The 72089-nt window shown below is 35.0% G+C and overlaps 2 protein-coding genes and 1 long non-coding RNA gene across 3 annotated transcripts; 1 reads left to right on the forward strand and 2 right to left on the reverse strand.

Annotated features, from left to right (window-relative positions):
* The first annotated feature begins 27679 nt into the window (after positions 1 to 27679).
* LOC140175858 (uncharacterized) lies at positions 27680 to 28972 on the forward strand. The gene is made up of 2 exons (XR_011866676.1): positions 27680 to 27912; positions 28675 to 28972. It is a non-coding gene; the product is annotated as an uncharacterized lncRNA (long non-coding RNA).
* Positions 28410 to 30783, reverse strand: LOC112715784 (two-component response regulator ARR17). Its single transcript, XM_025767605.3, has 5 exons — positions 29991 to 30783; positions 29338 to 29414; positions 29142 to 29219; positions 28822 to 28892; positions 28410 to 28724 (listed from the first exon to the last, which is right to left on the reverse strand). The coding sequence occupies exons 1-5, from the start codon at positions 30136 to 30138 to the stop codon at positions 28637 to 28639; spliced, it is 462 nt and encodes a 153-aa protein (XP_025623390.1). The 5' UTR covers positions 30139 to 30783; the 3' UTR covers positions 28410 to 28636.
* Positions 30784 to 49847: 19064 nt separating this feature from the next.
* LOC112715785 (tRNA-aminoacylation cofactor arc1) lies at positions 49848 to 55561 on the reverse strand. The gene is made up of 12 exons (XM_025767606.3): positions 55203 to 55561; positions 54925 to 55020; positions 54634 to 54804; positions 54314 to 54379; positions 53499 to 53570; positions 52551 to 52667; positions 51850 to 52043; positions 51610 to 51700; positions 51439 to 51507; positions 50695 to 50786; positions 50275 to 50338; positions 49848 to 50166 (listed from the first exon to the last, which is right to left on the reverse strand). The coding sequence occupies exons 1-12, from the start codon at positions 55269 to 55271 to the stop codon at positions 50062 to 50064; spliced, it is 1206 nt and encodes a 401-aa protein (XP_025623391.1). The 5' UTR covers positions 55272 to 55561; the 3' UTR covers positions 49848 to 50061.
* Between the last annotated feature and the right edge of the window lie 16528 nt (positions 55562 to 72089).

The raw sequence follows: 72089 nt of genomic DNA on the forward strand, positions 1-72089 counted from the left end.
CAAAGTACTCCCATGGCTGCATGTGGAGAATCAAAAGAAGAGCAAAGCATGAAGAAGACACTAGAAACTTCGGTGGACAATGAGGAACATGGCTTTGTATTGGAACAAGTGGAGAAAACCATAATAATTGCAGAGGAAGAAATGGTTGAAGACTTAGGAGATGCAGAACCTCCATAGGAAAGTCCAGTCATAGAACCCCCTTCCAAGATATTTGAAATTGATGCTGAGGAGGGTGTACAACCTCCAAGGCATATCACAGTTGAAGACTTGGAAGAGGTTGATCAAGAGATGGAGATTCAAGAAGAAGAAGCACAACCTCCCATGCCCTTGGAAAGCAATGAAGAGGAGATTGAATTGGAAGAAAGCTATCAAGAGGAAAAGGTTGAAATTGAAGAAGCTTGCAAAGAGGTGGTAATTATCAGAAAAGAGCACAGGGGAGTGGAGCTTGCAATTTCATTAAAAATACCTCCCCCTAAGTTGCCATCATCCTTCACAACATTCAAGTGGGTAAAATTCATATCCCTTAGCATTCTAATTCCACTTGAATATGGGCTACTGAAGACGGATGGTCAACTTAGAGCTCTTTGTGACATTAAGAGTAAGCGGAAGATGGCCAGTGGTAAGAATTGTCCTGCAAGGTTCATTATGGTTGGAAGCTTTGAGTTTAAACGCAAAGGTTGGTGTAAAGCTCAACTGAATGGGTCTAGGAAGCTGTTTGGTAGCTGCAATGAGAATTCAAATTACTTATCACCTAGCTGGAAAGATACAGATCCCGACACAAATGGGTGTAAAAGCAAGATTTGGGATCCTGGAATCTGCTCTGACATTTGTCACCCCAGGAGCCTAAGAATCTGTTTGAAGCTTCTTAAGGGCTTTACATGCCTAGTTTGGGACCCCGGAGGTTACTGGAAGTACAAACACTGGTGGAGATTCCTGGATGAATACAAGCATAAGCCACCATAACAGGGAGCTCACCAAATGTCCAACTTAAGGACTCTAACTAAAAGTGCTAGGTGGGAGACAACCCACCATGGTATGATCGTTCATTTTACAATTTTAATTTTATTTAGTGTTGTTTGTTTTTTAGATTTATTTTATTTTATTGAACCTGGAATCATGCATAGCATTCACATTAAGCACTGCATTTGCATCTGCATATTGCATTAAAAAAATGGAAAAACACACACGCGACGCGGTAGCGTCGCTGATGCGTCCGCGTCACTAGTGCGTTGGGAAGAAAAGAATTGAACAGAGTGTCACGCGAGAGCGTGGCTGGAGGCGCGCCTTTAGCATAATTTGACCACATGCGACCGCGTCGCTCACGCGACCGCGTCATGTGGAACTTTGGCCTCCCACGCGACCTCATCACCCACGCGGCCGCGTGCCATGAAAATCGACGTCAAAAAGGTGCATGGCCGAATGTTGTGCTGGAATTGGGCTGGACTCGTGCTAGAAGCCCAAGCCCTCCCACGCGAACGCGTGCCCCACGCGGCCGCGTCGTCTTTCAAAAATGGCCATCCACGCGATCGCGTCACCCACGCGACCGCGTCATCCAGATTGTTGGCAAAATAAGATTTTGAACAGAAAGTTGCGTGAGCGCGCGGCTGCCTTCGCGCCTGTAGCACGACGTCACTCACGTGACCGCATGCCCCACGCGACCGCGTCACTTGACGATAGCACCAACCGCGCGAACACGTCACTCACACGTTCGCGTCGCCTACGCCGCACAGCTTATCCAGATCAGCCAAGATATCTTCTCTTTTCTCCCCCAAATCTAAATCTTTTCTTTCCCTTCTTATTTCTTTCTTCCTTCCTTTCTTTTTCTTCTTTTTTCTTTTAATTGGTGTTGGAAATTTATTTGGGTCATTAATTCCCATATTTTGCTTATGGATTATTTGGGATTTGTTTAAACAATTATATATTATTATAAGGGTTCTTGCATGTTCTAATTAATATTTTTCATACCTTATTTAACATGCATGCTATGTGTTTGTGAAAACGCCCGTATGACATTTTGCACTATTTTTAGATTTCTTTTAAATCTACTACTCTAAATGCCTGCTTTTCACATAACTCCTTCTCTATTTTATTATTTAAATATAATTATTTTTACAAACATATTATTAGTTTGGAAGACCCGGTAATCTAACTTGGACATTGAATGCTTGATCTATGCTACTCATGCCTTTGCCAGCATGCCAATAAACATCTTGCATTTAACTGTCATCACATGCACTTACTATATTTTCATTGATGACTTTTCACATGTAGTCATGACCATGTGTTAACATCATTCTTCTTTACTGTGCATTGATTACCACCTTTCCTGCTCTCTTCCTTGCTGGATCCCCTAGCTTTACTTGTTACTTTCTTTTTTCCCTTTTCAGGATGGCCACCAAGAAGGGTACTGAGAAAGCTACTCCCAAACCACCGGCAAGGAAAGGAACAAAGAGAGCACCAGCTGAGGAACCACAACTCCCATCCACCTGCACATCTCAGCATGCACTGAGGACGGTGCAATCTTTAAGTGTGGGGAGGTCGATACCGATCTCCGCGGGTTAGTTAATCCCTTCTCAACACCAATGTTAATTTGTTCATTGTTGCATTTGCATGTTTGTTTGATTTTGTGCATTTAGTTACTACTTGGTTGAAGTAATATTTTCTTTTTCAAGAAATTTCTATAGTATTTCACTAATTTAAATTGAAAATTTTTGTTAAATTTGTTTGAAGTTGTATTTAGAACATGGTTTTTGAGCCAAAGAACACACAACCTGTAAGATTTTGAGCTTATTTACATGGTTACATTATTTAACCATAAATATTTTATTATTGTGTGTTCCCTCCTCTATGATTGTAATCTATATTTTGTTTCAATCTATATGTCCATTATTTAGTGTATTTACATGCTTACATATGATTGAGGCCATTGTTTAATTTTAGCTCACTTATCCCAAATAAGCCTACCCTTTAAATCACCATTGTCAGCCACTTTGAGCCTTTTAATCCCCATTTGTTCTGTATTTTACCACATCACTAGCCTTAAGCAGAAAAACAAAAGTAATATCCCAATTGAATCTTTGGTTAGCTTAAGATAGAGATTGTGCATCAACTAAGTGTGGGAAAAACTGTGGGAACATGGATTAATAAGGGAATGTATCATGTCTCTAATCTATTTGAATATTGGGAATTTGGGAACCTACTCATGAAAAACCAAAATAGAAAAATAATAGAGAATCCATGTGCATTGATAAGTTATGTTTGCTTTTATGATTCAAAAAAAATGAGAAAAAGAAAAAAAGAAATATATATATATATATAATATAAAAAAATAAATAAGGGGATAAAATTACCCCAATATTAAGTTAATGAAAAATCAATGCACGTGTGAAAATACCTCAGCCCCATTACAACCTTGAAAATACCTCATGATGTTTGCATTGGTACATTAAATATTTGTTGATTGGTTAGATGAAGAACAAGGTTTAGAAAGCATGACTAGAGAAGAGTAGAGTGAATAACCCTATACACTTGAGAGGTTAGAGTGATATACACTTCTAGTGAGGGTTCAATGCTTGATTCTATGTTCCCTGCTTTCATGAGCTATCTTCTTACAAGTTTACTTGTCTTTTATTGTATAATTTGAATTAGTGAAATCTGATTTATGTTTGTCTTGGAGAACTTATTTATTTTTAACCAAAAAGGTAGAAGCATTTCACATTTTGTTGCATTCGTATAGATAGGATTGCATTTCATACTTTCTACCATTCTTCTTCATCTTTATAGCTTCTCTTGAGCTTAGCATGAGGACATGCTAATATTTAAGTGTGGGGAGGTTGATAAACCACTATTTCATGGTTTATCTTGTGCTCAATTGAGTGGATTTTATCAACTCTTTACCCACTTATTCATACTATTTGCATGGTTTTACATTTGTCTTCCTAATTATGTGCTTTGATTGAAAACATGCTTCTTTGGCCTTAAGTTCCCTATGTTTAATCCTCTCTTATTACCATTAGGTGCCTTGATATGTGTGTTAAGTGATTTCAGGGATTACAGGGCAGGAATGGTTCAGAGGATGGAAAGGAAGAATGCAAAAATGGAAGGAATACAATAAGTTGGAGAAACTGCTAAGCTGTCCAACCTGACCTCTTCGCACTCAAATGGCTATAACTTTAGCTATAGAGGTCCAAATGACGTGGTTTTAGTTGCGTTGGAAAACTAACGTCCAGGGCTTCGATTTGATATATAATATGTTATAGTTGCCCTAACGCTAGGCAATGCGAACGTGTGATTCACGCGGACACGTCGCATCTGCGAACTTCAACCCGCACGGCCGCGTGGGCGACGCCTCCGCGTCACTTGGCCGTGACCTGTACGGAGCAAAAAGCACTGGAAGTGACTTCTGGGCTGTTTCTGACCCAGTTTTCGGCCCAGAGAATACAAATTAGAGGCTATAAAGTGGGGGAATGCATCCATTCATGATCATGCTCTGATAATTCATAATTTTAGTTTTAGATGTAGTTTTTAGTGAGAGAAGTTCTCTCCTCTCTCTTAGGATTAGGATTTAGGACTTCTCTTAGTTTTAGGAGTGACTCTCAATCCCAGGTTCAATGTTCTTTGTATTTATTTATTTTCAATGTTCCATGTTTAGATTGATTTTCTTAATTAATGTTATTTGAGATATTTCAGTTTATGATTGTTTTATTTATGAATGCTTTTTATTTAATTTAGATAGTTTCCTTTTTTGGCTTTGGTTAAATAATTGGTGACTCTTGAGTTATCAAACTCATTGTTGATTGGAAATTGGATTTCTTCATTTCATTAATTCAAGTTCTAATAACTCTGACTTTTCCCAAGGAAAGACTAGGACCTAAGGAATCAAAATTAATTTATCCACTTAACTTACCTTCATAGTTAGAGGTTAACAAAGTGGAGAAAAATCCAATTCTCATCACAATTGATAAGGATAACTAGGATAGGACTTCCAGTTCTTATACCTTACCAAAGGTGTATTTTATAGCTATTATTATTTTATTTTACTTGTCATTCAACTAACCTTTTACCTTAATCCAAAACCCCAAAACACACTTTTTCATAACCAATAATAAGAACATACCTCCCTGCAATTCCTTGAGAAGACGACCCGAGGTTTAAATACTCGGTTATCAATTTTAAGGGGTTTGTTACTTGTGACAACCAAAACGTTTGCACGAAGGAATTTTTGTTAGTTTAGAAACTATATCTACAACGCAACTATTTTTATAAAATTCTTTACTAGCAAAAATCTTAACGTCAATAATCCTTTGTGACTTCCTCTCTCAGCGGCTGCCTTCTTCACACACTCTTCAGTAACCCTACACTTGTTCACCAACTCGGAGAAAGTCCTAATCTCCATTGGTCCCACTGAATTGAAAATATCACTCCGGAGTCCTCCTTCGTACTTAATACACTTTCATTCCTCATATTCCACTAGAGTCCCTTGACACATACGGGAGAACCTGAACAGCTCCTCAAACTTGTCAGTATAATCAGATATGGACATAGTACCCTGCTTCAGCTGTAGTAACTCAAGTTCCTTAGTCGTCCTAGCAGAAGTCGAAAAGTACTTCTTATAGAACTCCTCCTGAAAGACATCCCAGGTGATATAGTCAACACCCTGCTGTAGGAGACGTCGGACTCCTTGCCACCAATGCGATGCTTCCCCAGTGAGCATATAGGTAGCAAACTCAACACGCTGCCCTTCAGGTACCACCTACACTTGCAGTGCTCGCTCCATAGCCTGAAACCAGGTATCGGCTTCAGTCGGGCTAGTAGTTCCCTTGAACTTGGGTGGATTAACCTTCAAAATGTTTGCCAGTGTCATCGGGCCCTGAACTCCACCTTCGTCATTGCCATGGTTGTTCATCTATTGCCCAAGAGTCTCAGTAGTGGCTTGCATAGCAGCAGCCATATTCTCCAACGCCATCATAAAGTTTATCGGGTTATTAGGGTTAATCTCCAGCACACGAGCATTCGTATGACCTCTCCCACGGCCTCTACCGCGTCCACGAGACGCCATCTGGTTCCTATACACACCAAACAATCGATATTAAGTTGATCAGTCTCAATATCAGAAGTTTAGTGCTTTAAAGTCCCAAATGCATGCTCATGAACGTTTATGCCAGTTATATCAAGTAGATATACTAATAGCACATAACACACACACAGAGAATGCATAGAAGCATAGTCAGTCCGTCCCTCAGGCTCTACAGGAATGAACTGCTCTGATACCATAATGTAACACCCTACCATACAGAGTCTTATGCTTAAGTCATAATTCAGAGATGGTAAGGTATTACAACCTCTAAAATAAAAATTTAGTATGTATAGTAGTATGAATAACGATTATAACTAGGAGCCTTTGAAGAAAAAGGGGTAAACAAAAATCGTAACTCAAAAAATGCAACATTCCGATCGATAACATCACGAATAGAGGACAAACTAACGCGAGGTCATGTATACACAAAAGAGTGTCAAAAACAGAAATATCAAAACTCAAAATCCGGTTGCAAAGATAACCGGTCCGAGCATAACAATATATACATATAAATAAAATAGAAAACCCCAAAGGAACATAAATACAAAACATATTCTGCAAAATCCCCTCTAAGAGGAGTCATCACAGTTTGTATTATTCAGTGGGGATAAAAGTATCTAAGCAGAACATATAAACCAAAAATAGAGTCCCAAGAACAAAGGATCTTCGCTAATCCAGAAGTCTCCAGCACACTTCAGCGAGAAGCCTCACGTCCTGCATCTGAAGACCACAAAATCCGCATGGGTGAGAACCAGAGGTTCCCAGCATGGTAACAGTTCCCACATATATAACATGTAATATTAGAGGAAAGCCGAAGGCAATCCTAGAACTTCCTTCAGGTAAAATCAAAGCTTATAAACAAGCTAAACCATAAATGGCAACTGACTAAAGATTCTTCAGTCTAACTAATACTTCCCTTTCCAATTCTTTCAGACCTCCCAACCACCAGCAAGAGTATAAAATGGCAAACACAGTTATTTCAGACAAGAGATATACAAGTAGGAACAGATAAGGCATTTAGACAAATAGCAAGTAATATGCAGTCAAATAGGCAATCTCAAACAATTCACATAGTATGCATATGATGTATGCCTGTCCCTAGTGGCTGATGATATCATCTGTCGATTATATAGCCAACCCGACAAGTCCTGGTAGCTAACCTTGGACTGTCCCTCTGTCATGCATCCCTAACTCGAGTTATACTCAATATAAACTTGATCATAATCATGATCCATATCCAACACCCTCACTGGTGTATATTCACAGCGGCAAGCTCATCCGGGGCTTTTACAGTGCCCGGCCACCCTTACGACATAGGGTCAACAGAGTCTTGGGTCTCCACCTGGAGCACGTGGTGGCTAGCCACTACTTTCTCCCAGGAAAACTCGTGTATCAGATAGTGAAAGTGCAACATTCACATTTCATTCAACAGCATATATGCGTTTATACTCAGCCATAATCATAGCTCCACCATAACACGGCAATAATCCAGTCATCCGGCTCACGGTTAAATCCATAAATAGCCAATTCATTAACAATTACAGCCCTTCAGCCCATGGCATAATAAGCACTTTCACCGCCATCCTTCACATCTCATATAATCATCTTTTGATCCTCATTGATCATCTATTTTTCCCTTGCTTCACTCACAAGTTACCACGTACCCTAGCTCCTTTTATCATTGCTAGGCATATCATAATGATTTAAGACATAAGTGGTGAGATCGGAGGCTTAAAAGTATGAAATTTGGCTTTTAAAACTCAAAAATTAACTTTGGGATGAAAACAGGGCCACGCGCACGAGTGGATGGCCTTACAATTCATCGACGCGTATGCGTCATTCACGTGGACGCGTGCATTGAAAAACATCCAATCGACGTGTACGCGCCAGCCACGCGTATGCGTGGGTACGTTTGTGCCCCCATGCACAAAATTGGCACAACTCATGCACAACTCTCAGGAAGAATGGCTGGATATTGGGTGCATCACATCGAAGCGCACGCGCACACTACGCACACGCGTGGATGGTGCCTTCTTGAAAAATGACATGTACGCGTCAAGCACGCCTACGCGTGGGTGGGTATTCTGCTTAAAATTTTTCTATGTTGAAAGCTGAAGATTCCACAGATTAAACCCCCAATCTTCCAACGGACATAACTTCTTCATTTCAAAACATTTTTTCCCGTTCTTTGAACGGCATGAACATCCCGGATCCAATTTCATTTCTAAACAAATTTGGCACAAAACGGGAATCCGGAGTTCAAGTTATGTTCCATCAAAGTATGCCCAAAAACCATATTTTCATACAAAACCACAAAGTGCCATTTTCAAAACAAGCAATTTTCAACCCTTTTCAAAATCAACCAAAACATGCCAATTTCATCCCTTTTTGAAATCAATCAAAATATACCAAAAACAACATCAAGCCTCCTCAACCCACACTTTAACACTTTACCATAATTCCCAAAACCACCATCCCAAAACCACCATCCAACAAACGTAATAACATGTCATACCTCCTCCCTAATCTCAATTTCCAATAATAACATTTCCAATCAACCATCTTTGTTCATAAACAATGTCACACTCACCATCAACATGGTTCCACCACAATTTAACCTCAATCATTCATCAAGCATATATCACAACATGCATATTTCCCATACATCATACCATCAAGGCAACAATAATCATAATCACATATATGACCACATCATATATCTCAACCATTCAACAACATCAACAATTCAATGCCTATCTTAGGGCCTCTAGTCTAAGTATTTCCTACCACATTACATTTTAGATACGAGAAATCGAGACCATACCTTAGCTGATTTCCCAATCTCAATCGGAGCACTTCCAAATCACTTGTCCACAAGCCCTCAAGGCCTCAACACCTCCAAGAATAGATTTTTACCACCAAAATCCCTTTTCAAGCTTTTCAAGGTCTCAATCAAGCTCCAATACTCACATATACACAACCTAAGCCACAATCATCATACCAACATACAATAGCTCAATACCCACAACCACAAATTCAATATTTTCACTAGGGTTTGAGATACCTTACCTCACCCAAGGACCAAGGGAGCTAGAACAAACCTTCCCCTCAAGCTATTGTGATCCTATAACACAAGGGAGCTCAAAACCTCAATATTTTATCTCATGAAACTCGAAATCAAATATGGAAATTCAACGAGCAAACTGTGACTTACCTCAAGATTAATTGTATGGGTTTTGTAGAGCTCTCCGCGGTGAACGCGTGGCCGTAAACGGTACGTCAATTGGAGCTCTAGATCAAAAGTTACGGTGGTTTGAAGATCAAATGAGAGAAAGAACTTGAGAGAGTGTTCTTCCCCCCATGGCCTCCATTTTCAGCATGTAAAAGTGTTATGAGAGGAGAGAGAGTGCTTAAATGAGTGTTTTAGGGTTTAGTTATGTTGGGGCAAGGGCCCATTTTGGGTCCGGTTGGCCTGGTTTGGTCCGTTTGGTCCAATTTTGGTCCGATTTCTACAAAATTGGTACCGAAATTTTCGTCTCAACCCCCTCTATCATATTTAGCCATAAAAATCACTTTTTTGTATTTCTAGAATAAATTCTTATTTGTGAGTTAATTAGCCATTAATTAACCGGATTTTACACGGTTTGGTTCGATTTTTAAAGAAAAAGTCATCCGAACTAACTATACATAAAATATTCAGTTTGATTTGGTTCGGTTTTGTTGGTTTTTAAACTAATTAAAAAAATTTATACCTAGCACCAATTTCACAAATTCTTCTTCTTTCACCTTCTCGTATTTCCTACATCAACATTGAATTAACAATATTTATATTATTATCCAATTCAAAAATCAATGAAAAAATTTTTCAATTTCAATTAATCAATTTGTTACATGACCGTGCTTCAAATTCCTTGAGGCTAGATTGTTCCTTCTTTCACATTCCATTCTTCCATATTTTTTCAATTCCAAAATCTTAGCACTAGAAGTTTTGGAAAGCTACCTAGGTTACAAAGCATGCTTTTTCCATTTTCTAACAAAATTTTGATTCATGCCAAGACCATTTTCTAGTTTTCTGTATAATTACATAATGTGAGATTCTCTAGCTTTGATATATCTCTAAACCATGGTTCTGAAAACCGGACCGCACTGGCCGGTTCAACCTGAAAAACCGGGAACCGGTTACCTAGCCGGTCCAGGTAACCTCAAAAATCGAATGGCAAAGAACCGGTTAAAAAACCGGTCAAACCGGCGATTAACTGGTGAACCGAAAGAACCGTCCGGTTTTTTGGCGGTTCAGTGGTTTGGAAATTCAAAAGCAAAACGACATCGTTTTGGCTATTTTTTTAAAAAAAAAAAAGAAAATGGCGGAACCTAACCCTAATCTGCTAATCACTAATCACTCGACACTCAGCAACACAACACCCAAGCTCCCAGCACCCAGCCTCCCCTTTCTTCCCCCCTCACCCACCATTCACCAAGGCCAGCAGCGCCACCGCCCACCAAGCTCCAGAGACCAGATTCCAGAGCGCTCCTCAGTTGCCACCCAGCAGCGCTCCTCAGTCGCCACTCGCCACCCAGCAGCGCTCGTCATTAGCCACCGAAACCACTGCACAGCAGCCGCGACCACCACCGCGTTGAGGCCGCCTCCTCGTCGCCGAACCTCGACCAGCTCGCCGAGCCCGCCTCTCATTCGCTGGTAAGATTGATTTTCTTGTCTTCTTGATTTTGAACATGCTTCCTAGTTCCTACTGAATTCTGAGCTCGCCTGTTCTGTTTGAACATGCTTCCTAGTTCCTCTATTTTTGCTGCTTCATGAATCTTCAATCTGTTTTTGCTGCTTCTGTTTGCTGCTTCATGAATCTTCAATCTGTTTTTGGCTTTCTATTATGATGCGTTTATTGGTGACTTGGGATTGAATGGTGATCATTGCAAGAAAATTGAGGCTGGGGCGTTGAAGGCAGTTGGGGAATTTCTCATCCTTCTTTTCTCTGTGTGTTTATGTGTGCTTATTTATAGAGTTGTTTCTTGTTACTGTGTGTGTTTGTAATCAATAGCCAATAGTTGTTAGATTGTTATCTATTAGCTTGACAATTTTTATAATAATGTACTGAATGGTATCTCAAAATTTCTGTGGCTTTGAGAATATTTGTACTTTTTGCTGCTTCTGTTTACTGCTTCATGAATCTATTTTAAATAGGGTTTTGTTGCTTCTGTTTGCTTCAGTGACGAGTATAGGGGTAATTCATGATTCATCCATTGTTTGCTTCTATTTTTTTGCCATTTTGTTTTTATTGCTTCTTGCCTTTGATGTTTGATTTGGATCTGCCGATCTGATGCTTTTCGATTTGAAATTATGCAGCTCATTCAAAATTTTTTTGATTTCTGTGACTGTCAAAATTATGCTTTTCGATGAGTTGCACCTTTGATTAGTTGAAAACTTGCTAGTAATTGTATCTTTTGAATGTAGAACACTATGGGTTTGTCATTATGTACGTTTTATTTTTTGTTTAGTTATAAACTTTGATGTTTGAAGTTGTTTGTGAACCTCTAATCTTAAGTAATGGATAATTTATTATGTAAAATATTAAATTTTATTAAGTTATACATTATTGAATTTTATTAAGTTTAATAATTTTATTTAATATTTAATTAAACCGGTTGAACCCCGGTTGAACTCCGGTCGAACCAGTGAACCATTGAACCAGTGACCTCACCGGTTTATTGACCGGTCCGGTTCTCGCAACCTTGCTCTAAACATTAGCTTTTCAGGTTCTCTCATTTCATTTACTAATCTAAGTCTGAGCGACTCAAGCTAGTTCTACTGTAGAATCTTTTTAGCTAGTGCATCTTGGAAATTACCTCAGTTCAAATAAATAAAATCAGAACAGAGAATAAAAACCCAACAACCCTCAACTAGAATTATAAAAAAAACAAAATCAACAACTCTAAACTTGTATACCAGAATAAAAAATAAAATTAAAAATCATAAATCAAATAAAATAAATCAAAATAAACCTTAAATCAAAATTTCATAAATTAGAAACATAACAAAAAAATTCAGAATTAAAAAATAAAATTAGAATCAACAACCCAATCATAGAATCAAGAACAACCCAACCAATGCAAGTATTCATTACAAATCAAAATCAACAAGAAGACTAAAACATAATTAAGAAAAATAGAATCAGAAAAAAAATTAAAACAACCCTAAGGCTTAGGCTCTATTACAGAAAATGATGGAGATGCAATACGGTGAGATGACGACAGCAACGAACCAAAAACCAAAGACGGGGGGATGGCATGGCTTCAACGATGGAGACGAAGAGACTAACGGATGGCACACGACTTCAACATTGAAGACAAATGAGGCTGGATGGACGACACACGGCTTCAACGATGACAAATGGATTCAACGAAGGGCTCTTGACGAGTGCTAAAGTCCAATTTAGAAAGTTTACAAATTTAAAACTCAATATTCATTGTACCTCTGGAATTTAACACTCTTTAAAATTTAGTAAAAATGTCTCAAAGTCCAAAATAATAACCAGGAGTTAAATCCCGAGTTGTTCTCTTTAGAAATCACAATGGAAAGCATTCAGCTATAGAAAATTGGGGGTTTGATAGTAGTTAACAAAAATTTAAATAGCAAAAAATTAAAAGAGCAAATAATGAGTAAAAGTTAAAAAGAATTATATTAGAAGTAATTAAGAGAATGAACTAGGAAAAGAAAGTAAATTCAATTGCTAAAAAGACCTTGGTAAGGGTTGAGGAGTAAAGATCACTATCCTTGTCACTAATTCAATATAATAATTACAAAGAATAAATCCTATTTGTCAACTTCTACAAATTGAAAAAGTCAATTAGGCTTAATTAACTATAATTCACAAGTCCTAACCAACTTACAAATTGAATTAATAAAAAATTAGTATTAGTGAAAATAAAATTAATTTATATCTATAAATTATCAATTAACTTGGATATTAATGATTCAAGGTCATCTAATTTTTCAATCCCAAGCCAAGAAAGAGATAATCTACTCTATAACTAAGTCAAACATTTTATTAAACACCTAGAGTGCATAAACATAAAATTTTATAAATTACAAGAAGTAGTAAATAAAATAACTACACAATTAAAAAAAATAATAATAACACCTCAATTAAGCAATAATAAAACATAAAATATCAAATTCATTAAAAAAAATGAGAATTCAACTAGAGTTCACAAACTAAATAGTAAATTAGAGGAAGTAACAAGAAATTCTAAGAAACAAGAGTAGTATAATAAAAAATTATAAATGAAAAACTACTATTAAACCAACTATGACCTAAAAAACTCCCTAAAAAACTCTAAGTTTTTTTGCTTCAAAAATATCATCTCCCACAACTACTGAGGGCTCTTGGGAAGCCCAAAATGTGAATACATGTGCTTTATTAATTAAGGGATGTGATCCAACCTCATGAATGTGAGAAAAGCTAGCGCAGGCTAGATTCTTGTTTAGGCTAGAAAATTTTGTTTAAGTGAGTTTCTGCTTGGACAAGAAAATCTCATTTAAACGAGCTATCAGATAGCTTCTCTTTCAAATTGCTTTTTGAGTTTGCTTTTTCGTTCTATTTTTTTCGATCTTTTGAGGCCGTTGATAAACTTTAATCCTGAAATACTTTTAGAAATTTTATCACGACATCAAATAACATAAAAAAGATTAATAAATTAATAATTAGGAAAATAAAATGTATATTTTTTCACACACAGTTTTATTAAAAATAAGATTCGAAAAACTCAATTAATTAAGTCAAAATTGTGCAAGTTATTTGATAAATTCCATATTTTTAACACAATTTAAAATGATAAATGGAGTTTATCAATGCTGCAATTGTCGGAGACGGAAGGCGCGGGGGGAGGAGAGGGGTTCACTCAGTCACTCTCTATGTGTGGATATGCTGTGTGCGGTGACAATGATGAACGAGTGTAAAAGAGAAGATGTGTTGTGTGTTTTCAAGTTTTTTCTATTAAAACCGAAAAATAAACCAAACTGATAAAAAAAACTCCAAAAATTCTTTTATTTTTTTGTTTTTTTTTTATTTGTCGATTTTCGGTTTGCCAGTTTTATTCAGTTTGAATTAGTTTTGAATACCTGAAAGAGCCTAGCAGCGGAAAAGACACAAATGTCCAACACAAGAACAATATGGAAGTATTCACAACACAATATGGCAGCAACTATAACAAGCAAATATAGCAAGTAAAGCAATAACAAGAACACATCGAGATTTTAACATGGAAAACCCCCTCAAAGTGAGAGGTAAAAATCACGAATCGTCCAGACCAATGAAATAACTCCACTATAATCAAATGAGATACAAGAGAGTCTCAAACAAAGCACAAAAACGTACATATAACCAGCCAAAACATCAAAACACCAAAGCTCACAAATAAGAAGCAAGAAGATAAAATATACCCAAAAAATAAAGCTAATGTCGAAGCCAATTTCTCCCTTTGTAAATCTCCAATTAAAATCTCCACCATTCAGAATGAAGAACAAGATGTGAAGAATCTACAGTTCAAATTTCATGTTAATCCAACGGTGAAATAATGAGAAACCAATTTTTACTGCTCTGTGTAAAAATAGGAAACCTAATTTCTCTCTTGCGAAACCAATTTCTCCTACTGCAAACCTCCAATCAACATCTCCACCGACCAGAATGAAGAACAAGATGATAGGAACATGCATTTTAAATTTCAAGCTGATCCAACGGTGAATAATTGAGAAACTGCCATTTGAAATTTGCTGCTTTGGGTAAAAAAGGAAATTCTGTTTTCTCCCTTTTTTCTCTCTTTTGGTGGCTACTCTCTTTCTCTCAAAAAACTTCAAAAAACTGAATTAGGATTGTGACACTAAGTGCAAGAATACACCCCCAAAATATTGGGTTTGGGCCTCACAAAGGAGAGAAAAAACCTAACAAATCTCCCCCTTCTCGACTAGGTGGAGGCCCTCGCCATTCTGGCGATCAAGCAACATGTTTCAAACTTTTCTCTTGACAATGCTTTTGTCATCATATCAGCACCATTGTCATCAGTGTGAACTTTCTCAAGTTCCAACAATTTGGAATCTAACACATCCCGTATCTAGTGATAACTAACATCAATATGTTTAGATCTTGGATGAAAAGTAGAATTCTTGGCAAGATGAATAGCACTTTGGCTATCACACAACAACACATAACGGTCTTGCTTGAAACCAAGTGCTGCAAGAAACTTCTTCATCCACAACAACTCTTTACATGTTTCAGTTGCTGCAATAAACTCTGCCTCTGTGGTAGAAAGTGCAACACACTTTTGTAACCTTGACTGCCATGAAATAGCTCCCCCTGCAAACTTGACCAAACAACTTGAAGTAGACTTTCGAGAATCAATATCTCCTGCCATGTCTGCATCAGTAAAGCCAACTAGCAAAGATTTCTCACCACCAAAACTCAAACTCAAGTTAGTTGTACCTTTGAGATATCTCATAATCCATTTAACAGCATTCCAATGTTCTTTACCAGGATTAGAGAGAAAACAACTCATTGTACCAACCGCATGAGCAATGTCTGGTCTAGTACACACTATAACATACATCAAGCTTCCAACAGCTGAGGCATAAAGAATTTCATCCATTGCTTATTTCTCCTCATCAGTGGTTGGACACTGCTTGGTACTCAACTTAAAATGAGGAGCAAAAGAACTAGCAACACATTTGGCATCATTCATGCCAAATCTTTGAAGCACCTTCTTTATGTACTTCTCCTGTGACAAATAAAGCTTCATGGAATCTCTATAACGATTAATAGTCATGCCCAAAATCTGTTTGGCAGGACCCAAGTCCTTCATAGCAAAGAACCTGCTCAACTGTTTCTTCAACTCATTAATCCTCAAAGCATTCTTGCCCACAATCAAAATATCATCCACATAAAGCAAAAGAATGATAAAATCATCATCGGAAAATTTTTGCACAAATACACAATGATCTAAAGTTGTCTTACAATAACCATGCTCCCACATAACAGATTCAAACTTCTTGTACCACTGTCTTGGAGCTTGCTTCAACCCATAAAGACTGTTCTTAAGCTTGCACACAAAATCTTCCTTTCCTTTAACAACAAAGCCCTCCAGTTGCTCCATGTAGATCTCCTTATCTAAATCACCATGAAGAAAAGTACTCACAAATGTCCAACACAAGAACAATATGAAAGCACTCACAACACAATATGGCAGCAACTATAACAAGCAAATATAGCAAGTAAAGCAATAACAATAACACATTGAGATTTTAACGTGGAAAACCCCCTCAACGTGAGAGGTAAAAATCACGGGTCGTCCAGACCAATGAAATAGCTTCACTATAATCAAATGAGGTATAAGAGAGTCTCAAACAAAGCACAAAAACGTGCATATAACCAGCCAAAACATCAAAGCACCAAAGCTCACAAATAAGAGGCAAGAAGATAAAATATACCTAAAAAACAGAGCTAATGTCAAAGCCAATTTCTCCCTCTGTAGACCTCCAATTAAAATCTTCACCGATCAGAATAAAAAACAAAATGTGAAGAATCTACAGTTCAAATTTCACGTTGATCCAACGGTGAAATAATGAGAAAATGCCGTTCCAAGATTACTGCTCTGTGTAAAAATGGGAAACCTAATTTCTCTCTTGCGAAACCAATTTCTCTTACTGAAAATCTCCAATCAACATCTTCACCGACCAGAATGAAGAACAAAATGATAGGAACATGCAGTTTAAATTTCAAGTCGATCCAACGGTGAACAATTGAGAAACTGCCATTTGAAATTTGCTGCTTTGGGTAAAAACGGAAATTCTGTTTTCTTCCTTCTTTCTCTCTTTTGGTGGCTATTCTCTTTCTCTCAAAAAACCTCAAAAAACTGAATTAGGATTGTGACACTAGGGTGCAAGAATACACACCCAAAATGTTGGATTTGGGCCTCACAAAGGAGAGAAAAAACCCAACAATACCCGTACTTACTATCACTTTATTCCTCACTGGATTTTCAACTTCTACCATAATACCCATCTTTTTTCTTATCAATCTTGATGTTTTACTGCAAGAGAACACCATAAATTTGTACCCAGAATTCTGTGAAGTTATGTTCTACATAAATAGATTTATTTTGAGACCATAGTTAAAAATTTATCAAGTTACCTCTTATGCTCCATGGCCCTCTTTTGATAACCTACAACCCCCGTCTTGTGTTGCTAAAATTCACCAAAACCTTATTCCTTCTAACTTCTGAGATGGATATTCCATTAGGGTTGTCCAAATTTTCATTAGTGCATTTTTACACGTTCTAAAACTGATTTCTTTGTCAGAGATAATCTTTTCTATTAGGTTGAGGTAACTTGAGTCAAATGCAGGTTGTTCCTCCTGTTTGAAATTTACATTTTTTCTTCTATAGATTTTTTCCATATAGTTGTCATGATGTTGCAGTTTGCTGAAGTTTGGCATTGGTCTCTTTCCTATGCTGTCCTGGATGCTTGTATTGAGTTTTTGTAGTGGTCTTTATAGGTTTTGAGTCTGAAAAGTTGTGTTTAGCAATCTTGTTTTTGTGTTAGAATGTATGAATTGTTTGATGTGTTTGTTGTGATTAGTATTTTTGTGATCTCTCTTGCAGCACTTCGTGCTAGCTCAGGTACTCTCCATTATAGAGAAAAGCACTCTCCGGTTTGAGAGCAATTGGTTTTTCTTGGCTTTTTGGCCAAACAGTCTTTTTTTTGTTTTGGTGTGTCTCACAGTCTAAATACGGCACAATCTTTTAGATATCACCAAATCAGTCTAAATCAAATTATGGATATAGCTCAACACATAAAAGCCCAATAATCATCTTGCTTTCTGGTTTCTACAACACACATCTCATCCATTTGAAAACCCAACCCTTTCTTATAAATAAATAAAAGAAAAGTCCAACTTTAGACACACCAAAAATATCTAAAATCTCAATTAGTTCTCTACAGTTTTGCACTGGAAAAATGGTGTTACCTTGTCTTTCTCGGCGTATGTATGGCGGAACCAGTTGTTACTTTGGCACATCTTGCGGGAAATTTTTCAGAAATAGATTAAAAATAAACCTTTTTTGTGCACAAATAAAAAATATTTTTAAAAAATAAAATATATTAATTTTGTAATCCAAAATCTACATCTTTTGGAGAGAGAAAAATTCGGGTGGGTTCACCCGATTAATTTTGGCCCAAATTGGGTGGATAACATCGATTATATTTTTTCTTTTGTTTATTTACATTATATATATTATTTTTAATAGTAAAATTGTTATAGTTAGTAAAAATAATTTTTATAATTTAATTTAATTATTTTTAAAATTAATAAATTAAATTAATAATTAATTATTTAATATTATTTAAAATTTAAAATATGCTTAAATGACAAAGTAAAATAAATTAAAAAGTATATATGATCATTCCTTTATAAAATTTTAAGAGCTGGGTAAGTTCAGTTGTAGATGTGAATCCCTTTTAGTATTTTGTGTGTGTGACTTGTTGTAATATGATCTTAAAAACGGAAAGAATTTATATTTAATTTTTAAGAGACTATTTCTTCTATAATTGGGTAAGAACATTGAGTAAAAGAAAATGGTGACAGAAAAAATGGTTGATTTGAAAAAGAGAATACTCATTTTCCCCGAGTTGAATTGATGTGCATAATAATAATAGTACTGTTAACTAATCAAATGCTTATATTTGTGATAAAATTTAGTCCTCAAAAAAATAATTATAGTATCTTGGTTCTCAAAATATTAACATTAATTAATTTTTGGAGGTTTGAAATAACACTATTTTTTCTTAAACTAACTTGAAACGGCTCTAGATTTTCGTATTATTAAACTGATGATACAAAAATATCAATTTTCCACCAACTTCTCACTTACCAATCACTGGGAACCTTTTTTGGTTTTTGCTTGTAGAATTGAAAATCTAAATACAAAAACGTACTCCGATCCTTCTTTACATTGATAGCAACTAGCAAGTTTCGTGTTATGCCAGGCATTACTCAAATGCTATGACCTATGTATGAAAATTGACATGGATGCGAATACACGATACGATACAAAATATATAAATATATAAATTTTAACTTTTTATAAGAGATATAGATATAATATAAGATATTTTTAAATAAATTACAATAATATTTTTATTTAATTATATAAAATATTTTTATTTTAATAATTAATAATATATATTACTTTTAAATATATTTTATAAATATATATTAAAAATAAAATTGGACATGCTAACACATAATAGTATTTAGATATGTTTAAACGTGTCTAACAAAATTATTTTTTATTAAAATACAATTGAATACAAAAGACACGTATATCAGACAAGTGTTAATAAATGTCGTATCCAAAATGATTCGTGAAAAAAAAAAGCATCGACAATTTTAGTTGCAGAGCAAAAGATAAAAAGACATGATGCTGCATTTGAAGAGAGTGGATCGATTTTTGTGGAAAAAAAATTGGGTGGTGTCAATTATTTAATCTAATCCTTTATTATTTTTTCTCTTTTATATTTATTTTTAGTCTCACTTATAAAATTAAAAGTAAAAAATTACACTTTATTTTCTCAAATATTAAAAAAATTGAGAAGATCTATTTTCGTATTTAAATGCTAAGCAAAAAATAACAGTAAATGTCTTAAATGATTAAAAATATTTATCCAATTAATGTGTAAACAACAAATATTGAACTTGCAAATAAATTCATTTTTTTCTTTTTTCTTTTTTTTTTGTCTGTCTTTTTAACCCCATAATTTAATCTTCCACCACCAACCACCTACCACCATCGTTGGCCATCGCCTCTGGCCACCATCAATTGACCATGGCCATCATCAACTGACCCCCGTTGGCCGTAGCTGTCTTTTATCTTAAATTCTAAATTTAAATAATATATTTTAAATATTAAATTTTAAATTTTAAATACTTTCATAGGCTCTCAAGTTTCAATAAATTTGTGATCAATGTCACACAAACATTTTTTAAAAGCAAGGACAAAGCACTGTGTTACACTTGTTTCTACTATTTTTTAAAACAAATTATTATTATTATTATTATTATTATTATTATTATTATTATTATTATTGTTATTATTACAGTTCTAGCTAACATATATTTCTTAAGAACACCATAAAAAAAATATTTGACTAAATTTTTATTATTATAATCCTAAAACATGTTTTAGCTAAAATTAATTTCTTTCTGGATAAACAACTAAAATAATACTCAAAAATTTATATTATTGACAAAAATAACTTTAAAAAATAACAACAAAATAAATAAGTCATTAAAAATTTTAAAAACATGATAAAAATAAAAAAAGAATATCATTTTCTTATAAGTAACAAATCATGTGTAAATTTGATTTAAATTTTTATTAAAAGAAAATTAGATACCTATTTAAAAAGTGTCCAAAAAATTGAGTCAAAATTTAATTTTTAAATTTTCTAATTTTTTTAAATCAATCATTCGAAAAAAATCTCAAAAAATTTATTTTATGTAAAATTATTAAATTTTAAAAATAAAAATATCTTTTTTTTAATATACTTATAAAAAAATAAATAAAAATCCAGTCTCTAAAATCTTTTAGAGTTATCTTATGAATTATTAGGTAACATTTAGTTAGTAGTTTATATTTTAATTATATTATTGTTTATTTATTTTTTAATGTAAGCTATCAACTAATCAGAACTCTTAGAAGATTAGATTTACATAGAATAAGTATATCATTGGATTTTTTTAAATAAATAATTTAAATATTTTATGTACATTTTTAGGTAATTTGGCAACAATTTATTTTTTGTTCTATTACTTATCTCGTTTATAGTATAACCAAATTAACTATAGGCATATATCTCATTTTACAGTATATATAAAATATGTAAGAAGATTGAGTTTAGGCATATATCATTTATACTGTAAATAAGATAAGAAAATAATGAACTTAGTCACAATATAAACAAAATATGCAAATAATTATCTCGTTTTATGTGTAAATGAGATAAAACGACAAGTTTCACTCAATTATATAAGGAGATGCAAGTAGTAGTCTTCTTCACAAAATCTTCACTCCTGCTCCATTCTTTTAATAAGTTTAGTAAGAATGTATAACTGTGAGTATATGTTTGTGAGTATGTATCCTAATTGTCACAAAAGGAACAGTGACAAAAGGGTTGTGTTTGAGTATGAGTGTCCGATTCTTTTGCGCATACGTCGTTTGGATTGTTAATATTTGACGTTCATGGAAGTATCATTTCTCAACAAGTGATTGAGCTTTCTGCAGAGGTTGGTAATGTAGGTGGTAGTGATTTTGGACATTTTAAATTTGTTTAAGATGACCCACCTCTTACACCACTCTTTCTGCACTATGCTAGTTCAATGAAGCATATGGACGTGAATATTGATGAGTTGGATGAAGAATATGTCACAGGCAGCAAAGAAAGTAGTTTTGCTAAGAATGAGAAGGACTTTGTATCTGAGACATCGGTAGGTGGATTAGTTCGATATTTTCTACCTCTCCTCCCCAAACTAATTTCCAGAGTTGTCAGATATAGCTAGTCATTATCACACGCTGAATTTTAACGCAATACAAAAGAATATTCTATTTTTTAATATGAGGAGAGATAATAATTTTAAGTATAATACAGACAGTAAAATCAAATTTTTTGCATTAGTTATAGATTCAAAAATAAAAAAATTTGTTATGTTAAGTATGAAAAATATAGTATTTAGTAGAATATCAAATACAGAGTGGTAAAATTTGATCAAGCAAAGTATCATGGACATTACACAAACTCTTTTTATGGATTTTTTTAAAAAAAATAATTCAAATATCTTAAATAATGTTAGTTTTTTTTTAATAAAACATTTAAATTATTTGTTTAAAAAATATTCTAATGTTGATTATAGTAAAATAAATTTCTAAAAATAGGTATAACAATTACAAAATTAAATTAAGCTAAATTATATTCCCATCACAACAACCACTCTAGCGATACCTATTAAAATAAAATTTATTAAAGGCATAATTCAAATATTTTAAATAATGTTAGAATTTTTTTTAAATAAAACATTCAAACTATTTGTTTAAACAAAATCCTAAATGTTCATTAAAAGTAAAATAAATTTCTAAAAATAAAGCACCAAAATTGAAGGTAAAAATGAAATGATAGGCGCTGTCAACAAATTTTTTATATAAACGTGTATCTTGTTTAGGGTGTAAATAAATTAATTACAAGTATATCTCATTTATATTATAAAAGAGATATGCTTTGTTACTTATCACAGGCATTTGTAATACGTTAATATTTGTTTGTGTCTTATCTCATTTACAATTATAAATAAAATATGCTTACTGTTAATCTATTTACACTGTAAATCAGATATGTTATAGGACACAAAAGATAAATTATCTTTAAATTACCTATATACGTAAATAAAATAATTAAATTATAGGTAATGGGACAAAATTCGCCGGGTTAGCCCGCACAACTCGCTAAAAAAGACGGGTCGGACTGAAAATTTGAAACTGCCATAATTTAAAAAGTTCGCCTACCTTTGCACCACCTAATCTGCGGGCTTTGGTGGGTTTTAGCGGGCGAAACAGGCTTCTCTGGCAGACCCGTCTTTTTTTGTAGTTGAAGATGTTCTAAGTTATAATTTGGATTGTGTTCTATGTTTGATTGATTAGAGACTTGAAAATATTTAGTTATATGTTTTGGACAATGTTTATATTTTTAGTTTAATTATTCTACCGGTCCCTATAGTTTTACTGAATTTTCAATTAAGTTTCTATACCTTTTTTTCTTTTTAATTGGATCCCTATACCATAATAGATTTTTTAATTAAGTCCATATTAACAGTAAATGTAAAAAAAAAAAGCTTATGAAATATAAATTTACTTATTTACCCTCATCCCTTCCCTTCTTTCTTCCACCCTCACCTCTCTCCACCATCTTCTCACCCTCCTTTTTCGTTACCACCCTTCCTCTGCCAACAAGCTCCCTTTCTTTTATGGTAGAATTTTTGTCATAATCAATACAAATTCAAAACTAAAATTTTTGTCAAAATCAATTTTTAGCATGATCAGAAACAGAGTTTTATCATAACATAATCATTTTAATTACAAGCAAATACACATAATCAGAATCTTTTAGCACAATCAAAATTTTTTTTACGTAATCATTGGGCAAAAATAAAACCAATTTATAAAAATTTTAATGTTTGTGAGGTTATAAATTATAATTTTTTTATGTCTTTAAAAATTATAAATTTATTGGAATGATTATGAAATTATATATATTGTTTAATATTTAATGGTTTATTATTAAAAAAATTAGAGGGTTTAATCTGCTAATTCGCTGTTAGATAAGAGCGAGAGAAGGAATTTGGGATTGTCTCACTAGGGGAGGCGAACTTTTGGCAGAACGAGACGGACTAATTCACTTGTCATCTCTAGATTTAGCTAACATGTGTCTTAAGAGCACATGATAAGTTTATCACTAATAAAAAATTTTAAATATTTTTATTTAATAAATATAAAATAGATGTATTAAAATTTTAAATTGTTTATATTTATAATAAAAAAATTATTTTATAATTTTAACATGTGCTTTACATTATAGATAAATCTTTAAATTATTTAAAAACAGATTCGTATATCATTAAAATTCATTCGCCAATGCATATTCAAAACCCAGTCCCTTCCTTTTTTCAATAAAAATTGATTACATTGATACTAAACAGGAATGACCTACCATATTAAGGGGAACACTTTTAAGGGAAAAAAATTGATTAATATTAATTTAAATGCAAGATATAAATATAAACATTTGAATTAATGTGAACAAAATATTTATCGTCTGACATTTTTTCTTAATTATGATTTGTCCCTAACATGCGTTGTTTACCAACCAAACCACCACTCATTCTGGCCCCATTACATAATTCATCCACAACTATTATTATTGGTATGCTCGTTTCAAAAAAAAATATATCATTGGTATGCTATAACATACATAAGTAATCATTTTAAAAATTTTATTTTTTTAAAAAAAAGTAATATAAATTTATTTCTTTATTAATAACAATTTATTAAATAAAAGAGAAAGGAAAAATAGGATTTAACAGCATATATTAAAGTCAATAATTGAAAAAAAATACAAAATTAAAGTTTTTAATATATTTATTATGTATTGATTAAAATGTTTTAAAACTTACTTATAATTATCTTAAAAAAGGTTATTAAAGATTGTTTTATATACAATTTAATTAAGTACCATATACATACTCTAGTACTTAGGACTTATTAGGAGCAATGAGAATGAGAATGAGAATGAGAATGATAGAATGTGTCTTGATAAAATATTGGCAACAAAACTAACAACTAAGCACAGGTAACTACACTCATTACGACTAAATTATTATAATAATTATTACAATTAATGACGGATTGAAACAAGGAAGAAGAAATCAATAATTTAATGCACACAAAGAAATGAAGAATGAACATCTAGAATACCAATATAATAAATAAAAAAATATTATGAAGAAGAATTGGGATACATATTACATGGACAAAAATTCAAAATATCTTTTAAAAATTTGAATAATTCGATCCTTTTATATTTATAAAATTGCATTTATTTATAGATATAGAATATATTAACAAACACACAAAAATATAAAATTGAGAATGACAAAATTTTTAGTGAAACGAATATCTGACAGAAATTTATCTGTCAAAGAGTGGATATGAGGATAATTTTGTATTTGCGGAGACGGGAATTTATTTATTATACGGGACGGAGGTGGAGATAGAGGTCCCCATCCTATAGAAACTCATTTAATCCCCATATATATGAAATGACCTAAACACACACCCACACACACATCACCACCGCCATTTGCCACCTTCTACCTCCTTACCACCCCGTCTGCAACCTCCTCTCCTCATCCCTTGAGGTCACTGACTCTTCCTCATCGCTCAATATGCCTATTCCCAATTGAAGAGAGTGTCGTCCTCGCCTCCTGATCCTACCAAAAATAGTGTAGTCGTCGCTGCCTCACCCAGTCAAAGAGAAGTCATTATTGCTGCCAACTCAACTGAAGTGAAGTTGTCATCGCTACCCCACCCCGTCGAAAAGAAGTCGTCGTCGTTGTCCACCCAACCGAAGTGAAGTCGTCGTCACTAACCCACATAGCCGAAGAGAAGTCGTCGCCGGACCAGACCCAGCCAAGGCAAAAGCGTTGCCATTTTCGTCGCGTCAGAGTCTCTTCGCCAGTAATTTAGCCTCTGATTTTCTAATTTCTTGGACTTTCTGTGATTTATGCTGATTTTTTAAATTTTTTATTATTTCTGAGATTTTATTTCTTTGAGTTATGTGATTCTTGTGGTTTTATAAATTTTGTTATTCTATTTATGTGATTTTTGAATTTTTTATTTTATTTCTTGATTCTTGGAATTTTCTATGATTTTTGCTAATTTATTTTTGTGATTTTTGGGATTTTTTGTTATTTCTGAGATTTTATTTCATTGATTTGCGTGATTTTTGTGACTTCTGTAATTCTATTTTTATAGTTTTTGTGATTTTCTGATTTTTGTAATTTTATTTATAGGATTTATTAATCTTTTTATTTCTACGATTCTATTTTTTTATTCTTGAGATTTTCTCTAATTGTTGCGATTTTATTTATGTGATTCTTGGGATTGCTGGGATTTTATTTTTTGTGATTCTTGGAATTTATGTGATTTTTGAGATATTATTGTTGATTTATTATATGATTTTAATTTTTAATTTTTTTTTACGTAGGATTCACACAAATCCAAATCTATTATAACTACCATTACATGATAAAAGAAGGCTTTTAGAATATAATGAATATGTTTAGTATTTGGATATGTTTAGTTATGTTATGAATGTTTGGTTGTTTGAATGGAGACAATATTTATTGGTAATTGTTATTTAAGTCTTTTGAAGATTGAAAATTATGTTTGTAATAACAATTTTCTTTTATTTTTTTCAAAATTTATTTTAATTTATTTTATTTTATTTTAAAAATCTTCATATATCCGCAGGTACCAAAGTCCTCGAGAGATTCGGGGTCTTCGTTACCTGCGGTGGGATGGGACGGGACAGGTAATGGGTACAGGAAGCGGGTGTATGTCTCCATTTCTATGGGGACCCGTTGCCATCCCTATACAAATTTGTGTTTGATAGATGAAATATGAATAAAGATATTGTGTCCAGAGAATTTACAGACATTAAATTAATGTGTTTTATATCTATTATGACAGAAAGGGACCCAGAAACATTAACAAGAGATAGAATTTATTTTTTATTTTTTATTATTTTTGTTAATTTTTTATAATTATATTTTTTTATTATTATGTTTTTTTCAAATTTTTTTAAGGAAAAAAATGAGAATAAATTAGACTTTCAAAATTTATTTTAGTTTATCACCAAATAAATTACAAGAATACTAATTTTTGTGTTTCTATCGTTTATGTCTTATTTTCAGTATCTTATCTTGTCCTGTTCTCAAAATCAAATACAGTTTAAGAACTTTTTTGGTTTTTCACGGTATTTTTCAATCAAATAGATAAAAAATTAATCTGTTATGAAACGGAATTTTATCTAAGGTGAATCGAAATTTTATCTAAAAATTTGTCGTTGGCTAATAAATTATTATATATATAAAATAGAATTTAAATCTCAATATTTATTTAAATAGACCAATAAACTAACTACCATATCCACAAAATGGTTTAAACTTAGAGACATCCTGATTTTGATGAAACGATGAGCACACATAACACATTATCAAATTCAAAAGAAAATATAAAAATAAAAAAGTAAAAGCACATAAAATAATTTTAAAGATTAAAGATTAAAATTTATAATTCAGTAATTTTTAGACACGCGTTAATTTGATAAAGAAATGATTATGAACTACCAAAAATCAGCTATTAATATTAGATATTAATATAAAATACATACTGAACTATAAAATTTATATTAAAAATAAATTAAATAATATATATTTATATATAAATATATAATAATTATTTTAGTAGTTAATTTTATTGTAAACATAGTATTTTTTTGCCAGGGCAATAGAACCACGTAAAATGGAGAATAATGAAAAAATTACAGTCAAAAGTCAAAACAGACATTTTAATTTTTGAGTTAGGTTTGACTCGGTTCAGTTCTCAACTGGGCCAAAGAGAACTTTAAGCTTCAAAATGTGATGTGCTTTGCTTTCGGTACCTCACTCGGAAGACGCCTCTCATAAACGAATATTCCTTGCTCACATATTATATATATATTTTTTCTCTATACACAAAACTTTCCTTTTCTTTCTCTAAGAGCCACTCATTCCCTTCATTTTCATTGCAACATTTTGCTGCTTACTAACTTCATTAGTTTATTCATCATCCAAAGCTTCAAGGTAATGACAGAAAAACCTTTTTGGGGGAGGGGGAAGTCAATTTTCATATAATATATGTGCTAATTCTTTTTCTTATTTTTTTCTTTTAAAGTTGATAATGGATGAACACATTGAGCAGCAGCGGCAACAGAAGATTGAAAGGAATGAGATGAAGAGAAAGAAAAAGTTGAAGAGATCATGTTGTTACTGTCCCTGCCATGCGGCTTCTTGCATGTTCAGAGGCATTGGAAGATGCATGTTTGTAACTTGCTATCCCTTTGTGCAGTGCATGGGTTTGGATGAACATAGACATCGCCACCATCACCATGGCAAGCACTTTGATTGGTGATCAAATTAAATTCAACATAATACCATCAAAATTCATCTTATTTCAATTGCTTTTCTTCACATCATTATATGATTCTTAATTTTTGCTTTTATACAGACCTAAATCAATGAATTCATAGTCTCTACATTTTTATATATATTTACACTTAGATTGAATTTATGTAAGAGTGATAGGGATGAAATGACTAGATAGATGGCTCTCACCACTTCTTTTTAATCTTTGATGTAAATAGCTTTACATCATTCCTTCAAATGAAGTATAAACAATTTGGAATTTTGCAACACTTGTTTTAAGGTATTTTTGTTGTAGCTCCTCTTTCAGCAATTCAACCATTCCTCTGTTATTTATTACAAAAATGTGTTGATAGAAAATTATGGCAGGGGAAGGCATTTCCTAACTTGACTTTGAGTCTTTTCAAAATTTTAAGGCATAAAAGTAACTTCCTCCAAATCAAGCAGATCACAAAATTTAAAAAAATAGAAAAGAAGTACAATTCTCAGGCAAAGAAATTGTTATATATAGGTAGGTTAATACAAGAGACTACACAGGATCTTCAAAACAATGATAATCATTCCTACACCTTAGCTAACCTAATTAGACAGTAACAAAATTCTAGTTAAGTCCTAATTCCTAATGCGAGGGATTTTAGCATCATAGCCATAGATTTTTCCCTTTTTAGTACATTTGCTTATATTATCTTTGAAAAAACTACAAGTTTACCTAATTCATTAACTGACATGTCAGTTTTTTCACATCAGATTGTTTGAGGGGCTTTAACATGAACATTTGAGCTCCTTCTTCCAAACACCTGCATCAAAACAGAGCAGAACATCCACCATTAAGATATTTACTGGTTATATATTAATAAATAGAGATTTTTGATATTTAGTGTTGATGAGAATTACTGGTTAATCCGTGTTGGTATGTTCTCCGATGACATGATCACTACCGGAACCTCCTTCATGCTAGATGATTCCTATTTCCAAAGAAAAATAACATATTGTAATGATTAATCTATACTTACATATAATGAGAACATCTAAATCAGTATATCTATATCTATATCTATTCTTATATGGTGACATAGTTATTAAATTTAACCGGGTTAAGTGGCAGCAAGACGTTAGTAATAATGATGATGATGCCATATCACATTTTCAAAGAATGCATACATGTGTTAGAATTTAAGGGCCTAAGTATGTACCAAAGCAACAACACTAAGTACCTTGATTTTCTTAAGTAGCTCATAGCCTGTCATCCCTGGCATGCAATAGTCTGTGATAACCAAATTAACTTTGGACCTCTACAAAGCAGAAATTAATCCAACTATTAGCCCCTCTAAGCAGCTATGTAACATGCAATCAGAGCTACAAAGCTTTGAATTTTGATTCATAATCAGGTAAAGAGAGAAGAAAACTTACTCCATTCATGGCGTTCTGCTCACTATCGGTCAAGCCCAAGAACTCCAATGCCCTTGGCCCATTTTCTGCAGTTGTAACTGAGAACACAACCCCAACAACTCATGAGTGAGCCAAAAAAGCCCATCCAAAATTGCATCCATTGTCTATGTTCTGGTCATTGTAATTTATTTTTATAGTCGAGATTGAATTATCTACATCCCACTATACTATTATTAGAATAAAATCGTTAAGAACCAATTTTTTTTATCAATATTTGTTACTAACTTCCTCAGTCTAACTTGGCTGAAGGCCTATGAAAAAAGTAGAGTCTCCAAGTCAAAAACTCATTCTCAAAACTTAAAACTCCAAATCACTAAATAAGAGACCAAGATAATTACTTCATTGACAACACTTTATAATTAAAAGTCTTATACCCTTGATTTATTATAATTTTCTTTCTACCAAAAAGCTTGAATGTATTAATTTGTTTATCAAAATAGAATATTATTATAGAGGAAGCTTACATTAATTGTCCCAAATAAATAAATAAATAGGCATAGTTAAGGTGAAGCAAAAAGTATTCTTTTTGTATGAGTAAGAAAAACGTGTAAAAGTAGTTAGTTTGAAAAAAGCAAAATGAAGGGACAGAATGGTAGAAAGAAAGGTATGTATACCTTTGCAAGAAGAGTTCCTAAGGAGCTTCTCAACGAGCTTGCGATCAATGAGGTTATCATCAACAGCAAGAACATGTGGGGTAGCAGCATTTTCCATGACCCAATTTGAAGAAGACCATGAGGAAGAAGATGAACCAGTAGAAGCCATGCTTGTATGTGGTGTGGTGTTGTTATTACACACAAAGAACTAGACTATTAAAAAGGGATTATTATTAGGTGGATACTACAATGAAGATGGCAAAAATATCTTCTCATGAAGATGCTTTGGTTAAAAGTGTGGTTTATTTATTTAGCCACACTTTAAACAAAAACAACACTTTTATAAATATCAAAATCTAACCATACAATCCATCATCCAAAGGTCAAAAAGAAATATACTCATATGAAGACAATTATTATTGTGTGACAAGACCTATGCATAAATGAAGAGAGGAAAGTCACAAGTCACAAGAGTTGTATGAAGGTAGTATATATATACGTAGAGTGGAGAGTAAATGCAATATGAATTTGGAAGGTGGTTGGTGGGCGAGGAATTTTAGAACAGAGAGAAGAGAGAGATTGAGAGAAAGAGAATCAAGGAGTCACAGATATATCGTGATCCTTTTCGGGGTATCTGTGGATTTGATTCAGTCCCCCCACAATCACCAACCTCACACTGCACCACCTTCTATTCAAAACCAAAATCTTAATACTGCACTCTCTCTCTCTTTTCATTTAAAGCTTCTCTCTCTTTCTTTTCCATCTATCTCTTTGACGGGATTTCAGCATCACCCTCTCCGAACAAGATCTCCCATTCATATGGTTTCTTCAAAACAATCAGATAATTATACCATGAATGATGAATACATAATCTCGTTTCTTTTCTTTGGTGTCTATATATAGGTTGATTTGTAGCAATTAATTAGTTATTATTAGTGTTTTTAATTGTATAAAATTATATTTAATAGTATAGAATTATTCATTTTTTTATACTATAAAATTATATTTAATAATATAGAATTATATTTAAAGATTTTCTCTCTTTTTTAGTGCTGGCCTCTAGATTTTCTCATCTCATTTTATTATATAGACTACAGCAACACATTTATAAGTTTTTCCTATTTACAAGGACATAATTTTTTAAAAAAAAATATTAAAACGTTAGAATTTATCTAACATATTTTAAAAGAAAAATATGCTAAATTTATTAATTCAAATTTTATAAAAAATGATGATGTATGTGACACAGATATAGGACACAACGTCGATATACGAATTTTAAAATTTTATAAGACACGGAGATATGCATATATATATAAAGTATTTTTTAGATAAATTATAATAATATTTTAATTATATAAAGTATCTAAAGTATTTTAATAAATAATAATATATACTATTTTTAAATTTATTTCAACAATATATATTAAGAATAAGGCTGACACGTGATGGTATCTAGGTGTGTTCAACTGTGTTCGAAAATTTTTTTATTTTTTGTTAAGACATAGTTGAATATAACAGACACATATTTTTTATCTAAAATATGTCCGACACGCAAATATCTATGCTTTGTAGATAAAAAATATATAATTTAAATTTTTAATATATTTATTTTATATTTATTAAAATAAAAAATTTAAAATCTTTTATTGACAATAACTTTAGTATATATATTTTGTCGCTTATTACTTAAATTAAAAGTCTCATTTTTTTCAAATTATTACACTATTAATACCAAGAAGAAAATTTTAAATTTTACGTAAAATAAAAAAAATAAATTAAATATGTAAAATATAAAATCATAATAAGATTTAAATTATAAAATTTTTAGACCTAGTATAAATTTTGTAAAATCGAATGATTTTAAAATTATAATATTAAAATATTATAAAAGTTAAATCGAGATTCTAATTACCAATGTTGTAAAAATTGGATCGGGTCGACCGGTTCGACCGAAAAACTGATGAATCGAACCCTAAATTGGTCCGGTCTGCTAATTAAACCGAACAAGAAAGCGAACCGGTATGAACTGGTTAAATTCGGAATGAACCGGTAAAAATCGGTCAAATTCGATAAAATTGGTCCAACCGAATCGAAAATTAAAATTTTTAAAATGGGTGGGGTTGGATTTGAAACCCCTATTCTCAATGAAAAAGAAGCAAGTCACAACCACCAGACTGTCACAATTCTAATTAATATGTTTACAAATTATTATATATATAGATATTTTTTATCAAATATATTTACTTCTATTTAATTTATTTTAATTTTAGTTATAAACTCATTTATTTTAAAATTAATTATATTTTTATTTAACAATAATTATAAATTTACTTATTTTTTCTTTTCATAAGTATATAATATCTATTAATATTATTTTTTAATAAATACTTGTAGTATATAATAGTATAATAGATATAAATTTATTAATAAATTATTAAAATTTGAAAATAATTATTATTTTAATATAAAAACAAAATAAAATATTTATGATAGAGTAAAATTAACAAAATACTTATTATTTCTATTTCATATTATTTTAGAATAGCTGAATATTCTTAAAATATTAGTAAAAATATGTATTTTAAATTTTAACATTAAATTTTTTACTATTTTTTATTTTTTATTTATATAGGTCCGGGTTAACCGATTTAACCAGTGACCCACCGGTTGAACCAATAATCCAATAATTTAATAACTTGACTGGTTTGATCACCGATTTGGTTCTGACAACTATGCTAATTACTATTATTAAAATTTAAAATAGTTGATTTTTAAGAAAAATAATTATGATGGGTTGACTATGTAAAAAAATTTATACAATTATTTAATCAAATTTATGAGTTTAAAACATTTTTAAGTAATGAATGTGAAAAATTAATTTTTTTATAATTATAATGTTAGGTAGTTAATTTTCTTAAGTCATTATTAACTAACATTTTAAAATGGGGGAATACCCATTTCGGTTCCGATCAATTTTTATGAAAGACTACAAGGTTTTTAGAAACAAAAATATCTTTTTTTTGCCATTAACTTTTAATTTGATGAAACTGATTAGTCTATTTGTCGATCTCTCTTGAGTTAACGATATGTGTCTATGTAAAACATTAATAAGTTGATCTGTCCATTAAATGCCAATTAGGATCGACGAATTTTTTTTCGTTAAAAGACTCCTTGTATTTAAGGACAATTGTGAGAGCGTTTAAAATTCTTTTCTCTATTTTTTGTTATCTTTTTCATATACATTAACTAAATTTGTTAGGTAAAAATTGAGAAAATATTAGTGATTTTAAATTTTTATTTATAAAAATTAAATAAAGAATATACATATTAATAAGAATGTTGCTAATTGTTATTATTATCAGTCTTATTTATTTGTTATTAGTTATTTTAAAATATTAAAATTTGAATATTTGACAGTGATATATAAGTGAATAATTAACATAAATATTCTTATTTGTTGTATCTATTAAATAAAATATTATGTCAACCTTCTTGTTATCTATTATAAAATAAAATATACACTTCTTTTAATAATAATGAGTTTATGTGAATTATAATGATTAATTTAAATTGAGTACACTTAAAATTTATTAACATAATCCTAATAATATAATATTTTAACAATTTTTTTAAACAACAATAAAAAGATTAAAAAATATATCATCCGTCCAATTTTATAAGTAAAAAAAATACAAATATTTTTTAGTTCTTACATAATAAAATTTAGTCAATGTATATAAAAAAGATAACAAAAAAAAAACTTTAAAGAACCCTTAACAATTATTTCTAAAAAACAATAAGGCTCTAACAAAAAAAAAAATTATTAATCCTAGTCGATATTTAACAGATGAATCAGTAATTTAACGTGTTATATTTAGACATGTTCCGTTGACCCAAAAAAAATATTAACGAAGAGGTTAATTAGTTTTATGAAGATGAAGTTTAAGGATCGGAATGAAATTTTTTTTATTAGGGTCTCATTATCTTTTAAAATAATTGGTAGAAGTCATTTAGAATATATTCTCTTTTAAAATTATTTTGATTATCTTACATTATTTTAAATTCTAAATCATAAATTTTTAATAAAAAAATTTAAATTATAAATTTAAATTTTAAAATTAATTAATATTAACGAACTAAAAGTTAAGTTTTTATATTTTTAAATTAAATTATTTGGTTTCTAAGAGCAATTCCAATGCAATCAATTTTGGATATCACTTTTGATCATAATTAAAATAATTTAATATTAAAGTTTGTATTAAATATTATTTTTGAAATGATATTAGTAGGAATAAAGAAAGACCGTATTATTTTCAAGAAAGATTATTGATATGCTACTACTTGTATAATCCATCAAATTCATTAAATAAACACTATAATATTGTTATTATAACATTGTTATTGTAACGTTACAACAAAAACTCATGATCCAATTTTATTTTTTTTATTGTTTTCATATTAATTTAATAGAAAAATAATAGATCCAAATCCGTTTAATATAAATTCTTTTTTCAATTATTTATAAAATTTTATTTTTTTCCAATATTCTTAATTTTATATCTACAAAATTCTTTTTTTTCTAATTTTTGATATAATTAAAAAACTAAATAAAATTTAAATTAAAATAAAATTAAATATTAGAATGACAAATTTCATATTAAATTTAAAATTAAATTTTATAATATATAATTTTACAAGTAACAGCTTATAAAATCTAAAATAAAATAAAACTAAAACAAAGCATCGAAAATGCTCTAAATTGTGGTCAACACGATTTTAGGCCATTATAATGCGCATGCGTAATAAAGCTACAGTGCGTGATACAACCACGTTATTGTAACGTCAACATGTATACTACTATTTGACTCTGAAAAATTTAAATTTTTGACAAAATAATTATTGAAAAATATACTATGAACTTTAAAAATAATTTCGGTAAAACTCTGATAAATATAAATATAAATTTTACATTTTTTGTATATAAAACTTTTGTAATTATAGATACTGTTTCGGCCCGACTCAATTAGCGAGGTGGGTTTGGATACCTAGGAATTGATTCGCTGGATTCTCCAACCCACCAACTCCCCTTTTCTCCTTTTGTCTCGCCATAACACTTGGACAGTTGGAAAGGAAATTTTTAGGAAGGAGGATTTACCCACGTGGGACCCACTCGAGTACAGATTATATAAGGGGAGGACCCTACCCCTCCCCAGAGGTAGGTCACCTATCCTAATCCTAATAGCCGCCTCTTGTACGGAGACTAACTTGAGCGTTGGAGTCCTTGCAGGTGGCTCCTCCCCCCACTCCACGCCAACCTAATTGGTTACTTCCAATTACGTAAATTAATAGTTCAAACCGCACTCAAAGGTAGGGCATTTTCCATTTTAATAGGAACTTCTAAATTCATAATTACAGATGAATATAGAAGAGCTTCATTTTTTTGAATCCCTATCGAAATTGACCGTAGCATGACAAATTTGGATAACTATATTTATAGTGGGTTTCTAGATAATTCGTTAACATCCAATATCTAGTATCACATATACATGTATAGCTCGAAGGAACCTCATCCGCCTCACTTCCGGAGCCCATACAAATCCAGCTTCCAGCAACCCCCTGAACCTCAACACTCACTGGACCCGAACCGTTCCGGACATGAGCTACCGAACATTGGCGTCGTTTGTGGGAAACCTAGCGTGAATGGATTTCCTGTTGGACCCGATGGACAAGCACAAGGAGGAGGGAACCCGCTTGATGAGTAGGTTAGCCTCCGTGGCATCCTCCCGTGGGCACACGAGAACACGTTCTCGTAGATATGACCTGCCCTCCAACTCTCATGAGATACGCCCGTTCGGGGGTACGGGTGACGATAATGCTAGAATCATGCAGGAATTACGCCTCCGGGTGCAAAACCTTGAAAGAGAGTTAGCAGCAAACGACCGTTACTGTTCTATCCCGAGTCTCTCCCGCACCCGATCTCCTCCAAGGAATTCGGATACTTGGGGCAGAAGCCCTCGAAGAGATAAAAGGCACCGAACAAATTCTCGGTCCCAGACAACCCAAGCGGGTCGGAAGGACACGAGGAGACCCACAGAGATAGACCGAGAAGACGACGAGAATCCATCATCATGGAAGCTACCCCTTTCCACTCCTCCATCCTCAAAGTCCGGCTACCAAAACATTTTAACAAGCCGACGGACATGAGGTATGACAGCACCTAGGACCCCTAGGAACACTTGACAGCGAGGCCAAGATGAACTTGGAAGGTGTCGGTGACGCAATGAGGTGCCGATCTTTCCCAGTAACGTTAGTAGACCCTGCGATCCGGTGGTTCAACGCACTTCTGCAAGGGTCTATTACGGCCTTTTCAGATATAAGTCACAGTTTCCTGGCATAGTTTACCATGCGCATCGCTAAGGCCAAACACCCGATCAACCTTCTAGGCATCACCCAGAGAAACGGGAAACCGACCTGGAAATTTCTGGATAGGTTCAATGACGAATGCCTGGAAATCGATGGCTTGATCGACTCGGTAGCCAGTTTGTGCTTGACGAATGGTTTGCTAAACGAAGACTTCAGGAAACACCTCACCACTAAACCCGTCTGAACCATGCAAGAGATCCAGAACGTGGCAAGAGAGTACATCAACGATGAGGAGGTTAGCCAGGTTGTGGCAGCCAACAAACGGTAGCCGACTAACCTACCTACTCGTTAGCCTGGATACATGGAAAGACTAAGAGAGGCCCCCAAGGTAGGGGCACCAGCAAAACAATTTAAGCCGTTTCCTCGGGTGGGGAAATTCACAAACTACACTCCCTCACGGCCCCTATCGTGGAAGTGTTCCAACAAATTACGGACAAGGGGATCCTATTGAAGCCTCGGCAACTGAAAGACAGGACAGGTGGGAACAAGAGCTTGTACTGCGACTATCAAAAAGGTTATAGCCCCAAGACGCAAGACTACTTTGACCTAAAGGATGCCTTGGAGCAATCCATTCGCGAGGGGAAGCTGACTGAGTTCTCCCAATTCATAAGGGAGCCGAGAAGAAAGGAACGCGAGCGATCCAAGGAAGATCGCAGCCGGGTTGTGAAACCAAAACAAACGCCGACTAAGAACGCTGAAAACGCCCCTACGGTAGTTGTCAACATCGTGATCGGGCGAGATGCGCCCCCCAAGTCCAAGTCGGCAATAAAAAAGGACGCCAAGGTCTTAGCCGTGTCATCAGAAAGCCACAGGACTCAATCTGAGGAGCCCCAAGGATATCCTTTGGCCCCGAGGATCAATGGCTTCGCGAGCTTCCGGAAAACCCACACATGGTGATCACGACAAGAATCGGGACGGATTCTTATTGACACTGGCGCTAACTCAAATATTATGTTCAGAAATGTGTTTGATGCCCTGGGACTCAGAGAAACCAACCTCAAGACCCATTAACAAGGGGTCATAGGGCTTGGGGACAACTACATAAAACCCGATAGGGTAACTACCCTTCCGGTCTGTATAGGGTCAGGTGAAAGAAAGAGGTCAGTGATGGCAGAGTTTGTTGTCTTGAGAGACTCCACATCCTATAACGTCATCATGAGAAGGAAGACAATCAATGAGTTCTCGGCGGTAATATATACCAAGTTTTTGGCCATGAAGTATGTGACGGATGCCGAAACCATCGGTTCCGTCAAAGGAGACCTAGAGACTTCCACCGCATGAGACACACCAGTCTTTCCCTGAGGAAGAAGTCAAAGGAGATATCCGGGGTCTTCCTAGCCAATCTGGATGCAAGAATAGACGATAGACCAAGGCCAAAGCCCCAAGGGGACTTAGAAAACTTTTGAGTTAGGAACACAAAGGAAAAGTTCACTTTCGTGAACAAAAACCTCCCCCAAAACCTAAAAAGACCTCTCATGGAAGCTATCAGAGCAAACGGCGACCTTTTCACTTGGACCCCGCCGACATGCCAGGGGTGGACCCCGAGTTCATGTCTCACCGGCTCGCCGTAAAACCGAAAGCTAAGCCCATAGTGCAGCAAAGGAGAAAAATGTCGCAAGAAAGGGCTAATGAGGTAGCCAAACAAACGGCCAGCCTCTTAGACGCCGGGTTCATCAGGGAACTTGAGTATCTGATTTCGCTGTCGAACGTCATGCTCGTCAAGAAAGCCAACGAGAAGTGGAGGATGTGTGTCGATTACTCAGATCTTAACAAAGCCTGTCCAAAAGACTCTTCCCCCTTCCAAACATTGATGCCCTGATCGATGCAGCAGTGGGATACTGATTCTTAAGCTTCATGGACGCATACTCTGGGTATAACCAAATACCCATGCATCAACCTCATAAGGAGAAGACGGCGTTTATAACGCCCACTGATACTTACTGTTACAAAGGGATGCCGTTCAGACTAAAAAATGTTGGAGCAACCTACCAGAGGCTAATGAACAAGGTTTTTAGCGACTTTATCGATAGATCGGTTGAAGTTTATGTCGATGACATTTTGGTAAAAAATAGCGAGCCTAGTAACCTGATCGGAGACTTGGAGACCGTCTTCGAGTCTCCCTGTAAGCATAACATGAGACTCAACCCCCTCAAGTACGCTTTTGCCATGGAGGCCGAGAAGTTCTTGGTTTCATGATAACACAGAGGGGAGTAGAGGCTAACCCGGACAAGTGTGAAGCCATCTTACAAATGACGAGCCCAGGGAACGTAAAGTATGTGCAAAGGTTGGCTGGGAGGCTCACTGCCTTATCCCATTTCCTCGGCGCCTCAGCAGCGAAGGCCCTCCCTTTCTTCAATTTGATGAAAAAGGGAATAGCTTTTGAATGGAACCCGGCCTGTGAAGAGGCATTCAGTCATTTCAAAAGGGAATTATTGGCGCCCCCTGTCCTTGGCAAGCTAAAAGAAGGGGATACATTATTTTTGTACTTGGCAGTAACAGACCAAGCTCTGGCGACTGTTCTCATCCGAGAAGAGGATAAGATTCAACACCCGGTGAACTTCATCAGCAAGGCACTCCAAGGAGCGGAGCTAAGATACACCAAGTTTGAGAAACTGGTATATGCTTTACTAAACTCAACACGGAGGTTAAGGTAATACTTCCAAGGACACCGATAACCGTCAGGACCGATCAAGCCATTACCAAGTGTTACAGAAACCCGACCTGGCAGGCTGCATGACGACATGGGCGGTTGAGCTATCTCAATACAACTTACACTACAGGCCCAGGCACACGATCAAGGCCTAGGCTATGGCAGACTTCCTGGTCAAGGTAGTTGGTGATGCTCCCGAGAACACGAGCACACGGTGGAAGCTCCATGTTGATAGAGCTTCAAACCAAGTGTTCAGAGGGGCAGGAATAATCCTCGAAAGCTCGGCTGGGATGACTTACGAACAATCAGTCAAGTTTAATTTTTTGGTTTCCAGCAACCAGGAGGAATACGAAGCCTTGATAGGGGGTTTGCTCTTAGCCAAGGAGGTCGGAGCATCACAAGTAGAGGTCAACAGTGATTCTCAAATCGTTACCTCCCAAGTCAACGGGACCTATCAAGCCAGGGATTCCTTGTTCCAAAAGTACTTGGAGAAGGTTAAAAAGTTGTGCAGAGACTTTGAGGAGGTCACGATCCAACATGTGTCTAAAGGGAGGAATGCAAGAACTGATCTCCTATCGAAGTTGGTGAGCACAAAGCCAGGAATGGAAAACCGATCCTTGATTCAGGGGTTGATAAAGGAGCCGTCGGTAACCTTATATGTGACACAAGCGATGAACCATCCCTCATGAATTGATTCGATCCTCCACTTCTTGGAGAACGGCAATCTCCCAGACAATGAGAAGGACACCAGAACAGTGAAACGAGAGGTGGCCAAGTACGTAGCAATACAAGGCTAATTGTACAAACGAGGGCTTAATCAACCCCTATTGAAGTGCCTACGACCCGATCAGACGGACTACTTCCTGAGCGAAGTCCATGAAGGATGTTGTGGCCACCATATTGGAGGAAAGGCATTAGCCAAGAAGCTCGTTAGAGCCGGTTACTATTGGCCTTCAATGATGACGGACGAACAAGAATTCGTGAGAAAGTGTAGGAGGAGCCAAGAGAATGCTAATTTTGACAAGTCCCCAGCGATGGAGTTGATCTCAATGCTAACGTCCTGACCTTTCACTCAATGGGGAGTCGACCTCCTGGGCCCATTTCCAGTTGGTCCCGGGTAGGTTAAGTACCTAATTGTGGCCATTGATAACTATACAAAGTCGATCGAGGCGGAACCATTGGCCAGTATATCGTCGGCGAACTATCGGAAGTTCATATGGAGACAAGTGGTCTTCAGGTTCGGAATCCCTGACGTCGTCATTTTAGACAATGGAACACAGTTCATGGACAAGAGGTTTAAGGAGTTCCTCTCAGGGCTGGGGATCAAGCAGAAATTCTCCTCAGTCGAACACCTACAGAGCGATGGCCAAGTGGAAGCTTTAAACAAGGTCATCCTCCACGCCCTGAAGACATGACTAGACCAGAAAAAGGGCTCCTGGTTAGACGAGCTTTCCTCGGTCCTATCATCGTATAGGACTACGCCGCAATCTTCTACCGGGAAAATGCCGTTCTGGCTTACCTACGGGATCGACGCGGTAATTCCAGTCGAAATCGGAGAACCGAGCCCGAGGCTGCTTCTCAGAGGCGTTAAAGAAATGGTGGAAAAAGATCTAATTGATGAAACCAGAGAGATGGCCCATTTGACAGAAACTGCATTAAAGCAAAGGGTAGCTTTAAGGTACAACGCTAGAGTGCTGAAAAGGAGTTTTGAACCAGACGACCTGGTGCTTCGAAGAAACGACATCGGGTTACCGACCCCAGGAGAAGGAAAGTTAGTAGCTAATTGGGAAGGCCCGTACAGGATAAGAGAGGTACTCGGCAAGGGGCCTACAATCTGAAACGCCTGAACGGGAGCAAAGTACCAAGGACATGGAACGCAATAAACTTAAGAAATTCCACTCTTGAAGGGCGACCCAGCGAATTAACGATTTTTCCCTTTTCTCGTTCATTACCATTGGTTATCTTGTCATGCTGCTTGTCATCTTGTTATCTCGTTTCATTATAAATACCATGAACATTGGCAATCATTTCATTATAAATACCATATACGCTATGTCATTTCGCTTGTTTTAAGAATTACATGTATCATTATTTTTCTTACCGCGGCTAGTCGGGACTGATCACCCCAGAAGCCTCAGTCAATGCAAAAAACAGCACGTGCAAAATCCATGGCCTACCGGCCAAACGATAAAGCTAGAAAATAGAAGGCTTTAAATATTTTTCAAAGGTAACTAGTCGGCCTAAGAACAATAGAAAGCAAGTCACGATAAGTATCACAGAATAAGGGCATCGCATCGGCCCAACAAGATAAAAGTACTACAAAACAAGGGCATCGCATCGGCCCAACAAGTTAAAACAACAAAATTACAAAAAGATACTGAGATAAAAATTACTGAGGAGTTCCTGATTTCTTGTATAGGGCAGGAACGGCTTAGAGGATGGAAAGAAAGCATGCAAAAGTGGAAGGAACACAAGAAATTAAGAATTGAGAAGTTGGAGCCGATGTGTACGCATGGATGACGTGTACGTGTGACCGGTGCAGCAGGCAAGCAACGCGTACGCGTGACCCAAAATTCGTTCAGTGATGCGTACGCGTGGCTGACGCGTACGCGTGACGAGCGTCACATGCCTCAGTTACGAGAAAACGCTGGGGGCGATTTTTGGGCTGTTTTTGGCCCACTTCAAGCCCGGAAAGAAAGATTAGAGGTTGCAGAGTGGGACGAATCAGGGGATCAATCATTCACTTTTCATTCATTCAAATTTTTAGGTTTTAGATGTAGGATCCTAAAGAGAGAGGCTCTCTTTTCTCTCTAAGTTTAGGGTTTCATCTTCCAAATTCTCCTTAGGTTTAGGTTTCAATCTTATTTTAATTTAGTTTTCTCTTACTTTTATTTGTTCTAGCACTTTAGTTATCTACTTCTATCATTGATTCCTTTATTTTACCAATTTAGTTTATAAATTCTTCTTGTTAGATTCAATTTGAGGCATTTCATGTTTATTGCTTCTTTCTTCATTTGTTGTTATTGATTCCTTGCAATTGTTAGTCTTAGATTTTACATTCTCTTGTTACTTTTCTATGCTTTTATTTTGTGCCTTCTAAGTGTTTGATAAAATGCTTGGTTGGATTTTAAAATAGATTTTTATGTTCTTGACTTGGATTGATTAATTAGAGACTCTTGAGTTATCAAAATTCTTTTGTTGATTGGTGAATGAAAGTTGCTAGTTAGCTTGAGCCTCACTCTTAAGTTCACAAGTTCTAGTCGAAGACTAGATTTAGTGAGGCTCAAGCCAACTAGCAACTTTCAAGCCAACTAGCATAAGGATATTGTGATATTGTCTTTAAAGCTTAAGCTACTTTGCTTTTTGCAACTGTACTTAATAGTCCCTTAATGAATTGAGATTATATGAGCAAGTGCTCATTTCAAATGATTGAAATGATATAAATGCAATATTTTTCTCATGATCATAATTAACCGCTTTTGTTATTTCACTCTTAGGAGTGGGAGATTAGTTCTATCCTCAAGATAAATATCCTATTAGTAATAAAGTTCAGGCTGTTTGTAGTAAAGATGCATTGTGTTCCATCATCTTCAATCTCTTTGTCGTTCATGTCATTGTGCTGGCTATGATGCTCTGTTTCTCTCAGTCTATGCACTTCCATGGCTACATCTTCCAACGGAGTCTAGGTATGATTTGTACATTCTTTGTTCTGATTCTTTGTTTATTATGATTTTTAAATTTTTCAAGTCTTAGAATTTTTATTTATTGAATTCTGTTTGTAAATTGTGTTTACTTGTTGAAACTTGTAAATTTTTTGTTCTAGTTCTTTAGGATTTTTTTAGTTTTGTTTGTAAATTCTTTTTATTTGCTCAAATTTGTTGTTATATAATTAAATATTTTTCCTCAAGTTTCAAAATTAGCTGTTTAATATGCATGAACTATATATTAATGTTTAAACAATTTTTTTAAAAGATTTAAAATTTAAGTTTATCATTGGTTAAATTCGCCGGTAGTTATTAATTTAATTATTAATTAATAATATATTACTGTCGGATTTATCGAAAAAAAATCTAACGGTAAAAGTTACTAGCAAAAATATTTCAATGGTAATTAGTGGCAGACGAAAAAATCTGTCAATAAATAATTACTAGTGAGGTTTATATTGTAGGATTTATATTGTAGGATTTATAATCTGTCAATGTTTTTTGTAGTGATTATAATTTAGTCATGCTACACATCCATATAATTTTTCATCCAAGTCCATCCAAGTTGGTCCAATATAAAAAAAATCCAATACCATTAAATGAGCGTGTATACACGTGCCCAGAGCATCGAAACGTTAACATATTCATTCGCGCTTTGAATATGAAATAACGTTCCTTCTTCAACATTGAAATCGCTACTGGAGAACTTCAAATCTCTCTCAAAATCTCTCAAACTTCACTCGTGTTCTCTGCGAAAACCGCTACTGGAAAAGAATCGCGAGAAAATTTTGAAAAGAAGAAAAAAGCGAACAAAAACAAAAACAGAGACTACAAAAGGTATAATAAAAACTATTGTTCATTTAAAATCTTGCAATCTCGTATTTCTCTTAGTTGAATTTTAGGTTTACTAAATTGAGTTACTTCATTTAGTAGATTAACTTAATCTGATTCCATTTTTTGGCGTAACTAGGGCATAGGAATGGAAATGTGTTCTTATTTTCTTTCTGTTCAATGGAGTTGCTCATTTTCATTCATTTGATTGTTAGTGTGTTTAGTTGAGTCCTTTTGCATGCAAAAATGAATTACTTGATGATTGAATGTTTATCACGTTTTATTCAGCATATGATTGGTGTTCGGTTCACTGGTGTTTGTCATTTGATTCACCTGATTGTTATGTATTCAGTTGAGTTCTTTTGCACGCAGAAAATTTTTTCTTGATGATTGAATGTTTATCAAGTTTTATTCAGCACATGAATGGTGTTCGGTTCAGTTGAGTTGACCATTTTGATTCACTTGATTAAAATATGTATGATTGTGCTTGTCAGTGTATTAAGTGAAGTATTGACCAATTTTTTTTTGCTTCAGGCTTGAATATGGTCCAAATATTCTGTTGCACAAACTGAACAAAATCAGAGGCCAAGTGATTCGGGCATCTGAAGAAATAAGACTCCTAAAGCCATCTACTGCCCTCTTTAACCCTGATTACAAATTCACATATAGATAGTAAATATGATATATTTTGTTTGATTGGTTGTAATTAACACTATTTTGTTTAACTTGTTTAAAAAATCAAACAATGTATATATGTGAATTTTAATGTAAATGTTATTGAAAAATTAATGTTAATGTATATATCTGATTCAAGATGGATTAATCTTTGTCCTATTGGTCTGAGATGTTAATATATATATATCTGTTGAAACTGTCTGGCTGCTGTTTTGTTCCAGGTTGACAGTGAATGAAATCAGGGTATTTATCAAACATTAAGAGTCCCAAAAAAATAAATGAACCGAAATTAATACACAGGGTGAACTGAAAAAGTGCATATATCAATATAGCAAACAGATAATTTTAAAAAAATGTTGCTATCAGTATTTAGTTCAGAAACTCCTGAACTCTTTGGAATAATTTTTGTGGAACTTTTCGGCTTCTTCTAATGTCTTAAAAATCATCCCGACCTTTGGGACAAATTGTTCATCCACAACACACCTGGATGGTCTGCAAAATGAATCGAACATGTTATTATGGTGAAACAATTGTATAGTACTAAATGAATGGAACATTATCCATTATATAAATTCAAATTCAAACAGTTTTCTGCATAATAAACCCAATATGTCATTATGGTGAAACAATTGTATAGTACTAAACGAATGAAACATTATCCATCATATAAAATCAAATTCAAACAGCTTTTTGCATAATGAACCGAACACGTTAGTAAGGTGAAACAACGGTATAGTACTAAATGAACAGAACATTATCCATCATATAAAATCAAATTCAAACAGCTTTCTGTAGAATGAACCGAACACATACGTTATTATGGTGAAACAATTGTATAGTACTAAATGAACGAAACATTATCCATTATATAAATTCAAAACACCTGTATGTACAATTGAGAGATTATCAATTCAATTCAATTCGGAACACATGCGTACATTCAATTCAATTCAATTTAACAATTGTATTCCATTCAATTCGATTAAAAAAAATCTAAACCTTGTCCGCTTGATTCGTTTCAAAAGAATAATCCAAAATGCTCTCATTCAATTGATTCGAAGTTGAATTATTCATTGTTTTGATAGAATATTAAAATCTGAAAACGAAGAAGATAAATCCACAAAATCGAAGAAGAATAGGAAGAAGGAAAAAAGAAGAACGATGAGTAGCAGAGATTACATATCCAAAAGTTACAATGCAAATCGTTAACCTTAAAGAAGAGAAGGTTGTTTACGTTGAAAAAGAGGTTTACATAAATCTGTTACATTGATAAAAGGGAGAAGTGGACGCGTGTATTTTCCGTAACTTGAGGAAAGAGGAAAAGACACGTTAACAAAAAAGTGCTTAGATAACTTGGATAAATTTTTTATATGGACGTGGAGTATTATTGTTATTAATTTATTTGGCTGTTACTAAACTCGACGAAATTAACTATATTATTTTCATCGTATTAAAAAAAAAAGTGCCCAAATCATTTCTCAATGAAAATTCTAACTCTGCCAAAAGTCAACTCAAATATATAGTAGACTCAGAATATCCATGATCATGAGTTGGAGAAACAAACAAAACTTGGAAGAAAGTACCTGAAATGAAATAAGATGACGATGCAATAAGGGGTTGATACTATTACAAATTACAATCTCAAAGGATGTAATATACGTATAAAATAATAATTTTCTATACATTTCCATGTAATATATATACTTTGTCGTTTCATTTTAAGCACTATTTTGACTAGGGCTACTTTGATCTGATTGGATTGCACTGGTAAGTAGCTTAGCTAAATCAATCTTTTTTCTGGGACATTTCGATATGATTTACTCGCATTTTATATTTCCCTATATCAATAGAATCTGACCAAAATAGAAAAAGATCGTATCTCCATGCTGCTTCTGCCAACTGTATACAATCTATCATATCAAAGTTAAAGTTTCGTTTTGAGAAGGAACTTTACTTGAGTTTATAAGTGAATCCTGTTAGGCTATCAATGCGTTTTTTTTCTTCTCAAACTAATATATTTTATAAGAGAAAAGCTTGGGATCAATAATACCAGCACTTTCAACACTATACAAATACTCTATTTGTGCATTTGGATTTTCTTTTGACATCAATAAATTTATTGGTTAACTATATTAACTAAAACAGTATAAAATAAGATATTTTTATGCATAAATTTTCTATTAATGTGCATGCAGATTTTATATAATATAAATATAAATTATACTATATTTATGTATGCACAGATCAATAAATATAGAAAATTTGATGTGTTAATTAGTTATTGGCTAAAATTTATTAAATTTCTAAAATTTCTCTTATAGTTATTTGTAGGTCAAAATTTATTACGTTATGACTGATTTAATACAAATTATATCTACTATTATGCCATTATGTTTCTTTCCCAAGTCAAATTAAGCTTAGGACTAAATTTTCATTCTTAAAGAGAATTTCCTCTGAGAGAAGAAAATTTGGCTATGGCAAAAGATAATTCAAACATGCTAATTGTTAGGTATCTAAAAGAAGAGAATACTATATAACTTTTTTAAATAAAATCTATGATTTTAAGTAGCATGAACCATTGAACATTTGACTGCCCTAGATGATGTAAAGGGTCAAAAAGAGTCATTGGAAAACTTAATTTGACTTGGGAGAGAACACCTTTGCCTATGGCTCATGGTTCCACACTCCAATCTTATCAGAATGGTAAACCGGGGTGGAGTGTGAATATAGCATTCTTTCTGTACACTGCATTCTGTGTGACTGTGACAGTGGTTGAGGTCACTCAAGGATTTTCATCTTATCTAAATTAACATTTGTTTTTCTTTGGAATCTTCAATGTTGAGGTATGCAAAATCTCGCAAGATGATCTCATTTGTTTCTATATCTGGAAAGACAAAAAAATTAGATATCAAAAGAAAACAGCTATGTATATAGTTTGGAGTGACATTTTCATGACACAAAGAAAAGACACGGTCCAAGCTGAAATAATATAGCTGAAGCCTAGAAAACACTAAGGTAAGGTAAGGTGCAGTTGCACTGCAAAATATATAAATGACAGAGATTCGCCAAACACAGCCCTATGACGCGGAAAGAAATGTCATTCATTCGCAATCAAAGATTCACTTTTGTTTCTCAACTTACCAACAATGTCATCACCAGATACTGTACCAAAGTCTTCAGATTCTATTCTTATTATGACATAAATACAATCATCAAATATTTTAGTAAGTTATTTTTCTATTCTTCTTGAAATTTTAATACAAAATAAATTTTCATGTTGACAAGGATGTATTCATTCACATTGTATGCTACATGGAATTTTTGAGAAAAAAATAGCATTAATAATTTAACAATAATATCGCTTCTAGTAGGAATATCATCACACTAAGGACTTCTACTACCAACATATGGGTGGATTATTTCTGATTTCTAAAAAATAATATAATATAATTTAATTATTTTATACAGTTGAAAATAAAAATGAAATTACAATTTGAGAAATAGACAATTATTTAAAAAAATATTATATACCCATCTTTTGTATACAATATAGACTTTTTTTTTTTGTACATATTCCACTTTTAGTAAAAAATATTGACAAAAAATAAATTTTTTTCTACAACAAGTTCATATTTTAAATTATACAAACATCATTTTTAATATTTTTAGAAATAAAAATTAACAGGTTATCAATATATCATTACATAAAGAATTATCTCTACATCCAAACAATTTTAACATTCAAGTAATTTAAAGTTACTCACTTCTTTTCTCATGTTTCAAATTCACGGATGCATTCTTCTTCCTCCTCTTCTCCCGTGATGCTACGTCTTCATCTTCTTCTCCTCCTTTTTTTTTTTATTAATTTTCACTTTTGTTACTGTCGTCACCAACACCACCACCACCTCCTCCTCCTCTTTTTTCTTTTTTCATTGAAATTTCTTCTACTCCTTCCTTTTCATCATCATCATCATCATCATCATCATCATCATCATCATCATCATCATCATCATTTTATATATATCGTCGTTATTGTCGTTATTGTTATTGTTATTGTTATTGTTGAGTTTTTGCCATGTTGATGATGTTGTTTGATCCAAAATTGATTTTGGATGTGTTTTTATTCACGATTCAGTCCTGTTTGTGTGCTTATTTTTTAACTGAGTTTATGTGTCGCAATCATTATATAATTTCGGTTCATTTCTGCGTTTATTATGTCGCAATTGTTATGTAATTTTGGTTCATTTCTCCTTATTTTTTTTATTTTCTTATAGTTCTTCTTGTTTCACTCTCCAGGAATAAAACGAAGAAAAAGAAAAGTAAAAATCAAACAAAAAAGAAAAAGAAACATATTAATGTTGTCTTATCCAAAATTAATTTTGGATGTATTTTTGTTCATAATTCAGTCTTGTTTGTGTGCTTGTTTTCGAACTGAGTTTATGTGTCGCAATCATTATGTAATTTCGTTTCATTTTTGAGTTAATTGTGTCACAATTGTTATGTAATTTCGGTTTATTTCTGAGTTAATTGTGTCGCAGTCCATTATATAATTTCGCTTCATTTCTGAGCAAATTAAGGTGCATTGGACTCGTTGTTCTGCACAATTCAAAACTCTTTCTTCTCTTCTTCCTCATCTTCTACTACTTCTTCTTCTTTTTCATCTTCATCTACTCCTTCTTATTTCATTTTTTCAGAATTCTTCTTGATTTACTCTATTGAGAGGAATAAAACTAAGATAAAAGAAGAAAATATAAAAAAAACATATTAATGATATTGTCTGATCCAAAATTGATTTTGAATATGTTTTTATTCATGATTCAGTCTTGTTTTCGAACTGAGTTTATGTGTCGCAATCATTTTGTAATTTCGGTTCATTTTTGAGTTAATTGTATTGCAATTCATTATGTAATTTTGGTTCATTTCTGAGTGAATTAAGATAAATTTGGACTCGTTGTTTTACACGATTCAAAACTCTTTCTCCTTATACACGATTCAAAACTCTTTCTCCTTACCTTCTATTGCAATAACAACAGCAACAAAAGAATGACAATGAGGAGAAACACGTGAAGGAGGAGGGAGAGGAACACGAAAAAGAAAAAGACAACTATGATAACATAAAGTCCCGAACGTAAATGTCTTGGTTGAAAAAATGATGTATGCGTATGTAGTCACGCTCTTTTTAATTAGTGGTTTTTGTTAGTGTTGTGTCTACTTAATTAAATTTAAATAGCAATATTGTTTAGACGTGTAGCAAATCTATTATATAAAATGAATTCTTACAATCTTCGGATGGTTTTGCTCCTTACACATTGATATTGATATGCTTTTTATAGCATAAAATGTTACTCTTCTTATTTTTAATATTGAAGAAGAAAAAGTGTGTATTTTGCTGTCTGAAAATCAGATTTATGTTTTTTTTTTTAAATAGAAATCTGAAAGTCAGATTTCTATTAATTTTTTTTTTATTATTTTAAAATTATAAATCTGAGGTTAGATTTCTATACCCATAAAAGGAAAAAAAAAAAAAAACTCAATCTACCGATATGGGTAGAAAACACGCCATGTTACCCATCTCAAAAAAATTAGCCAAAATGTTACAATATTAATTTTCCATTCCTTGATCCAAAATCATACATGTCGCATTTAATACCCTGTTATACATCTGCAACAAAAACTTGTAGAGAAGTTGCGTTTTGTTCACGTCCTAGTACTAGTTCAAAACTTCTAAAATATTTTGCGGTACCAGACAATCTATGAGTAATCAATAACAATGAATGCGGCATATCTTCAGACTTCATCATTATTATTATTTAATAGTTGCCTTGGCAATGGATGACGTACATGGTCCACCAGATGTCATAAATGGTATTCCCTTGAATGTGGCCACACCCTTCTCATCAGTGAAGAGATTCTGTCATGCACAAAATATCCGTGACCATCACAATAACATAATTAATTAACTTCCCAAGTATAAGATTATAATTTTCAAACATTGAAACTAGACAGTAAAGTGCAATACCGGTGTGATCTTCTCAAGCTGTTTCTTTTTTGGGTTAAGTACATCTTCTGGCTTACCATCAATCCTAGATTTGAAGAATCAAAAGTTTAAGCAAGATCAAATATCTCATGAAAATTGTATCCCAAGGAAAACAACATAGTATGTAACGTACTACAAACAATTGCTAATAACCAGTTTCTAAAACGGACTATAATGTACACACTAGTTATAAGGAACAAGAGAAACATGCATATGTCAGGTTTTATCTATGGACGTGGCGGCAATTCCATTATCCCTGTCCATTTCCATATTCCGTTTGGGCTGATGACAAGGCGATGATCAAAATGAAACTTGAGTCGGCATTATTATTATTATCATAATTCAAGTGAGATCTCCAGACCAAGTGACACTGTCTGGTCAGAGATGTTATGAACAACTTACCCAGAAAAGGAAACACGTTCCCCTATTTTAGCTCCTTGTGGAGGGAGCAAGGGCTCCACCTTGCTGTGATCTTCATTAGAAGCACATAATACCTGGTAAGAGAAGACAAATATATACACAATCCTTATGACTAATTGACCATCAGAGGATACAGACTGAGAATATATAAGGTAGTCAAACCCAAAATGTGGCTTATGGTGCCAGGGAGTTTTAATGCTATGAGTTAGAACACCATGAAATTTATGCCCCCCCAAAACACACACAAATAAAAACCTCCCCTCTACCCCCTGTTTTTTTCTTTCAAGAAAGGCATTAACATGAAAAAGAATATGCAGTATTTGAGTTAGTAATTTACATATGAATTAAGTGATGAAGCATGAAGCATCACATTCATAATAAAAATAAATATACAAATATTACAGTATTTAAGTTACATATATTTAAATATATTTAAATATAAATATAATATGTATGTAGTATGATTATATTCTGCCGTTTAGTATCCATCATTATATTAGTAAGCTAGGCCACTGTCCATTTTTCAGTTTCTAAATTTACAGTAGGGTGCTAAACGGATGCCTTCTCTGAACCAGAAAGGCATAAGGCAATCAATGAGCATGTAATGGGCAGCATCCCAACTGACCACAGTTCTAGCACCTCAGCCCTCGGCTTAGTGCCAGCCTTTTGGTGACTTCGACTACAACAAATGTAAAAATTATAAGCATGATAAAATTAAATAAATACCAGTCCTTCAGACATCACATCCCGTAGTTTTCCAGGTTTGACATTTGTAATAAGTACAACAAGCCGATTCTGTACAGTACACGAAACAAAAGGAACATAAGAACATGTAAAATCACAACTAAAAATGAATACAACAGATCTCATCATACAAGGAAAGCATGGATCCATTACCGTCAACTCATCGGGACTACAATACTTTGCCAAACCACTAACAACCTGCCGCAATTTTGTTTCCCCAACATCTATCTCCTCAACTAGCAAACTGCATGATTTAATTTCATTGATATTATTTTTCATGTAAACAGGTTTCAAACAAATTGAACTAAAGAAGCATCAAATATATTCATAACTTCAACATTCTGCTAAATTTTAAAGGTTTATTTTTGTTAAAAGCAAGTTTGTTTCCAGAACCTATCTGCAGATGGATGCTTCCCCGCTTTGCGGATTAGTCCTACTTGAATATTAAGTAAACTGACGCTAAGTTCATTGTCTTTCTCAGGCACTTCTTTTTCAGCAGGTTTTGCCTTGACTTTTGTAGGTTCTTCAGCAGGTTTTGCCTTGACTTTTGTAGATTCTTTGTCTCCTGCTGGCTTTCCCTTAGTGCCCTGAAAAGAAATAAAATAAATGTAAATCCAGAGTGAAGCAATTGCATTAAGATGCAAGTATGCCACAAGAAAATTATAGGGAACTGGTAACAGGAATTGGCACTTTGAAACTTAATCTTCTCCGGTAAAATATATCAAACTCACAAAGTTAACCATGTACCAGCTTTTTCAATCTTCTATATATCAAGGATCGAATCTAGAACTATATTAGTATTTAAAATCAAATTCCAACTAAAATATTAATTCACAAATAAAATATATGTGGGTCAAAATGGATCATTATCTGGAAAATTTTATCATTAAAATATATATATATTTATAGCCAAAATGTACAACAGCAAATAGCTGGCACTCTGTTTTTCAGCAGAAATTTTTTTTCGTCATTGTCCTATATCACAAGTCATAACTCCATATTATTATATCTCATTATCAAGGCTATCCTGTGGAAGAAAATAAGAGCATAACTCCATATTATTATATCACACACACACACACACACACACACACATCAGCTTTGCTTTTGCCATTGCTTGTGTCTGGTTCTTTCTTGTTAACATTCTTTACACTTTGCTCAGTTTTGGTTGATTTTGAATCAGCTTCCGAAGTAACAGCTGGTTTTGTTACCTGCAAACAAAAAAATCTAGATAATGAAAAAGCTAAGAAAATAATAGAACTTATGAACATGGTTTCAAGAGACTCTGTTAAGGATTTAGGTATTATGGGGTGTCCAAAACCTACATCGGGTAGTATGGGATGCTTGATGTTACATTTAAGGAGAGTGGTTCTTCCCCCTTAACAGCTAGCTTTTAAGGTCTGGTTTTCACTTTCATGAGATACATAACAGACTCATTGAAAGCCTTATAGATTTTCTGCTCCTACTGTTTCAGCATTTATATAAGGAGCCAGGAGCAGTTGCAAACAATAAGAAAGTACATTTCAGGAACTTAGCACCCAATTAATTTAAATATCAAAACATCACCCGCAAAGCTAAAACATGATGCAAGTGATCCAAGATTTCCTTATTTTAACAAATCCAATTAAATATTTACGGATATTATTATAAAGTACTGGTTGAGTCCCAAAATATACATGATTTTTCCGTGCTTAATGGCGATAGAGTGCCACATCAGAAAATTGTTGGGCCATATTGAGTGCCATGCTAGCACATAAAATTCATTATAAATTTGGACCCAGCTGAATTATTTATTTTTAAGAAAAAAATTATAAGGAGCACCTTCAAGAGCCTAAAGTAAAGTGTAACATGGCCCATTTTTCTTTTATCTATTTAGTAAGTTCTTTAACAGCTTTTTGGGATCTAAAGGATACAAGTAAATGAAAAGGACAATTAAGTGCCTTCAAGCACAATATTTTTACCTACTTTAGTTTTTCACCTTAGGCCTCACAGTTATTAAGTCTATAAACAAATAACTAAGTAATAGAGGACCAGAGACTCACATTTACTGGAGGCTCAAATTCAGGCTTCTGCAATGGTATTTTCTCAAATAAACCTACAAAGTCCTCCTTGTGCTGATGAAAGAACAACACAGTTAGAACTATAAACACTAAACAGTTGATGTTGCTTCAAAAGTTAGAGCATACATGAAATAAAAGTACATGCTTTGTGCAAACTCACATGGCTTGAAACAGTTCACCAATGAAGGAGACATTCTAAAATCATACTGAAGGAATTTTTGGAATATTTCATCAACACGGTAATCTATAGAGTTTTTGTACTATTTCATCAACACGGTGATCTATATCTTCAGAAAACTTAAATAACAGAAGAAATGATGCACTAGAGAAGGAGTTTCCTCAGTAAACACAAAGGGTAACCAATTTTCAGATTATCTTACTTCATAGCTAGCAAAACCATTAAAGTTTCCAACAATAAAATTTATCATTACCTTAGGTAGAGATATGCTAGCGAACTTGAAATTACATATAAATTAAGACTTAGAGTGTAGAAAACATAATATTTGAACATTTCCTATCACATCACAAGAAGGAATCACCAAATTCCTAGTCACAAGGTCCCCGTTACCTACTTCCAGTACTATTTCAAGGGACAATTATCATTTTACCTTTTTATATGCTGTAGAAATGATTATAAAAGTATAAAGCACACTTCATCTAAGTCCAACTGCAACATGTCTACCACATTTCACAAGTAGTCACTCAAAGATGCCTAAAATTTGCTAAAGTTGTGACAACAACCACCTATGAATACAATGTATGACTTAGTTGCAGTATACTTAAGGTGCAAGCATTACCTGGATGTAATCCATCCATCTCAACACATGTGGCAGCTTTTCCTTGTTTGGATTTGAAAGGTTGATCTGGCAATATTCAATTCAATTCAATTCAATTCAATATTCATTCTGGCAGATTTCTCAATATGGTGTTTTTAACATTATTCAATTCAATATTCATGTTTATTCTGTTCTATTAATTGATATCAAAATCATCACCTTTGCCTTAGTACAAATTACAAAGAAATAGTAAGATAAAATAAATCAATCTCCACTAGATACATCATCGAAACAAATTAAGCAAAAGCATAGAGATACTATAAATATGAGAACGTAGATACCACGGAGGAATGAATCGCCGAAAACACTATAACATCAGCTTCAGAGGTTTTCAATCCATTTCCCAGTAGCACAGACTTTACAGACAGTTCATCATTCAATGTCTTGAGATTCTCGAAGTTTGATTCGAGGGTGAGGGGGAAAGCTTCTGCAAATTCTACCCACTTCAGCACCTAAATATGAATATGAATACCATACAAATCAAGGTAATTTATTGAGAAAGTTGAAATGATATTAGTGGCCAAATAAATGCATAAAATGGTGACACAACAAATTGAGGAAATGATAGTTACCTCATCACTTTGATTAACAGCATTTGCAGATGCAGCTTTGATGTTCGAATAAAGGTTCTTAACATCGCTTCCTAAACTATCAGCAGGAATAATACTCTGCAAGCAAACATAGGGCATGAAAACTAACACTCACATAATCTGCATTTGCCACATTGAAATGCACACAACTCAGATAACAGTTCCACCTATGAAATGCAGAGTAGCAAACACCAGAGAAGCAAAACCCAAATGAGCTATGAAGTGATGCATCGAAAAATTGTAAAGGAAAAAGGGCTTACAGGATCCAATGAAAGGTGCTTGCAAAGAGCCGAAGCTATCAATTTGTTTCTGCTTTCAACGGAAGCCATATCCGATGAACGATTATTTGGTACTGATGCTGCTCACTGCTGTTGTTATCGTTTCAACTTCAAATTCGCCTCTCTGCAATTTACTTCATCACTTTGCACTTTGCACTTTGCAGGGTTTCGGGGTTTTTTTTTTTTTTTTTTTTTTGACAGCGTACTGACTTCTTTTGGATTTTGGTGAGCCTGGCCGGTGTATAACCAGGGGGGCCAATAATTATTCGTGGGCTGAAAATTAAAATATGCTTCTCATTGAAAAAAGATAAAAAATCATGACCAAAAAAGTAAAAAACAAAACGTTAGTCATTGACCTATTAGATTAAAAGATTCTGTAATAAATTAAAAAAAAAATTATAATTAGAGGTGAAGAACTATAGATACCATTATACCAATACGCTATAGGTGTAGGCAGTTCGTCATAAAAAAAAGAGTAAATAACTATTTTTAATTAAAAAAATTATACGTTGATAAAATTAATCATAAAAATTTAAAATTAATATTATAATCATAAAAGATTAATTTTCTTTGATAATATCACAATTATTAAATTTATAGATAATTCTATTAATTTTTTTCTAAATTTTTTAAATTACTCTCTACATCATCTTCTCTATTCCATCTCTTTCACTTCTTCTACCACCGTTATCTAATTCTTTGTCAGTAACTTTTATTCTCTCTCCTTTTTCTTCTTCTTCCACTACCAGCCATTAACCTAATTTCTCTTTTTTATCTCTTCTCCCCTCTTTTTCAAACCTTCCACCATGTTCTCTCTCTCAGTGCACATACTTTCACTTCTCCAACCCTCTTTGAGAGTAAGATCAAAATAGAGAAATCTCCACTCCCTCAAATCCTTAAAGGAACATAACCCTAAAGGACCAGAACCCCGTAGCGGAACACAACAACGCGAAGAGCGGGCATTTCTTCTTTCTCTTTTTGTTGCCAGTCTTTTTTGGTGGTGCAACGATTCGGGGTAAGGATGGAAAGTTCTAGAAGATTCAGCAGAGTGATGTGGCTGCGAGCGATTTGGGCTGCAAGGCTGGGAAGATCTAGAGGTTGATGGCAACGATGGATGCTAGTTGGAGAATCATAAGATTGGCGGTTGAGATTTTAAGAAAGTCCGACAGCGGTTGTTAGAGTTATACACAATAATGGTTATGGGAGAAAGGGGAGAAGTTGAAGGTTGATGGAGGATGAGGCATGGATAACAGGGTTTCAACATTTAAAAGAAAAAGGGAATTGGCTGAATGAGGATAAGCGTAAAAGTTGACCTTTTAAAAAGGACAATGGCGTTGTCGTGAGAGACAGCTTACTTTCTCTTCTCCATGAGGACGACAAGTGGTGCACGAATCCCCACACTTCGTACAACTGAACCAGCAAGTGCACTGGTTTGTCCAAGTAATACCTGAGGTGCGTCAGGGTCGATCTCACGAGGATTGTGGTTTGAAGCAAGCTATGGTTATCTTGTAGATCTTAGTCAGACTGATAGAAAAGTTGGTTATTTGTTGAAACGCATAAAATTGGAATAAGATGGAATTACTATGTTTGATTATAACCAGTGATAAGAAGATGGTTAAAGCTTGGAGATGCTTTTGTTCTTCTGGATTAATTTCGGTCTTACTGTCTTCTTCAACTGTGAATAATTTCTTCTATGGCAGGCTGTATGTGATCAACGCCGGTTGAGAGGTCGCCAATGCTCCTTCAGATCTAAACCCCAGGGTTAGTGCGGATCCATTCTGATTGAAGGTGAAGCTCCTGCAGTTCATTCTCGTTAGTGATCCTACTTAAAACGCCACAGACAAGGTCGAATCTCCTGGATCAGAGAATGTTGCGCCTTTGGTTCTAGCCTCTACCATAAAGACTCTAATCTCCCCATACCTCGGCAGAACTTGTGTCTCGAGAAGTCCCCAACGAAGTCATGGATTAGCCGTCTAAGAGACGTATAATCAAGCTAGTGGTTCATTGTTGTCCGATGAAAGACTTACTCTGAAACCAGTAGAATGAGATAACCTTGTGCCAGTTCAACGCATTCATAATGATGAAGAACGAAGATACATCTTAGAATAGAGAATCAAATACGAATTGAAAGGAAACATTAATACTTTTATTAATCCATGAAATTCAGCAGAGCTCCTCCCTTCCTTTAACCTCGGAGGTTTAGAGACTCATACTAATAGAAAATACCATGATAAACGTGTAAAGTGTTAAAAGTCTCCAAAAGTGATGTAAAATATCCTTTAAATACTAAACTAATGACTAAGGATTACATAAAAAGGGTAAAACAGTCTTTTAGTGTGAAAATCCACTTCCGGGGCCCACTTAGTGAGCGTTTGGGCTGAGCTTTGATGAGATCCACGAGCTAGGAAACTTCTTGGGCATTGAACGCCTGCTAGGGGATCTTTCTTGGGCGTTTGAACGCTGGCTACCCCCATGTGAGTGCTGGACGCTTGGACTAGGGTAGATCGCTGGCGTTGAACGCCAGTTTTGGGTCTTCAATTCTGAAGCAAGGTATGAACTATTATATATTTTTGGAAAGCCTTGGATGTTAGCTTTCCATAGCCGTTGAGAACGCTCCATTTGGACTTCTGTAGCTTCATATCAGAAAAGCTCTTTCGAGTGCAAGGAGGTCAGATTCTGACAGCATCTGCAGCACTTTCTCTGCCTCTGAATCAGACTTTTGCTCCAACTCCTCAATTTCAGCCAGAAAATATCTGAAATTTCATAAAAATACACAAACTCAAAGTAGAATCCAAAAATGTAAATTTTACACTAAAACCTATGAAAATATAATAAAACTTAAACAAAACATACTAGAAACTATATGAAAATGATGTCAAAAAGCGTATAAAATATCTACTCATCATAACACCAAACTAAAATTGTTGCTTGTCCCCAAGTAACCAAAAAGAAAGTAGGATAAAAAGAAGAGTAAGATACAATAAATCTCAGAGTTTTCAATGAAGCTCGGTTTTAATTAGATGGGTGGGACTTAATAGCTTTTTGCTTCTGAATAGTTTTGGCATCTCACTATCCATTGAAGCTCAGAAGTGTTGGCCTCTTTAGGAACTCAGAATTCAGATGATATTATTGACTCTCCTAGTTTAGTTCTTTTTTATTCTTGAACATGGCTTTTTAGAGTCTTGGCCGTGGCTCTAAGCACTTTATTTTTCGATATTACCACTGGATACATAAATGCCACAGACACTTAACTGGTGAACCCATTTGGGTTGTGATTCAGCTTTGCTAGAATTCTCAGATTGAGGTGTTCAGAGTTATTAAACACACTCTTTTTGCTTTGGATCACGACTTTAAATGCTCAGTCTCAAGATTTTTACTTGACACCTTCACACCACAAGCACATGGTTAAGGACAGCTTGTTTGAACCGCTTAGGCCAAGATTTTGTTTCTTTTAGACCCTCATAGCCATTGATGCTCAAAGCCTTAGATCCTTTTACCCTTGCCTTTTGGTTTAAAGGGTTATTGGCTTTTTTCTGCTTTTTATTTTTCTTTTTCTTTCACATGCACTTGTTTTCCTTTTTATTGCATCTTGCTTTTTGCTATTTTTTCTTGCTTCAAGAATCAATTTTTGGATTTTTCAGACTACCAATAATACATCACTTTTATCATCATTCTTTCAAGAGCCAACATTCATAAACTCCAACTTCAAATGTGCATTATTTATCCATACATTCAGTAAACAAAAGCAGTGCCACCACATCAAAATAATTGAACTATTCTTATTATATAACCCGAAATTCATGTATCTCCCTATTCTTTTTCAAATAAAATTTTCTTTTAAGCAAGGTGAGAGATATATGGAACATTCTATATATAGCTTTAAGACATAGATGATCATGTAACAAGAACAAGAGAACAGACAATAAAAGATAATAGAAAACAGAAAATAACATAAGAAAAGAAAATTAAGAGAATGAATCCACCTTAGTGATAGCGGCTACTATTCCTCCTTGAGGATCCAATGTAGTGCTTGATCTCTTCAATGTCACACCATTATCTCTATTGTGCTTCTCTCAATTGATCCATGTTGGAGCTTAGTTCTCCTAGAGAAGTATGCAATTGGTCCCAAAAATTTTGGGGAGAAAAATACATCCTTGAGGCATTTCAGGGATTTCTTGTTGAGGCGGCTCCACATGCTCTTGTTGTGGTCCATGTGCCGGCTCTCTAACATGCTCCATCCTTCTTTTAGTGATGGACTTGTCCTCCTTCTATGACAATTCTAGTTGAATTGCATAGGTGACATATGAGTTCCTCTTCCTTGAGGTTTTACCAGTCTTTGGTATCATACTTAAGAGTGGTATAAGTCACAAAGCAAAGCTTTTTCAACACCAAACTTAAGAGTTTTGCTTGTCCTCGAGCAAATATGAATAATGAGGAAGAATAGAGTAGAAGAAGGTGGAGTAGGTGGAGATTCTGTGGAACCTACTGGTCCTGAGAGGTTAGGGAATTTGAATTCCTTGCCCTCCTTATGGGCATTGAACGCCCATTGTAAGGTCCCACATCAGTTGCGGAGGGAAACGAAGCATGCCTTATAAGGGTGTGGATACCTCTCCCTAGCATGACGCGTTTTGACGAATGAGTGTGGGGGGCTTCGGCTAGCATCCCTATCGTCAAAGGCAAAACCGTGAGGTCTTGTGTGCCAAAGCGGACAATATTGTGCTAGCGGATGGTCTGGGCTGTTACAGATGGTATCAGAGTCGGGCCCAGATCGATGTGCCAGCGAGGGCGTTGGGCTCCCTTAGGGGGGTGGATTGTAAGGTCCCACATCGGTTGGGGAGGGGAATGAAGCATGCCTTATAAGGGTGTGGATACCTCTCCCTAGCATGACGCGTTTTGACGAATGAGTGTGGGGGGCTTTGGCTAGCATCCCTATCGTCAAAGACAAAACCGTGAGGTCTTGTGTACCAAAGCGGACAATATTGTGCTAGTGGGTGGTCTGGGCTGTTACACCCAGCAGCTACACCATGGCTGGTGTTCAATGCCAGCTTGCCTCCCATTTGTGGCGTTGAACGCCCAGGAGAAACTTCCTTCCCGGTGTTCAACACTAGGTCTTCTGCCTTTTTGGGCGTTGAACGCCCAGCCTGGCTCCCTGGCTGGCGTTCAACGCCAGCTTGTTACTCCCCAGAGGGCATTGAATGCCCACTTTGGCTCCTTGTTTAGCGTTCAACGCCATCAAGGTTTCTGCTCTAGGGTGTTCTGTTTCCAGCTCTGACTGTTTTTATTTCTGTTCTAACTACTGCACATGATCACAAACATTAAAAAATAAGGAAAAACTCTAAAAATAAACTAAAATAAACTCAAATGATAACAAACAAAAGAAATAAGAACAAAAATACTCTATTTATAGTTGGGTTGCCTCCCAATAAGCGCTTCTTTAATGTCATTAGCTTGACGGACAACTCCTTTCAAGGAGGAAGATAGTCATAGAGGAATAAATCCTTACTCCTTACTAGGAGCTTCCTTCCTGTGCTCTCATGGATTAGCTTAATATGCTCAAGAGACAGGATCTTGTTCAGTGCATGAGGCAGGGTTTGGCTTGCAGCAATATGCTGGTGTTCCTTAGTGCCATTTCCATCTTCCATGGTGAATACCATGATGAGATAAGTGAACATTACCATCTTCCATGGTGAAAAGCCTTCAGTAAGGACATTTTGTTTTTCCAGCCCCTAGGCATGTTTCTTTTGGGGCCTTCCTCCTTGGTGGATAGTGTACATCCAACACCATACTTACGTTTGGTCTTAGGAGGGATTGAATGGGTTTTAATCAAGGGAGCAGGCTTGAATGATGAATCCTTTATGCAAGTGCCTCCTTTGTTAGGGGGTAATGGAGGGTCAAGAACCTTGAGTACCATCCAGTCCTTATGCGAGGTAATCCTTGTTTCTTGTGCCTCTTGGATTTTCAGCTTCCTCATCATAGATGAAGGTATCAGATTTAAACTCAAGCCAAGATCATAGAGGGCTTTGTCAAAAGTGATCTTTCCAGTAGTCCATAGGATCTGAAAGCTCCCTGAATCTGGCATCTTCCTTGGCAGCTCATTTTGAATTATTGTATTGTACTTTTTAGTAAGTACCTCTATTTCATCTCCGTTTAGGTCCTTCTTTTCAAATACCTCTGTAAAAGAGATATTGACTTGCAGCTTCTTGAATGCTGCTTGGAAATGAGCCAGTTGCTCATCTTTTGGTTCTGTTTTCACGCCTAGGAAAGGTAGCTCTTAAGGCTCTTTCTCCTCTGCAAGGGCATGCTCTGTGAGAGTCACATGCTCCTCTTGCATGCCTAGAGAAGAATCAACTTGAGGTTCTTTCTTCTCTGTACGGGCGTGCTCACTGGCATTCTCAAGATCCTTTTGGATCTTGATTGCCTTCAGTTCGCAGGCTCCTGATGTTCGGCCTCCTTGGCAAAGACTACTTTCTCACCTTCTTTTAAGGTCTCCATGTCTAGAACTTCTGTCCTAACTAGAGTCTCCTCACAGGAGTATAAGTGCTGGTTATTGGCAGCTATCTTAATGAGCTCATCTGCCTCTTCATGTGTCTCTATAAAGTACAAAGGGCCGTTTGCAAAGTGATCTACTGTCTTCCTGGCTATCTCAGAGATTACTTCATAGAAGATCATTGTCTTACCCTATCCTGAGAACATATGGGGAGGACAATTCTTGAACATCAGCTTGTACCTCTCCCAAGCATCATAGAGAGACTCACTCTCCTTCTGCCTGAAGGTCTGAACATCGGTCACTAGCTTAGTTAATCTCTGTGAGGGAGAGAACCTGTTCAAAAAATTGTTAACAACCTTATCCCAGGTGTTCATACTTCCTCTAAGTTCCATATGTCACCATTCATTTGCTTGATCACTCAGAGCAAATGGGAAGAGTTTTAGTCTGGGGACTTCAGGGTCCACCCCATTGACCTCTATAGTGTCACAAAACTGCAGGAAGTCGGAGATGAACTTACTGGGGTCTTCTTGTGGGTGTCCATGAAACCGGTATTTTTGCCGTAACAGCAGGACCTGGTCTAGGTTGACGTTAAAGTCATCTAAGTCAATAGGAGTGTCAAATGTATAGGAGCCCAGAGGTCTCCCAATTCGTGCATTCCTTTCTAGATCCATAGTGACTCCGATGTCTCTACATACATAAATAAGAGACAAAAAAAATGGGAATCTTTATGTTATAGTATAGGGAGCTCCCGGGGAGATATCCAAAAGAAGAAAGAAGAATGAAGATAGAGGAAGAAGAAGAAGAATTCGGCTAGAAGAGAGGAAGAATTCAAAAATTAGAAGTAAAATTAGAAACTAGAATTGAAATATTTTTGTTTTTATTTTATTTATTAATCAAATAAAGGTTAATGAACTAAAAAGATTTGAAAATTTAATGATGATTTTCGAAAAAGAAGAGGGAGCAATAAAAGAAGATATTTTCGAAAATAGAAGAGAGAGGAGTTAGTTAGGAAGTTTTGAAAAAGAAGAAAGAGAAAGCAACTAACTAATTAAGAAAGATTTGAAAACAAGATAAGATAGAAGATTTGAAAAGATTTGATTTTAAAAATATTTGAAAAAGTCAACAAGATAAGATAAGAATTGAAAAGATTTGAAAAGTTTTTAAAATTAAAATTTAAAAGAAGATAAGATAGAAAAGATTTTAAATTAAAAAGAAGATAAGTTAGGTAAGCAAGATAAGATAAGAAGGTTAAGAAAAGATAAGTTTTAAATTAAAAAGCTTTGAAATTTAAATTTTGAAAGAAAGATAAGATAAAAAAGAATCAAAATTTTAAAAAAGATTTGAAAAGAGGTTGAAGAAGATAAGATTTGAATTTGATTTTTGAAAAAGATTTGGTTTTGAAATTTGAAATAAGATAAGATTTTGAAAATTGAATTTTAAATTTTAAATTTTGAATTTGAAACAAGATAAGATAAAGATTTGAAAAAGATATGATTTTTGAATTTAAATCTTGACTTGACAAACAAGAAAACACCAAATTTAAACATTTTTGAAATCAATTAACAATAATTTCAAAAATTGTAATTAAAGATAAGAAAAGATATTTTATTTTTTTGATTTTTGAATTAATGAAGAAAGAGAAAAACAACAAAACGACACCAAACTTAAAATTTTTAGATCTAAGAACACCTAGTGTGCAAAAATTGCAAAGAAAAACACAGAGACACCAAATTTAAAAATTTTAAGATCAAAACAAGAAAAAAATAAGAATACTTTGAAGATCAAGAAGAACACTAAGAACAAAACTCAAAGAAATTCAAAGAAAATAAGAACATGCAAAAGACACCAAACTTAAGAATTTTGAAAATCAAGGACACAATTTTTGAAAATTTAAAAGAAAATATTCAAGAAGACACCAAACTTAAAGATTGACATAAGACTCAAACAAAAAATACTATTTTTGAAAAATTTTTGGAAAAAGAAACAAGAAATTTGAAACCTTAACAAGAACAAGAACAAAAGAGTCAAACAACAACAACAACAACAACAAAGCCTTGTCCCACTAAGTGGGGTCGGCTACATGAATCAAACGACGCCATTGTGCTCTGTCATGTATCATGTCTACAAAGAGACCATTTACATGTAGATTGGTGCACGAAATTGTGATCAATACTTTTCACAACTCAATTAATCCCCGGTGATGAACCCAAAAACGTGGTGTTCAATACCATGGCATAAACACAACTTCGCACAACTAACCAGCAAGTGTACTGGGTCGTCCAAGTAATAAACCTTACGCGAGTAAGGGTCGATCCCACAGAGATTGTTGGTATGAAGCAAGCTATGGTCACCTTGTAAATCTTAGTCAGGCAAACTCAAATGGTTATGAATGATGAATAAAACATAAAGATAAAGATAGAGATACTTATGCAATTCATTAGTGGGAATTTCAGATAAGCGTATGGAGATGCTGTGTTCCTTCCGTCTCTCTGCTTTCCTACTGTCTTCATCCAATCCTTCTTACTCCTTTCCATGGCAAGCTGTATGTAAGGGTTTCATCGTTGTCAGTGGCTACCTCCCATCCTCTCAGTGAAAATGTTCAACGCACCCTGTCACGGCACGACTAATCATCTGTCGGTTCTCAATCAGGTTGGAATAGAATCCAGTGATTCTTTTGCGTCTGTCACTAACGCCCAGCCCTCAGGAGTTTGAAGCTCGTCACAGTCATTCAATCATTGAATCCTACTCAGAATACCACAGAAAAGGTTTAGACCTTCCGGATTCTCTTGAATGCCGCCATCAATTCTAGCTTATACCACGAAGATTCCGGTTAAAGAATCCAAGAGATATCCACCCAATCTAAGGTAGAACGGAGGTGGTTGTCAGGCACGCGTTCATAGGTGAGAATGATGATGAGTGTCACGGATCATCACATTCATCAAGTTGAAGAACAAGTGATATCTTGGAACAAGAACAAGCGGAATTGAATAGAAGAACAATAGTAATTGCATTAATACTCGAGGTACAGCAGAGCTCCACACCTTAATCTATGGTGTGTAGAAACTCCACCGTTGAAAATACATAAGAACATGGCAGCCGAAAACAACAACAATGCCAACAATGCAAGGAAGGTGTTGGGTGACTTTACTGCACCTACTCCCGACTTCTATAGGAGAAGCATCTCTATCCCTGCCATTGGAGCAAACAACTTTGAGCTTAAGCCTCAATTAGTTTCTCTAATGTAACAGAATTGCAAGTTCCATAGACTTCCATTGGAAGATCCTCATCAGTTTTTAGCTGAATTCTTGCAAATCTGTGACACTGTCAAGACTAATGGGGTTGACCTTGAAGTCTACAGACTTATGCTATTCCCTTTTGCTGTAAGAGACAGAGCTAGAATATGGTTGGACTCACAACCTAAAGAAAGCCTGAACTCTTGGGAAACGCTAGTCAATGCCTTCTTGGCAAAGTTCTTTCCACCTCAAAAATTGAGTAAGCTTAGAGTGGAAGTCCAAACCTTCAGACAGAAGGAAGGAGAATCCCTCTATGAAGCTTGGGAAAAGTACAAACAATTAATCATAAAGTGTCCCTCTGATATGCTTTCTGAATGGAGCATCATAGGTATTTTCTATGATGGTCTGTCTGAACTATCCAAGATGTCTTTGGATAGCTCTGCTGGAGGATCTCTTCATCTGAAGAAGACGCCTACAGAAGCTCAAGAGCTGATTGAAATGGTTGTAAATAACCAATTCATGTACACTCCTGAAAGGAATCCTGTGAACAATGGGACTAATCAGAAGAAAGGAGTTCTTGGGATTGATACTCTGAATGCCATATTGGCTCAGAACAAAATATTGACTCGGCAAGTCAATATGATTTCTCAAAGTCTGTCTGGAATGCAAAATGCACCAAGCAGTACTAAGGAAGCTTCATCTGAAGAAGAAGCTTATGATCCTGAGAACCCTTCAATGGAAGAGGTGAATTACATGGGAGAACCCTATGGAAACACCTATAATCCTTCATAGAGAAATCATCCAAATCTCTCATGGAAGGATCAACAGAGACCTCAACAAGGTTTCAACAATAATAATGGTGGAAGAAACAGGTTTAGCAATGGCAAGCCTTTTCCATCATCTTCTCAGCAACAGATAGAGAGTTCTAAGCAGAACACCTCTGACTTAGCAACTATGGTCTCTGATCTAATCAAAACCACTCAAAGTTTCATGACTGAAACAAGGTCCTCCATTAGAAATTTGGAGGCACAAGTGGGACAGCTGAGTAAGAAAATTACTGAACTCCCTCCTAGTACTCTTCCAAGCAATACAGAAGAAAATCCAAAAGGAGAGTGCAAAGCCATCAACATGGCCGAATTAGGAGAGGAGGAAGAGGCAGTGAACGCCACTGAGGAAGACCTCAATGGACGTCCACTGACCTCCAATGAGTTTCCCAATGAGGAACCATGGGAATCTGAGGCTCAAAAAGAGACCATAGAGATTCCATTGGACTTACTTCTACCATTCATGAGCTCTGATGAGTATTCTTCCTCTGAAGAGGATGAGTATGTCACTGAAGAGCAAGTTGCTAAATACCTTGGAGCAATCATAAAGCTAAATGACAAGTTATTTGGAAATGAGACTTGGGAGGATGAACCCCCTTTGCTCACCAAAGAACTGGATGACTTGTCTAGGCAGAAATTACCTCAAAAGAGATAGGATCCTGGGAAGTTTTCAATACCTTGTACCATAGGCACCATGACCTTCAAGAAGGCCTTGTGTGACCTAGGGTCAAGTGTAAACCTCATGCCTCTCTCTGTAATGGAGAAGCTAGGGATCTTTGAGGTGCAAGCTGCAAAAAATCTCACTAGAGATGGCAGACAACTCAAGAAAACAAGCTCATGGACTTGTAGAGGATGTTCTGGTGAAAGTTGAAGACCATTACATCCCTGCTGATTTCATAGTCCTAGAGGCTGGGAAGTGCATGGATGAGTCCATCATCCTTGGCAGACCCTTCCTAGCCACAGCAAAGGCTGTGATTGATGTTGATAGAGGAGAATTGATCATTCAAGTGAATGGAGAATCCTTTGTGTTTGAGGCTCAAGGATACCCCTCTGTCACCATGGAGAGGAAGCATGAAGAGCTTCTCTCAAAACAGAGCCAAACAGAGCCCCCACAGTCAAACTCTAAGTTTGGTGTTGGGAGGCCACAACCAACTTCTAAGTTTGGTGTTGAACCCCCACATTCAAACTCTAAGTTTGGTGTTGGGAGGTTCCAACATTGCTCTGAGCATATGTGAGGCTCCATGAGAGCCCTCTGTCAAGCTACTGACATTAAAGAAGCGCTTGTTGGGAGGCAACCCAATGTTTTATATTTTATCCATTTTCCTTTGTTATTGTATGTTTTCTGTAGGTTGATGATCATGAGAAGTCACAAAATCAAGTGAAAAAGCAAAACAGAAAGAAAAACAGCACACCCTAGAGGAAGAACCTACTGGCGTTGAAACGCCAGTGAGGCTAGCAGATGGGCGTTTAACGCCCAGTCTGGCACCATTCTGGGCGTTTAATGCCAGAAAGGGGCACCAGACTGGTGTTAAATGCCAGTAAAGGGCAAGAACTTGGCGTTAAACGCCAGAAATGGGCACCAGCCCGGCGTTTAACGCCAAAATTGGCACAAAGGGCATTTTTGCTCGCCACTTGATGCAGGGATGACTTTTCCTTGACACCTCAGGATCTGTGGACCCCACAGGATCCCCACCTACCCCACCATTCTCTCTCTCTTCTTCACCCATTCACCAATCACCTCAACACCTCTTTCCCAAAAACCCTTCACCTATCAAATCCCATCTTTCTCTTCACCACTCACATCCATCCTTCATAAAACTCCACCTACCTCACCATTCAAATTCAAACCACTTTCCCACCCAAACCCTCCCATACATGACCGAACCATCACCCTCTCCCCACTTCTATATAAACCCATCTTCACTCCTTCATTTTCACACAACCTAAACACTACTTCTCCCCCCTTTGGCCGAACCACAAGGCCATCTCCATCTCCTCTATTTCTTCTTCTTCTACTCTCTTCTTTCTTCTTTTGCTCGAGGACGAGCAAACCTTTTAAGTTTGGTGTGGTAAAAGTATTGCTTTTTGTTTTTCCATAACCATTTATGGCATCCAAGGCCGGAGAAACCTCTAGAAAGAGGAAAGGGAAGGCAAAAGCTTTCACCTCCGAGTCATGGGAGATGGAGAGATTCATCTCAAGGGTGCATCAAGACCACTTCTATGAAGTTGTGGCCTTGAAGAAGGTGATCCCCGAGGTCCCTTTTTCACTCAAAAAGAGTGAATATCCGGAGATCCGACATGAGATCCGAAGAAGAGGTTGGGAAGTTCTTACCAACCCCATTCAACAAGTCAGAATCTTAATGGTTCAAGAGTTCTATGCCAATGCATGGATCACCAAGAACCATGATCAAAGTGTGAACCCGGATCCAAAGAATTGGCTTACTATGGTTCGGGGGAAATACTTGGATTTTAGTCCGGAAAATGTAAGGTTGGCATTCAACTTGCCCATGATGCAAGGAGATGAACATCCTTACACTAGAAGGGTCAACTTTGATCAAAGGTTGGACCAAGTCCTCACAGTCATTTGTGAAGAGGGCGCCCAATGGAAGAGAGATTCAAGAGGAAAGCCGGTTCAATTGAGAAGGCATGACCTCAAGCCCGTGGCTAGAGGATGGTTGGAGTTTATCCAACGCTCAATCATTCCCACTAGCAACCGGTCCGAAGTTACTATAGACCGGGCAATCATGATTCATAGCATCATGATTGGAGAAGAAATAGAAGTTCATGAGATGATATCCCAAGAACTTTATAAGGTGGCAGACAAGTCCTCTACCTTGGCAAGGTTAGCCTTTCCTTATCTCATTTGTCACCTCTGTTATTCAGTTGGAGTTGACATAGAGGGAGACATCCCCATTGATGAGGACAAGCCCATCACTAAGAAGAGGATGGAGCAAACAAGAGACCCCTCTCATCATCAGATCCCTGAGATGCCTCAAGGGATGCACTTTCCTCCACAAAACTATTGGGAGCAACTAAACACCTCCCTAGGAGAATTAAGTTCCAACATGGGACAACTAAGGGTGGAGCAGCAAGAACATTCCATTCTCCTCCATGAAATTAGAGAAGATCAAAGAATCATGAGAGAGGAGCAACAAAGGCAAGGAAGAGACATTGAGGAGCTCAAGCACTCCATAGGATCTTCAAAAGGAAGAACAAGCCGCCATCACTAAGGTGGACCCGTTCTTTAATTTCCTGTTTTTCGAATTTTAGTGCTTATGTTTATCTACATTTGTGTCTTAGGATCATTAGTGTCTTAGTGTCTATGCCTTAAAGTTATGAATGTCCTATGAATCCATCACCTCTCTTAAATAAAAAAATGTTCTTAATTGAAAAAGAGAAGAATTGCATAAATTTTGAATTTTATAACAGTTTAAGTATTTTGATATGGTGGCAATATTTTTGTTTTCTGAATGTATGCTTAAACAGTGCATATGTCTTTTGAATTTGTGATTCATGAATGTTGGCTCTTGAAAGAATGATGAAAAAGGAGATATGTTACTGAGGATCTGAAAAATCATAAAAATGATTCTTGAAGCAAGAAAAAGCAGTGAATACAAAAAAAAATTTCGAAAAAAAAAGAAAAGAGAGAAAGAAAAAGGAAAAGAAAGAAAAAGAAAGAAAAAGAAAGAAATAAAGTTGTGATCCAAGGCAAAAAGAGTGTGCTTAAGAACCCTGGACACCTCTAATTGGGGACTCTAGCAAAGCTGAGTCACAATCTGAAAAGGTTCACCCAATTATGTGTCTGTGGCATGTATGTATCCGGTGGTAATACTGGAAGACAGAGTGCTTTGGGCCACGGCCAAGACTCAATAAGTAGCTGTGTTCAAGAATTATCATACTTAACTAGGAGAATCAATAACACTATCTGGATTCTGAGTTCCTAAAGAAGCCAATCATTCTGAATTTCAAAGGATAGAGTGAGATGCCAAAACTATTCAGAGGCAAAAAGCTAAAAGTCCCGCTCATCTAATTAATACTGATCTTCATAGATGTTTTTGGAATTCATTGCATATTCTCTTCTTTTTATCTTATTTGATTTTCAGTTGCTTGAGGACAAGCAACAATTTAAGTTTGGTGTTGTGATGAGCGGATAATTTGTACGCTTTTTGGCATTGTTTTTAGTATGTTTTTAGTATGATCTAGTTAGTTTTTAGTATATTTTTATTAGTTTTTATTTAAAATTCACTTTTCTGGGCTTTACTATGAGTTTGTGTGTTTTTCTGTGATTTCAGGTATTTTCTGACTGAAATTGAGGGACCTGAGCAAAAATCTGATTCAGAGACTAAAAAGGACTGCAGATGCTGTTGGATTCTGACCTCCCTGCACTCGAAGTGGATTTTCTGGAGCTACGAAGCCCAATTGGCGCGCTCTCAACGGCGTTGGAAAGTAGACATCCTGGGATTTCCAGAAATATATGATAGTCCATACTTTACCCAAGATTTGATGGCCCAAACCGGCGTTCAAAGTCACGCTCAGAATTCCCAGCGTTAAACGTCGGAACTGGCACAAGGATGGGAGTTAAACGCCCAAACTGGCACCAAAGCTGGCGTTTAACTCCAAGAAGAGTCTCTACACGAAAATGCTTCAATGCTCAGCCCAAGCACACACCAAGAGGGCCCGGAAGTGGATTTTTATGTCATTTACTCATCTCTGTACACCCTAGGCTACTAGTTCTCTATATATAGGACCTTTTACTATTGTATTTAAAATCTTTTGATCATGCCTTTATGATTGAACCCTCTTTGGGAGGCTGGCCATTTGGCCATGCCTAGACCTTGTTCTTATGTATTTTCAACGGTGGAGTTTCTACACACCATAGATTAAGGTGTGGAGCTCTGCTGTACCTCGAGTATTAATGCAATTACTATTGTTCTTCTATTCAATTCCACTTGTTCTTGTTCCAAGATATCACTTGTTCTTCAACTTGATGAATGTGATGATCCGTGACACTCATCATCATTCTCACCTATGAACGTGTGCCTGACAACCACCTCCGTTCTACCTTAGATTGGGTGGATATCTCTTGGATTCTTTAACCGGAATCTTCGTGGTATAAGCTAGAACTGATGGCGGCATTCAAGAGAATCCGGAAGGTCTAAACCTTGTCTGTGGTATTTTGAGTAGGATTCAATGATTGAATGACTGTGACGAGCTTCAAACTCCTGAGGGCGGGGCGTTAGTGACAGACGCAAAAGAATCACTGGATTCTATTCAGGCCTGATTGAGAACCGACAGATGGATAGCCGTGCCGTGAAAGGGTGCGTTGAACATTTCCACAGTAGGAAAGCAGAGAGATGGAAGGGACCAAGCATCTTCATATGCTTATCTGAAATTCGTACCAATGAATTACATAAGTATCTCTATCTTTATCTTTATGTTTTATTCGTATATCACCCATATCCATTTGAGTTTGCCTGACTAAGATTTACAAGGTGACCATAGCTTGCTTCATACCAACAATCTCTGTGGGATCGACCCTTACTCGCGTAAGGTTTATTACTTGGATGACCCAGTACACTTGCTGGTTAGTTGTGCGAAGTTGTAGTGATCACAATTTCGTCCACCAACGTCCATTGAGGTCTTCCTCAGTGGCGTTCACTGCCTCTTCCTCCTCTCCAAATTCGGCCATGTTGATGGCTTTGTACTCTCCTTTTGGATTTTCTTCTGTATTGCTTGGAAGAGTACTAGGAGGGAGTTCAGTAATTTTCCTGCTCAGCTGACCCACTTGTCCCTCCAAGTTTCTAATGGAGGACCTTATTTCAGTCATGAAACTTTGAGTGGTTTTGATTAGATCAGAGACATGGTTGCTAAGTCAAAGTTGTTCTGCTTAGAACTCTCTATCTGTTGCTGAGAAGATGATGGAAAAGGCTTGCTATTGCTAAACCTGTTTCTTCCACCATTATTGTTGTTGAAACCTTGTTGAGGTCTCTGTTGATCCTTCCATGAGAGATTTGGATGATTTCTCCATGAAGGATTATAGGTGTTTCCATAGGGGTCTCCCATGTAATTCACCTCTTCCATTGAAGGGTTCTCAGGATCATAAGCTTCTTCTTCAGATGAAGCTTCCTTAGTACTGCTTGGTGCATTTTACATTCCAAACAGACTTTGAGAAATCATATTGACTTGCTGAGTCAATATTTTGTTCTGAGCCAATATGGCATTCAGAGTGTCAATCTCAAGAACTCCTTTCTTCTGATTTGTCCCATTGTTCACAGGATTTCTTTCAGAAGTGTACATGAATTGGTTATTTGCAACCATTTCAATT

This window comes from Arachis hypogaea, chromosome 10, assembly GCF_003086295.3.
Source record: "Arachis hypogaea cultivar Tifrunner chromosome 10, arahy.Tifrunner.gnm2.J5K5, whole genome shotgun sequence".
Lineage (NCBI taxonomy): Eukaryota > Viridiplantae > Streptophyta > Magnoliopsida > Fabales > Fabaceae > Arachis > Arachis hypogaea.

Coding starts and splice junctions, on each gene's coding strand:
- LOC112715784 (XM_025767605.3), bottom strand. CDS start 30,138: ATGGCTTCTACTGGTTCATCTTCTTCCTCATGGTCTTCTTCAAATTGG. Junction 29,415..29,990: donor TAGGAACTCTTCTTGCAAAG/GTATACATACCT, acceptor TTGTGTTCTCAG/TTACAACTGCAGAAAATGGG. Junction 29,220..29,337: donor AGCAGAACGCCATGAATGGA/GTAAGTTTTCTT, acceptor TCTGCTTTGTAG/AGGTCCAAAGTTAATTTGGT.
- LOC112715785 (XM_025767606.3), bottom strand. CDS start 55,271: ATGGCTTCCGTTGAAAGCAGAAACAAATTGATAGCTTCGGCTCTTTGC. Junction 54,805..54,924: donor CTGTTAATCAAAGTGATGAG/GTAACTATCATT, acceptor ATTCATATTTAG/GTGCTGAAGTGGGTAGAATT. Junction 50,339..50,694: donor GAACGTGTTTCCTTTTCTGG/GTAAGTTGTTCA, acceptor CTTCAAATCTAG/GATTGATGGTAAGCCAGAAG.